This window comes from Equus caballus, chromosome 24 (genome assembly GCF_041296265.1).
Source record: "Equus caballus isolate H_3958 breed thoroughbred chromosome 24, TB-T2T, whole genome shotgun sequence".
NCBI classification, from domain to species: Eukaryota; Metazoa; Chordata; class Mammalia; order Perissodactyla; family Equidae; genus Equus; species Equus caballus.
This window is the reverse complement of record NC_091707.1, coordinates 29,329,523-29,401,611: the sequence shown is the minus strand read 5'-3', so window position 1 is coordinate 29,401,611 and position 72,089 is coordinate 29,329,523. Positions and strand designations below refer to the sequence as shown.

At 39.7% G+C, this 72,089-nt stretch overlaps 2 protein-coding genes across 2 annotated transcripts; one reads left to right on the top strand and one right to left on the bottom strand.

The window, feature by feature from the left end:
* Positions 1-26,067: 26,067 nt before the first annotated feature.
* On the bottom strand, positions 26,068-27,416 carry LOC100053796 (disintegrin and metalloproteinase domain-containing protein 21). The gene is given in 4 exon segments (XM_005615181.3): positions 26,068-26,637; positions 26,639-26,904; positions 26,907-27,149; positions 27,152-27,416. Coding segments are annotated over 4 exon segments (1,344 nt in total).
* Positions 27,417-32,248: 4,832 nt separating this feature from the next.
* On the top strand, positions 32,249-65,350 carry LOC111770481 (disintegrin and metalloproteinase domain-containing protein 21). Its single transcript, XM_070249164.1, has 5 exons — positions 32,249-32,346; positions 36,440-36,480; positions 37,249-38,307; positions 50,449-50,609; positions 62,822-65,350. The coding sequence occupies exons 3-5, from the start codon at positions 37,324-37,326 to the stop codon at positions 65,199-65,201; spliced, it is 3,525 nt and encodes a 1,174-aa protein (XP_070105265.1). The 5' UTR covers positions 32,249-32,346; positions 36,440-36,480; positions 37,249-37,323; the 3' UTR covers positions 65,202-65,350.
* Positions 65,351-72,089: the final 6,739 nt, after the last annotated feature.

Below are 72,089 nucleotides of genomic sequence, written 5' to 3'. Positions count from 1 at the left end.
CACAGAAACTAAGATATGATTTAATTTGTATGAAGGTCCATTATACTCCAAACTAATTCCTGGGAATAGAATTCATATCAGTAGTTCCTGAAGTGGGGGAATGGAGGAATAGAGGGAACTTTCTGGAGTGATGGGAAACTTCTGTATCTTTTTTGTTTTTGTTGAGCCAACATTGGGTTATAACATTATATAAGTTTCACGTGTACAACATTATAATTTGACTTCTGTACACACTATGGCATGCTCAACGTCAAAATCTAGTTTCCATTAGTCACCGTACAATTGACCCCCTTTACCCATTTCACCTTCCTCCCATCCCCTTCTTCTTTGGTAATCACCAATCTGTTTTCTGTATCTGTGTTTGTTTTTGTTTTTGTTTTGTTTGTTCATTTATTTTGTTATTTTCATATTCCACATATGAATGAAATCACACAGTATTTGTCTTCCTCCATGTGACTTATTTCACTTAGCATAATACCCTCTTCAACACTTGTTATTTCTTCTCTTTTTATTTTTATTCATTTTTAGTTTTTATTTTTTCCTGAGGAAGATTAGCCTTGAGCTAACTGCTGCCAATCCTCTTTTTGCTGAGGTAGGCTGGCCCTGAGCTAACATCCGGGCCCATCTTCCTCTACTTTATATGTGGGACTCCTGCCACGGCATGGCTTGCCAAGTGGTGTCATGTCCGTACGCGGGATCCCAACCGGCGAACTGCAGGCTGCTGAAGCCAAACGTGCGCGCTTAACCGCTGCGCCATCGGGCAGGCCCCTCTTCTCTTTTTAAAAAATATTTTAATTTAGTAATTTTTTATCGAGGTAACATTGGTTTGTAACATTATGTAAGTTTCAGGTGTACTTGATTATATTTTAATTTCTGTCTAGACTCAATCATGTTCACCACTCAAAGACTAATTTCCATCTGTCACCATACACATCTGCCCTATCTCCTCTTTCACCCTCCTCCCTCCCTGCTTCCCCTCTGGTAACCACGGATCTAGTTCCTATATCTATGTGTTGGTTTGTTGCTGTTGTCTTTATTTGCCACTTAGGAGTGAAATCATATGGTACTTGACTTTCTCAATCTGACTTATTTCGCTTACCTTAATATGCTCAAGGTCCATCCATGTTGTCGCAAATACCAAGATTTCATTGTTTTTAATAAGTGAGTAGTATTCCATTGTATATAAATATATATAGAGAGAGGCCACATCTTCTTTATCCGTTCATCTGTTGATGGGCACTTAGGCTGTTTCCAAGTCTTGACTATTGTGAATAATGCTGCAATGAACATAGGGGTGCAAATATCCTTTAGCATTATTGTTTTTGTGTTCTTTGGGTAAATCCCCAGGAGTGGAAGAGCTGGATCATATAGTAGTTCTATTCTTAATCTTTTGAGGAATCACTATACTATTTTCCTTAGAGGCTCCACCAGTTTACAGCAGTGTATGAGGGTTCCCTCTTCTCCACATCCTCTCCAACACTTGTCATTTCTTGTCTTTGTAATAATCGGCATTCTGAGAGGAATGAGGTGATATCTCATTGTGGTTTTGATTGGCATTTCCCTAATAATTAGTGATGTTGGACATCTTTTCATGTGTCTGTTGGCCATCCGTATATCTTCTCTGGAAAAATGCCTGTTCATATCCTCTTCCCATTTTTAATTGGGCATTTTGTTTTTTGTTGTTGTTGTTGCTCAGTTGTATGAGTTCTTTATATATTTTGGATACTAACCCTTTATTAGATCAATGATTTGCAAATATCTTCTCTCAATTGTTAGGTTTGTCTTTTGTTGATGGTTTCCTTTGCTGTGCAGAAGCCTTTTAGTTTGACTCATTCCCATCTCTTTATTTTTTCTTTTGTTTCCCTTGCCTGAGGAGACATGGTATTCAAAAAGACAGTGCTAAGACCAATGTCAAAGAGTACACTGACTCTGTTTGCTTCTAGGGGTTTTATGGTTTCAGGTCATACATTTGCATCTTTAATCCATTTTGAGTTAATTTTTGTGCACGGTGCAGGATAATGATCCAGTTTCATTCTTTTGCATGTGGCCATCCAGTTTTCCCAACACCATTTACTGAAGAGTGTTTCGTTTCTCCATCATGTGCTTTAGGCTCCTTTGTCAGAAAATTAGCCGTCCATGGATGTGTAATTTATTTCTGGGCTCTCACTTCTGTTCCATTGATCTGTGTGTCTGTTTTTGTGCCAGGACTGTGCTGTTTTGATTACTATATCTTTGTAGTATGTTTTGAAGTCAGGGAGTGTGATACTTCCAGGTTTGTTCTTCTTTCTCAGGGTTGCTTTGGATATTTGGGGTCTTTTGTTGTTCCACACAAATTTTATGTATATGATTCCTTGTCCTATTTCTGTGAAAAATGTCATTGGGATTTTGATAGGGATTGAAATGAATCTGTAGATTGCTTTAGGATGTATGGACATTTAAACTACATTATTTCTTCCAGTCCATTAGCATGGAATATCTTTCCATTCCTTTGTGTTTTCTTTGATTTCTTCCAACAGTGTTTTGTAGTTTTCAGTGTACATGTCTTTTACTTCCTTGGTTAACTTTATTCCTAGGTATTTTATTCTTTTTGTTGCTATTGTAAATAGGATTGTATTCTTAACTTTTTTTCTGCTATTTCATTGTTAATGTGAAGAAGTGCAACTGATTGTTGTATGTTGATTTTGTACCCTGCAACTCTACTGTATTTGTTTATTATTTCTAACAGTTTTTTTGTGGAATTTTTAGGCTTTTATATAGATAAAGTCATGTCATCTGCAAATAATTACACTTTCACTTCTTCTTTTCCAATTTGAATCCATTTTATTTCTTTTTCTTGCCTGATTGCTCTGGCTATGGCTCCCAATACCATGGTAAATAAGAGTGGTGAGAGTGGGTATCTTTGTCTGGTTACTGTTCTTAGAGAAATAACTTTCAGTTTTTCTCCATTGAGTATGATGTAGGCTGTGGGTTTGTCATATACGGCCTTTATTATGTTGATGTACTTTCGTTCTATACCCATTTTATTAAGAATTTTTAAATCATAAACAGATGCGGTATCTTGTCAAATGTTTTCTCTGCATCTATTGAGATGATCATGTGATTTTTTTTCTTCACTTTGTTAATGTGGTGTATTTCGTTGATTGATTTGTGGTTGTTGACCCATCCCTGCATCCCTGGAATAAAACGCACTTGATCATGATGTATGATCTTTTTAATGTATTGTTGTATTCAATTTGCTAGTTTTTTTTTTTTTTTTTGAGGAAGATTGGCCCTGAGCTAACTACTGCCAGTCTTCCTCCTTTTTGCTGAGGAAGCCTGGCCCTGAGATAACATATGTTCCCATCTTCCTCCACTTTATATGTGGGACGCCTACCACAGCATGGCGTGCCAAGCAGTGCCATGTCCACACCCGGGATCCGAACTGGCAAAACCTGGGCCACAGAGAAGCAGAACATGAAAACTTAACTGCTGTGCCACCAGGCCAGCCCCAGTTTGCTAGTATTCTGTTGAGGATTTTTGCATCAGTGTTCATCAGTGATATTGTCCTGTAATTTTCTTTTTTTGTGTTGTCCTTGTCTGGTTGTGGTATTAGGATAACGTTGGCTTTGTAGAATGATTTAGGAAGCCTCCTCTCCTCTTCAAGTTTTTGAGAGTTTGAGAAGGGTAAGTATTAAGTCTTCTTTGAAGATTTGGTAGAATTCACCAGGGAAGCCATCTGGTCCTGGACTTTTACTTTTTGGACAGTTTTTGATTACTGTTTCGATCTCCTTGCTGGTGATTGGTCTATTCACATTTCTACTTCTTCTTGGTCCAGTTTTGGAAGGTTGTATGTCTCTAAGAATTTATCCATTTCTTCTAGATTATCCAATTTGTTGTCATATACCTTTTCATAGTATTCTCTTATAATCTTTTGTATTTCTGAGGTGTCCATTGTAATTTCTCCTCTTTCATTTCTGATTTTATTTATTTGAGCATTCTCTCTTTTTTCTTGGTGAGTCTAGCTAAAGATTTGTTAATTTTGTTTAGCTTTTGAAAGAACAAACTCTTGGTTACATTGCATTTTTCTATTTTTTTAGTGTCTATTTTGTTCATATCTGCTTTGATTTTTATTATTTCCTTCCTTCTGCTGATTTGGGGCTTTGTTTGTTCTTCTTTTTCCAGTTCCTTTAGATGCACTGTTCGATTGTTTATTTGGGATTTTCCTTGTTTGTTGAGGTAGGCTTGAATTGCTATAGATTTCCCTCTTAGAACCACTTTGGCTGTATCCTTCAGATTTTGGCATGTCATATTTTTATTTTCATTTGTCTCCAGGTATTTTTTGATTTCTCCTTTGATTTATTCATTGACCCAATTGTTGTCCAGTAGCATTTTGTTTAATTTCCACACTTTCTGGCTTTTTTGATTTTCTTCCTGCTGTTGATTTCTAGTTTCAGACCATTGTATTCAGAAAAGATGTTTGGTATTGTTTGGATCTTCTTAAATTTATTGAGACTTGTTTTGTGGCCTAATATGTGATCAATCTTGGAAAATGTTCCATGTCCATTTGAAAAGAATGTGTATTCTGTGGTTTTTGGATGGAATGTTCTCTATATATCTATGAAGTTCATGGGGTCTAATGTGTCATTTAAGGCCAATTTATAGATCTTCTGTTTGGATGGTCTATCCAATTGGTGCAAGTGGAGTGTTAAAGTCCCCTACTGTTTTTGTAGTCCTGTGTATTTCTCCCTGTATGTCTGTTAATAATTGCTTTATATATTTAGGTGATCCTATGTTGGGTGCATAGACGTTTACAAGTGTTATATCCTCTTGTTGGATTGTTCCCTTTATCAGTATGTAGTGCCCTTCATTGTCTCTTGTTATACTTTTTGTTTTCAAGTCTATTTTGTCTAAGTATTGTTACCCCAACTTTCTTTTCTTTGCCGTTTTCATAGAGTATCTTTTTCCATCCTTTCACTTTCAGTTTGTAAGTGTCTTTAGGTCTGAACTGTGTCTCTTGTATGCAGCATATACATGGGTCTTGTTTTTTTTAATCCAATTGGCCACCCTATGTCTTTTTATTGGAGCATTTAGTCCATTGACATTTAAAGTAGCTATTGATAAATATTTATTTATTGCCATTTTGTTACTTTTTTTCCTGGGTGTTTTAGTTGTTCTTCTCTGTTCCTTTCTTCTTCTCTTGCTCTCTTCCCTTGTGGTTTGATGGGTTTCTTTAGTAATACATTTGACTTCTTTCCTGTTACTTGTTTGTTTACTTATTATAGGTTTCTGGTTTGTGATTACCATGAGGTTCCTATATAATATTCTATGTTCATAGCAATCTCTATTGAATTGATAGTCTCTTTAGCATAACCTCTTTCCAAAAGCTCAACTCCTTTACTCTCCTCCTCCCACATTTTATGTTTTTGAAATCCTATCTAATCTCTTGCTTCCTGTGTGTGTGTCTATCCATTGCTATCTTTTCATTGAAATAAGTAATTTTAGTACTTTTGTCTTTGACCTTCATATTATCTTCCTAGGTGGTTGATCTGCTACCTTTACTGTATTTTTGCCCTTACTAGTGATTTTAGGGCCTGGTTGTGTTTTTTTTGTTTGATAATTTTCTTATCCCTATTTGTGGCCTTCTCTTTCCCACTTAAATAATCCCCTTCAACATTTGTTGTAGAACTGGGTTCTCGGTGATAAACTCCTTTAATTTTGGCTTGTCCAGGAAGCTCTTTATCTCTTCTTCCATTCTGAATGATAACCTTGCTGGATCAAGTATTCTTGGCTGTAGGTTTTTTCCTTTCAACACCTTAAATATGTCATGCCACTCTCTTCTAGCCTGTAGGGTTTCAGCCAAGAAGTCTTCTGATAGCCTTATGGGCTTTCCTCTGTAGGTCACTTGTTGCTTTTCTCTTTCTGCATTTAGGACTCTCCCTTTAATTTTGGACATTTTAATTATAATGTGTCTTGGTGTGGGCATCTTGGTGTTCATCTTGTTTGATGCTTTCTGTGCTTCCTGTACTTGGATGTCTGTTTCCTTCCTTAGGTGAGGAAAGTTTTCAGCTGGTATTTCTTTAAATTGATCCTCTGCCCCTTTATATCTCTCTCTTCTCCATCTGGGACACCTATGATATGAATGTTAGTGTGCTTGATATTGTCGTAGAGTTCCCTTAGACTGTTCTCATTCTGTTTAGTTCTCTTTTCTTTTATCTGTTCAGCTTGGTGATTTCCTCTAGTCTTTCTTCCAGCCCACTGCTCTGTACTTCTGTACCCTCTACTCTGCTATTGAGTCCCTCTAGTGAATTTTTCATTTACAGTATTGTATTCTTCAATTCTGATTGGCTCTTTTTTACATTTTCCAATTCTTTGTTGATGTTCTCACTGTGTTCCTCCAGTCTTATCCCAATATCAGTGAGCTTCCATATGAGTTTCTGTTTGAACTCTTTGTCGGGTAGATTGCTTATTTCTGTTTCATTTAGTTCTTTGTCTGGGGTTTTGCCCTGTTCCCTTGCTTGGAAACTATTCCTTGGCCTTCTCATTTTACCTCTTTCTCTGTGCTTAAATCTATGTATTAGGTGAATCGGCTATATCTCCTGATCTTGGAAAAGTGGTCTTGCGTAAGCCATGCCTTTGGAGACCCAGCAGTGTGCTTGCCTCTCCTCACCAGAAAAATGATCCAGGAGTGACCCCTCTGTAGGCTACTTGTGTCCTTATGCTGTGGCAGGGTTGCTGTTACTTCAAGTACCCAGGGAGCCTAGTCTTTCCTTCCCTGGCTGGCTGTCTGTCTGTAAATCAGATTTGGGGAGCCCCAACACCATTGGCTACAGGTCTAATTGCACACTCCTGTTGCAGTTTTCCTGTTAATTGAGTAGGTATCCTAAGGCTGGTTGCTAGGCTCAGGGGCTTACAGTTGCTCTAGGCCTCAGACTGGCAAAGCTGTTGTCAGCTCTCTTAGGATTGCAGCTCAGTGAGGCTGGCCCCAGGTACAGGAGCACCCAGTTGTTTCAGGCTTTGGAAGGTGGGACCAATCCTCTTTGTGGCTGTTTGTGAAGCACAGGTCTTCTGCCACCAATAAGCCCCACCCCCACAGGTCCACACACACTGTCAACATAGCCCTGGTCCATGCACACGTCCTGACTCCCTAGAACATACCTAGTTGCCCCACTGCAGAGGCCCCCACCTCTCCACCAACACATTCCAAGTTCACCTCGTCCTCACACAGGCCCTGCCCCACAGAGGTGGACACACTCACCTGCTTGTAGAGGATCAAGGCACCCATCTATGCGGGCTAACAAGTAGCCTGAGGGCTTGCTGTTGGGCGGAGCTAGTCCCTAGGGCCAGCTGTCTGCTCTGGGTGTAGTGGATTAAATCTGCACTCTAGTGGGTGTGGCAGACCCCTGGGCTAACAGGCCATGGGAACAACTTCAATGGCGTCTGCCAGGGTCTGTGTCAGCATGCCTGTACTAGGTCACACCAATGGCCACCACCAATGTCTCAGTCTCTAGAGAGGCCTCACCTTTCTTGAGATGCACCTAGAGCCTACCAGGTGAGTCTCTTTTCACCAAAGGACTGTGCAGCTTTCTTTTTGGTGATTTTACGTTGTTCTCTGAGATGGGTGAATTCGTGTTTGGGCCCTTTAAGAGCTGCGTTTTTGGCTTTTGCCCGATAGCTTTTCTGGGGGTATTCCCCTGTTGCAGTTACTAGCCCATGAAGCCAGATAGTAGGACAGTCGTCTCAGTTGTGCTGAGTTTCAAGGATGGTTATAGTGGTAAGATGTTCCCTCTAGGCTCCCCACTTCTCCAGAGAAGTCTGCATATGTTAGGGTGGCTCCTGCCTGGCTGGCTGTGAAGCCCTGCAGCTCTTCAAGGTTGCTTTCTTTCTCTCCAGAAGGAATTTCTGCCTCAGTCAGTACTGTCCCTTGTGGGGGTTCTTTATATCCAGTTTTCAGTTTTCTCTCCAGGGTAATTTTCCAATAATAGTTGTAACCTCGTTGTGTTTGTGGGAGGAGGTGAGTTCAGAGTCTGCCTAAGCCGCCATCTTCATGAGATCTCTATGCAGGGGAATATTTATCGTATATATTTGTGGTGACATTGCAGGGTACTTCCTGAAACATATCTGGTCTCTCCTTCAATTGGCAATAGGTCAGTGATTGAGCTGTCTCAGGTCTGAAATGGATAAGAGATACCCACCGCAGAAGTTGGCATCAGTTTACGGATGACCAGCTTTTGCTTGTTTAAGTTAATAAATGCCCTAATTGCCTGCTCACCTATCTCATCCCTAGGAGGACCCAACTCTATGAGACATGGCTGCAAATACACTTAGATCAGGGCCCAGTGTTTGCCATTCCAGTCTTATTGTCCATTATGGTAATTATGCCAACTTTGTTTGTAACAGTCAAGGACCAACTTTTTTCTACTGTTCTGGAATATTATCACTTTCGCTGACACTAGGGAGCCCGGTTCTAAAGCACCATGTCCTGCCATCAACCCCGGCCTACAAACACAGCCACCATTGAGGCTCCAGTGATGTCTACTTTGCTCTGACTAGTGCATTTCTTACTGCTTGAGTAAAGACGGTGTCCTCTAGGATCTCCAGAGAAACAGGGTCAGTGGTGGTTTGTCTGATCTTTTCTAATAAATCCATTCTAACATGCCTTCCCTGTATATTCTCACCCCCTAATACACTTCTCTGTCAAAGTGGTGCTAACATTTCCACCTCAATTATTGTCGTCTATCAACATTTCCAAGCCTCAAAGATGCAATAATTCCAGCAGCATCGTAGGATAAGCACTGGGCATTTTTGAAAGAATATTAAATCCTGACCACCACCTTATTAAAAGGCTTTTCCCTGTATAATCATATATTCTATTTCCCCTAACCCGGTAGCCTCAGAATCTATTCCTATATCTATTCTCCTGGCTCCTGATGGCACATATTAGCTTCCAAAGCTTTCTTGATCAATGATCCAGTTCCTCTCATACTAAGGTCAGCATTATCCCCCTTTGGGCCATTTTGAAGACTGAGCCTAGTTATTGGTCTAGATGCAATGGGGGGAAATTAAGAACAGATCTTCAGGAAGATAAGCATAATCTTTCATGAAGCATGGTCACCAGACAATGAGAGGCTGCTCTCTTCTAACAAGGGGTAACAAGTGAGTTCTGCTGGCCCAGAGTGTCCATGAGAATCTCAGGATTCAAGTTTTCAAATGCATCCACTCAAATGTCCTCATTCAGAATCTCAGGATAATACTTCTTCCCTAATGAACCTCTGATTTTTACACAGGAAACATACCAGAGCTCTAAATTCAGTATCTTTATAATTCTTCACATTTATGACAAATCTTGTCTTATTTGCAGCACAGTCTGTGAGATGAGATTCTTTTGAAACATTGTCATGGATGTCTTATGACTTTCACACCATGCCCAAGTTATTTGACCTGAGTCTGTCATTTTCTCTCTTCACGGCTTCTTCAGCAGTTAACTAACTTCATAATTCTCATATCTCTAATTCAAACACTAGAGCTATTGTATAAGCCAGGGCGCCACTTCCATCTATACCTCATCCTAACATACCACAAATGAGAGTCTTAGTTGGTGATGTTGCAGCACACCAGTTGCCACAAATTCTCTGTCTGTAACTGGGAGTCCTAGTTGCCATCGAACAAGTGACTGATCCAGTTCTAAAATCTCACATCCCATGGATCTGCCTTTTAAGGAACACTTCTGTTACCAACTGTCAGACACACACCCTGAGACAAGGATTTGAGTCTGAGCAGTTTATTTGGGATGTAATCCCAAGATGTGAGTGCATGGTGAAGGAGTGGAAAACTGTGACAAGAAAGGGGTAAAAGCAAATCAAGCATACATTAATGGCTGTGTGACCATGTGAGCAACAACCAGGACACAGTTCTATTGTGGACTCTCTGAGACACACTGTCACTGAATTGTCCCATGAGGATTGTGGAAGCTGTGAGGTTTATTCACAAAACATCTCTCATTGTTTAAGAATTGTTTCCAGATGTATTAACTTCTTCTTGCTGCCAGCCTGCTCCATGAATGAGCCAAGCACACTCCTGTGAAGTAGAAAGCCATTAGTGTCTATAGGAATTGTGACCAGTATGCAGAAGGTACCTTTGCATTTAATCTTTGCCTCAAGCTCTGTTTTCTAGGGAAACTGGGTACAGTAGATGCTGATGGCCCACCCTCCATCCCCTTGTCCCACCTGAGTTCACTGGCAGCTGCAGTAGACAATTTCCGTGCTCTGACAGATTTCTGCTTCAAGTGTTGTATCTCACTTCTCTTCCTGACAACTTTCTCCCGTACCAAGGAGAAATATTCTGAGGCGTGTTTCACATGACTTCTTAGAGAGTCCACAGGGGATGACCCCAGTAGCCCACAATGGAGACTTCCTCATTAATATACTCTTTTTTGTACTTTCCAAAAAAACTAACTCCACCTAAATCCTGGTCTCAGTGTCTGCTTTTTGAGGAGCCCAAATTAAAACAGTAGGTAAGACTCTATGTTTCGTATAAGGAAGTTAGTTCTATCTCCTAATCTTGATATACAGTAGTCTCCGCTTATCTGTTTTTTCACTTACCATGGTTTCAGTTGACCATGGTCAACTCCCATCCAAAAACGTTAAATGGAAAATTCCAGAAATAAGCAATTCATAAGTTTTAAATTGCATGCCATTCTGATTAGCGTGGTGAAATCTCACACCTCCCTGCTCTGTCCCTCCTGGGACGTGAATCGTCCCTTTGTCTGGTGTATGCATGTTGTATATGCTACCCGCGCGTTAGTAGCACTCTCCATTATCTGAGCAACTGTTGCGGTAATCACGGTGCTTGTGCTCAAGTAACCCTTACTTTACTTAATAATGGCCCCAAAGCGCAAGAGTAATGATGCTGGCAATTCGGTTATACCAAAGAGAAACCATAAAGTGCTTTCTTTCAGTGAAAAGGTAAAAGTCCTCAATAAGAAAAGAAAAAAATCATATGCTGAGGTTGCTAAGATCTACAGTAACTTTTATTATAGTGTATTGTTATAATTGTTCTATTTTATTATTAGTTATTGTTGTTAATCTCTTACTTTTGTTACCAAACCTGAAGTGAGTTCACTCACCCATTGCACAGCAAGCCAATGTCTGACACTGGGTGTGGTGGACGAAAGTAGGAATTTTATTTTTGCACAGCACTGAGCAAGGAGAGAGGGCAGCTAACGCTGCAATCCCAAACTCCTCAAAAAGCTAAAAAGAAGGGTTTTTATTTGGGGTTTTAGGTAGGGGAGGGGGGGCATATGGGCTTGCTGGTTGGAGCTTTCCCACCAGTCTGTCTTTGGCCTTGAGACACTCGCAGAGAGGAGGGAGCCCGTGACCTTGCTGGTCAGCAGCTTTCCCACCAACCTGTATCTCTTTGCGGGGAGGAGATGATCTAGGTGCTTGTCCTTGATGGTGTCTGTTTCCATGGAGGATAGTGGATTCTGGAGCCAGGAAGCCAGAGCGTAAGCAGGGAATGAGTATTTTGGTTTTAACCTCATATATGCTGGGTTTAATGTGGGAAAACTGATATCAGGGTCGATATCAACTCCTCCCTATTTTATGTCCATCCCTCAATCTTGAGGGATTTGGGTCAGTGATCGATCTAGCTAATTCCTGCTGAAATGGGGCATAGGTCGTTTCATCTCATTGAACCAGTCTTTTAATAAGGCAGTGATGCTGGTGGGCTCCTGAAGGTGGGCCTGTATCATGTAAGTTAGTAACCAGGTATTTAATAAGAAGTTTTTCTAGAGAAACAAAAAGAGGAAAACAAGGTTAATGGTTGGAGCAAATTACAAACCAGTTTCTGAGCCCAGGGGGCAGCTAATCAAGATTCCTAGAAGTCAGGGTCGAAGCATCTTTTGCAGTTTGAAATGTCTCTGATGGTGTCATTGGGCATTCAGGTAGCTTTTTGAGTGGCTTACACAGCAGTAGACATGAATCTCTCTTAAGTTTATATTAGGTCCTCCAGCTTCAGTTTGTAAGGCTTTAGGAAAAAGGGCAGATTTAGTTTTCAATGACTCTATATGAAAATAATGGGGAAAAAAACCCCTGAAAATGTTAGTTTGGAGATTTTTAGCCAGATATTTCAGGAGACTAGAAGAATTCAAGATCCAGTGAGTTAGCAGAAGTAAAACAAAAATTTCAAAGAGAATTGAAAAAACTAAAATCCAATATCTATAAACGTGTATTACAGTTTCTATTGAAACATAATCTTCCTCCCTAAAATCACTCTCAACTTCACTAGACATAGCCAAATTAAGACTAATTGGTTTGTACAATGTCTAGTTTTTGTGTTTTTTTTTTAATTAATTTTATGATAGATTACAACCTTGTGAGATTTCAGTTGTACATTTTTGTTAGTCATGTTGTGGGTACACCACTTCCCCCTCCGTACCCTCCCCCCACCCCCCCTTTTCCCTGGTAACCACCGATCAGATCTCCTTCTCAATATACTAATTTCCACCTATGAGTGGAGTCATATAGAGTTCGTCTTTCTCTGACTGACTTATTTCGCTTAACATAATGCCCTCGAGGTCCATCCACGTTGTTGTGAATGGGCCAATTTCGTCTTTTTTTTATGGCTGAGTAGTATTCCATTGTGTATATATACCACATCTTCTTTATCCAATCATCAGTTTCTGGGCATGTAGGCTGGTTCCACGTCTTGGCTATTGTAAATAATGCTGCGATGAACATAGGGGTGCAGCAGACTCTTGAGATATCTGATATCAGGTTCTTAGGATAGATACCCAGTAATGGGATGGCTGGGTCATAGGGTATTTCTATTTTTAACTTTTTGAGAAATCTCCATACTGTTTTCCATAGTGGCTGTACCAGTTTGCATTCCCACCAACAGTGTATGAGGGTTCCTCTTTCTCCACAACCTCTCCAACATTTGTCGTTCTTGGTTTTGGATGTTTTTGCCAATCTAACGGGGGTAAGGTGATATCTTAGTGTAGTTTTGATTTGCATTTCCCTGATGATTAGTGATGATGAACATCTTTTCATGTGTCTATTGGCCATATTCATATCTTCTTTTGAGAAATGTCTGTTCATGTCCTCTGCCCATTTTTTGATCGGCTTGTTTGTTTTTTTGTTGTTAAGCAGTGTGAGTTCTTTGTATATTATGGAGATTAACCCTTTGTCGGATAGGTGGCTTGTAAATATTTTTTCCCAATTAGTGAGCTGTTTTTTTGTTTCAATCCTGTTTTCCCTTGCCTTGAAGAAGCTCTTTAGTCTGATGAAGTCCCATTTGTTTATTCTTTCTATTGTTTCCCTCAACTGAGGAGTTACAGTGTCCGAAAAGATTCTTTTGAAACTGATGTCAAAGAGTGTACTGCCTATATTCTCTTCCAATAGACTTATTGTCTCAGACCTAATCTTTAGGTCTTTGATCCATTTTGAGTTTATTTTGGTGTGTGGTGAAAAAGAATGGTCAATTTTCAATCTTTTGCATGTGGCTGTCCAGTTTTCCCAGCACCATTTGTTGAAGAGACTTTCTTTTCTCCATTGTAGGCCCTCTGCTCCTTTGTCGAAGATTAGCTGTCCATAGATGTGTGGTTTTATCTCTGGGCTTTCAATTCTGTTCCATTGATCTGTGGACCTGTTTTTGTACCAGTACCATGCTGTTTTGATCACTGTAGCTTTGTAGTATGTTTTGAAATCGGGGATTGTGATTCCGCCGGCTTTGTTTTTCTTGCTCAGGATTGCTTTAGCAATTCGCGGTCTTTTGTTCCCCCATATGAATTTTAGGATTGTTTGTTCAATTTCTGTGAAGAATGTTCTTGGGATTCTGATTGGGATAGCATTGAATCTGTATATTGCTTTAGGTAGTGTGGACATTTTAACTATGTTTATTCTTCCAATCCATGTGCAAGGAATGTTTTTCCATCTCTTTATGTCATCGCCTATTTCTTTCAAGAAAGTCTTGTAGTTTTCATTGTATAGATCCTTCACTTCCTTGGTTAAGTTTATCCCAAGGTATTTTATTCTTTTCGTTGCGATTGTGAATGGGATAGAGTTCTTGAGTTCTTTTTCTGTTAGTTTATTGTTAGTGTATAGAAATGCTACTGATTTATGCACGTTAATTTTATACCCTGCTACTTTGCTGTAGTTGTTGATTATTTCTAATAGTTTTTCTGTGGATTCTTTGGGGTTTTCTATGTATAAGATCATGTCGTCTGCAAACAACGAGAGTTTTACTTCTTCATTACCTATTTGGATTCCTTTTATTTCTTTTTCCTGCCGAATTGCTCTGGCCAGCACCTCCAGTACTATGTTGAATAGGAGTGGTGAAAGTGGGCACCCTTGTCTTGTTCCTGTCCTCAGAGGGATGGCTTTCAGCTTTTGTCCATTGAGTATGATGTTGGCTGTGGGTCTATCATATATGGCCTTTATTATGTTGAGGTACTTTCCTTCTATACCCATTTTACTGAGGGTTTTTATCATAAATGGGTGTTGGATCTTGTCGAATGCTTTCTCTGCATCTATTGAGATGATCATGTGGTTTTTGTTTTTCATTTTGTTGATGTGGTGTATCACGTTGATTGACTTGCGGATGTTGAACCATCCCTGTGTCCCTGGTATAAATCCCACTTGATCATGGTGTATAATCTTTTTGATGTATTGCTGTAATCGGTTTGCCAAAATTTTGTTGAGGATTTTTGCATCTATGTTCATCAGTGATATCGGCCTGTAGTTCTCCTTCTTTGTGTTGTCCTTGTCAGGTTTGGGGATCAGGATGATGTTGGCTTCATAGAATGTGTTAGGGAGTTCTCCATCTTTCTCAATTTTCTGGAACAGTTTGAGGAGAATAGGTATTAAGTCTTCTTTGAATGTTTGGTAGAATTCTCCAGAGAAGCCGTCTGGTCCTGGACTCTTGTTTTTGGGGAGGTTTTTGATTACCGTTTCTATTTCCTTACTTGTGATTGGTCTATTCAGATTCTCCATTTCTTCCTGATTCAGTTTGGGGAGATTGTAGGAGTCTAGGAATTTGTCCATTTCTTCCAGGTTGTTCAATTTGTTGGCATATAGTTTTTCATAGTATTCTCTTATGATCTCTTGTATTTCATTGGTATCTGTTGTGATTTCTCCTCTGTCATTCCTGATTTTATTAATTTGCGATTTCTCTCTTCTTTTCTTGGTGAGTCTGGCTAGGGGTTTGTCAATTTTGTTAATTCTTTCGAAGAACCAACTCTTTGTTTCATTGATCCTTTCTATTGTCTTTTTTGTTTCAATGTCGTTTATTTCTGCTCTTATTTTTATTATTTCCCTCCTTCTACTGACTCTGGGCTTTGTTTGTTCTTCTTTTTCTAGTTCTGTTAGGTGTCGTTTGAGGTTGCTTACATGAGCTTTTTCTTGTTTAGTGAGGTGAGCCTGTATTGCGATGAATTTCCCTCTTAGGACTGCTTTTGCTGCATCCCAAATGATTTGGTATGTCGTGTTCTCATTTTCATTTGTCTCCAGATAATATTTGATTTCTTCTTTAATTTCTTCAATGATCCATTGTTTGTTGAGAAGCGCGTTGTTTAGTCTCCACATTTTTGCACCTTTCTCTGCTTTTTTCTTGTAGTTGATTTCTAGTTTAATAGCGTTATGATCAGAAAAGATGCTTGATATTATTTCAACTCTCTTGTATTTATTGATGTTTGCTTTGGTTCCCAAAATATGGTCAATCCTTGAGAATGTTCCATGTGCACTTGAGAAGAATGTGTAACCTGCTGTTTTAGGATGAAGTGTTCTATATATATCTATTAAGTCCATCTGGTCTAATTTTTCATTTAATTCTATTATTTCCTTGTTGATTTTCTGTCTGGATGTTCTGTCCATTGGTGTTAATGGTGTGTTGAGGTCCCCTACTATTATTGTATTGTTGTTGATGTCTTCTTTTAGTTCTATTAAGAGTTGCTTTACAAATTTTGGTGCTCCTGTGTTGGGTGCATATATATTTATAAGTGTTATGTCTTCTTGGTGGAGAGTCCCTTTTATCATTATATACTGTCCCTCTTTATCTTTCTTTATCTGTTTTGCTTTGAAATCTACCTTGTCTGATATTAGTATAGCGACACCTGCTTTCTTTTGTGCATTATTAGCTTGGAGTATTGTTCTCCATCCCTCCACTCTGAGTCTGTGTTTGTCTTTGGGGCTGAGGTGTGTTTCCTGGAGGCAGCATATTGTTGGATCTTGTTCTTTGATCCATCCTGCCACTCTGTGTCTTTTGATTGGGGAGTTCAATCCATTTACATTTAGAGTGATTATTGAGACGTGGGGGCCTACCACTACCATTTTGTGTCTTGTTTTCCGGTTTTCTCCAGTTTCCTTTGTTTCTCGTCCCATGGTTTAATCTGTTCTGATGTAGAGCTGCTACTCTCTGTTGTTGTCCTTCTACTTATCTCCTCTGCTCTTGGTTTTGTAGCCCCTTTCCTTTTTTGGATTTTTCAGGAATGAGGGTTTTCCTGAGGATTTCCTGAAGAGGAGGTTTTGTGGCAATGAACTCCCTTAATTTTTGTTTATCTGGGAAAGTTTTTATTTCTCCATCGTATTTGAAGGATATTTTCGCTGGGTAGAGAATTCTCGGCTGTAGATTTTTGTCCTTCAGATTATTGAATATATCATTCCACTCTCTTCTAGCCTGTAAAGTTTCTGCTGAGAAATCTGCTGATAGCCTGATGGGGGTTCCTTTGTAGGTTAGTTTCTTTTGCCTGGCTGTCCTTAATATTTTCTCCTTGTCGTTGACTTTTGCTAGCTTCACTACTATATGCCGTGGAGTTGGTCTTCTTGCATTGATAAAGTTTGGAGATCTATTGGCTTCTGTCACCTGAAGATCCATCTCCCTCACCAGATTTGGGAAGTTCTCAGCCATTATTTCTTTGAATAGGTTTTCTGCCCCTTTCTCCTTCTCTTCTCCCTCTGGTATACCTATAATCCTTACGTTGCATCTCCTAATTGTGTCTGATAATTCTCGGAGAGTTTCTTCATTTCTTTTAAGTCTTGCTTCTCTCTCCTCCTCTGCCTGCAACAATTCTATATTGCCATCTTCCAAATTGCTAATTCTTTCCTCCATATTATCGGCCCTACTGTTCAGAGCATCTAGATTTTTCTTAATCTCCTCTATTGTGTTCTTCATTTCCAATATTTCTGTTTGGTTCTTCTTTATCGTATCAAACTCTTTTGTGACATAGCTCCTGAACTCGTTGAGTTGACGGTCAGAATTCTCTCTTAACTCATTGAGAATCTTAATGATGGCTGTTTTGAAGTCATCATCATTTAGGTTATATATCTCATTTTCTTTGGGATTGTTTTCTGTGTATTTGTTACTTTCTTTCTGTTCTGGAGATTTAATGTATTTTTTCATATTGCTTGATGTTGTTGATTTGTGCCTCCGCATGGAGATAGAGTTTAGTTGCTCCTTTCACTTGTTTCAGCTGCTGCGGTTGGGGGAGCAGCTGTTTATACTTCACCAACCAGGAACCCTGTCCGTAGTTGCTAACTGGGCCTGGGCCCCTCTTCGTAGCCACAGTGGCCCTTTGGATTCCCTCCTCTGCCGTGGGGGCCGTCACAGGGGGGCTTCAGGCTGCAGGTGCCTACTGTTGCAGCCCACCTAGATGTGCTCTCTCCTTGGGGTCTGCAACGGTGTTATGGGCTTTTCCAGCGGCCAGGGGTGGGATCACTTATATTTGTCGCTCCGTTGCTGTCGGCACCCACCAAATCTCACTTGTCCTCTATGGGTCGCAGGAGAGCTATTGGCATCTTCTACAGTCTGTGGTTAGTACACCTAGCTATGCTGCTTTTGCCCCGGGGTCTTCCAGCCTTGTGGCTGGCGGCTGGGTGCCTTCTACTGATGCTGTGCAGAGGCTTTCCCTAAGGCTGCTGTGAGCCTGTAGAGTTTCCCCCTAGGCTACTAAGCTGGGTCTCTGGAACTCTCTCCCGCCCCAGTCTTCTCCGAGATCTCCGGCAATCCCTAGTCTCACGGGGCGGGCAACGGCAGCTGGGGGTCACCCCGCCCTCTGGACTTCTCTCCAGGCCTCTCCCAGAGCCGTGAATGCTCAGCGTGGCCCCTCTGCTAATGGCACACAGAGAGTTTTGTCTGCTGCCCGGGCGGAGCTCTGGCACTTCCCCTCCGGGTCGCAGAACTGGCCTTTGAAAGTTCCCCCAGCCCCGGTCCTCTCCGAGATCTCCGGCAATCCCTAGTCCCAAGGGGCGGGCAACGGCAGCTGGGAGACCTCCATACCCTCCGTGACTCTCTCTGGGACCCTCCGGGCGCCCCGAGCATCAGGCTGGGTCTCCCCGCCAATGGCGGGGAGAGACTCTTCCCGTGGGCTCAGGTGTGCAACTCCAAAGTTTCCCTCTGCGTTTAGGAGTAATTGCGGGGGGTTTAGGTAGGGTTCTGGTCACCTGTTTCCATCGTCGCTCCTCTGTTGTGTTCTCGCTCCTGCCCTAGATGTGTGTGGATCCTCTGGGGGCGTCCGTTGGAAGAAAGCCGCTTGCGGGTACTAGGCTGCCCGTCGGGGTCGGAGAGTTTTCACCTATTTCCACATCCTCCCGGAGGAAAGTCCATCCGCCTTCCGATGTATAGTCGCGTGGGTGTCTCAGACGTCCTGAGATGCTGTCTGGATATCCTTTGTCAAGCGATAAGTGTCCAAATAATTGTAGACTCGAAGGGCGAGAGACAAAGAGGACTACTCACGGCGCCATCTTGGATCTTCTCCCCCCCTACAATGTCTAGTTTTAATAAATTTGGCATAATTATTTACATAAGTACAGCAAGAATAATCATTGATCATATAGGCTCTTTTAAATCTGCTTTGCTGGAACCTTATAAGGAATCTCAGGTTGAACTTTAAAGGCCTCTCGAGGAAAGCCAAGCAAAGGACCTGTTATCAGATTCTGTCTGCAGTACCTACAGATTTGGGTGAATTCCTCTCTTCGTGAGGTTCCCCAAAATACTGAGGTTCCTTGTACCTGCCAGAGGGAGCGACATTCTTTGCTCAACCTTACCAGGTTACAGAATCCATAAGCACAGTACCAGGCCAATATTTCCAAGTGGTTTTAGTCCAGAATGTCAACCTTCATTCCTCAAAAGCTGTCTTGTTATATATCCAAGCCCGTATGTTTTTTTAAATATGATGTTCCAGTCAAAGCCTTGGTAATATAACCAGTCTTTCCAATTGTGTCCTGTTAAAAGAACAGATTCTTATGGAACTTATGCAAACAATTATATTGCCATGAGAAGAAGAATACTTACTCATCAGGGGTTTTTCCATTTTGGAGGGCTCAGATAGGGAGGAAAAGACAAATGCTTCGATTTTGTTTATGAATTGCTGTAAGTCATAGTTCTTTAAGAGAATAGAGAAAAAATTTTCTTAACTCCAAAAAAAAGCAAAACATCAAAAATCAGCAATATCTCAATGAAAAAGTCATAAAAAATTGTAATCATCCCTATCAGTTTATTCTGTCCTGTGTAATTGGTTCTTGATCTTAATCTTCTGTCAGCAGTTTGTGAGGTCATCAGTTTCTCTGTTGGAGTTCTGTAATTTTTACCTAGTTTAGTTTTACAATCTGAACGCTTATTCAAAACCTGTATTTTAGAGTGTCAGAGTCATTTGCATGAATTTCTCTGAAGATGAAACATATTTTTAAAAACATCAAAGTGAAACAGCCACTGTTTATAAATAACAAAACATTTAAAAATGGTAACTGACAAAGACATTTGACCATGTCTGTGATATGTAACATTTTGAGATAATAACCAGGATTATAGCTGACAATCAGAACAGATCAGATAATTTTTTAAATATTTATATCAATAATACTCATTTATATAATACCATTTAAGAAAGTTTATCATTACTTATTTGACAATGCTTCTCATGTAATTTAACATGAAAAATAAGCCCTATTAGTTTAGCATTCTTTTCTTATAGGAAGAGAGCAAATTTCTCCGAGAAGTCCCAGGGGCCCTCTGAAAATCCCCAGAGAAACTCTCCCTCCTCTTCCAGGTCAAAAGAAAGCTTTTATTTAAGACTTGAATATTTGTGTGTGGGGGGAAGCTTGTCAAAAATATTAAAAGCTTTAAAACATTTGTTCAGATAGGAAACAAAGCTCGCTGCAAAACCATGCTCAGGTATCTATTCAAAGTGACAACAGAAATAGCCAAGGGAAACAGAGTTAAAATAGTAAAAAAAAAAAAGCCTTTTTCTAATTTTTTTCATCAAGAGCAGATTAAAAATTTACGAAAATTAACCTTTTAAGAAAGAGGAAACCAAGTTTTAATTTTGTACCTGGTTACTTTTGACATATAACTTTATTTACTTAATTGGATTTACTTTAATCCTGGCCAACTTGACCATACATGAATCTCTTTAGGGCTTTATTTTTACAAACCTTTGGTTACTTTTTTACATTCAGAATTTGTCCAGCACTTTAGGACAAATTTATCTTTCTCAACTCAAGAAACAAAAATATTTCCATTCTTTATATCTTTTTACTGAAAACATATATTTTACTTTCCCTGTATATAGACCTTTTAGAAATATATGTTTTCTCATAGAAAATTTCTCAGCATATATAAAACCTGTTTATCAGTAAACCTAAGCACTTTTCAGTCTATTTGATATAAGAAACCAGAGGCAGATAAATATATGCTTAGTATTTAACCTTTAATTTTTTTAATATTTTATCTTATGTGGAAATGATCTAGATACCCAATAAACTGTTATTATTTAATTTAACTTAGTAAAGCTATAAAATTTGTTTCCAAAAAGATTTTGGAAGCTGTTTTTTAAGTATGCAGACTATAAAACATAATTATTGTACTTAAAACTCTTACCCAGTTTTAATAATTACTCTTAAAAACTTCATGTGACATTACAGCAGTTAACTACCATCCTCAGCTGTTTTAAGTACGTATATTATAATATAATTATTATACATATAATTATTGTTAAAAAGTTTTTCCAAAAACTTTTATTTTTTTACATTTATTTAGTTTACCTGTTCTTAACAATCATATTTAGATCGTCTACAAAAACTCCATGAGACATTAAATAAAATTAGCTATTATACTGAGTTACAAGTTTTGCTGATAAATTTTGTAACAGACATGACATGAGCTCATTTGAACAGTAAACCCAGGCTGTATGTCTGCATTATAGCCAATGCTGATAACTTTGAGGACATGTTCATTTTAAATGAAAACAGTAACCTTAAACAGGCTTTCATTCATCAAAGATCATTTTGTATCATGTTAAATAACTTTGTCTCTTAGAAGTTTTTGCATATTCATTAAAGACTGCATTCCATTATGAGAGATTTTGAATCCTCTTCTGAAACAGGTTTTCAGAATGGCCATTACAATTCCAAATTATCTCAGAAGTTTACTTATTTTCACTTGTTCAATTTTAGATCAGGAATTTTGGGGGAGTTGAAGCAAAGCTCACCTTGCTGGGAAGCTCAGCAGGAGAGTAGACAAAAGAGGCAGATTTGGGTTGGCTGCTGGCATGTTTAATTATTTAATTATTTTCTCTTAAAGAGGCAGTAAAGCATTTCTAATTTTATTTAGAAGCCTCAAAAGATTAAAACAGGCTCCCAGTTTTTGCGCTGGCTTTTCCAATTGCATACATCAGTTTGGGTGAACTGAAATTCGCCTGTTTAAATATATCAATTTTTACAAAACTTTATCTTAGTTTTACTAATGCTTATACTTTTAATTATACTTTACATTAGAATTTTATTAATAAGTTTTGGTATTACAATATTGTTCAGCGGAAGCATTCCCAGTTAGACATAACATTTATTCCCAAAGAAAACATCCAGGCAATGTTGACATAACCTCTTCATATATTATTAGCTTAAATACTTTAATCTTTATAGTCTTATTAATCTTAGTAGCCTAACTGTGGCCCCAAACAATTGTTGGTCAGGTTTCTCACTCTGATTTTTGCCTCCTGACCTTTTAAATTTTTCCAACTGGGGTAAATAGAACAGATTTGTCTGATGTCCTTTAATGTTGGGGAGCAAATGGGGGGGTCCCTTTAGCCCATCCAACCTTAAGCAGTGTTTTGTTACAACCTTTGTTTTAACTTCATTTATATCTGTTCCATTTATCCCATTGGGATGAGTCCTGTGACTCTTCCCTTTCTGATTTCTCTTTGTTAACTTAACATTTTTATTAGCATCTGTAAGACTATGAGAAGCTGAGACCCCAAGTTTGATTAAGTTCTTAAGACTAGTCATTATAGTTTCCTCTTAATTTGGTCTTTCCATAGGTACCAATAAAATAGTTGTTTACCATAAGAGCTCTCTAAAAAGTTTCCCAACTTGAGGATCCATCGTTTGGCCATTTTTGTCTCTCCAGAGTCTAAAGAATATTGTGGCCACGTGGTGTTACAAAAGAAAAGCATCCCTCTTTAGACATTGCCTTATAGCTATAGGTTGACCATCAGCCAAAGTTTTTCCCAAGGGGCTCTTAGATGGAATAAATGCAGCACCTCCCATGTTAACACTTTTAAAAGGACAGATAAACAGACAGACAACAACAAATACCAAACAAGTGCGCATTCCCAAAAATCCTCGGCCACAAACAGAAGCCAAAACAAAGACCAAAACCGAAAACCAAAGTGCTTCTAGTCCCAGCTTAGTCCGTGTCCAACACTCGGTGTGCGCCCAACAAATGAAGATCCACCATGCAGATCTTCCCAAATGAGCAAGGACAAGAGACCTTGGTTGTGCACACCCGGGGGACTTACCAAAGTTTGGCCAGGGCATCGCGGTGACTTCAAAACAAATGGAGCCCAGAGGGCTGCCAAGGTACCCATTATTTTCAGCCTTTCCTGTTGGAAAAGGTTAACACAAAGACAAAAACAAAAACTACCAGCTACTTACAAGAGACGTCTTCCGAAGTCCTAAACCTAGTTTCTTCCACCACCAAAGCAAAAGTGCTGTGGGCCAACGACGTCTGGTTAGCAGCCAGTCGCTTGGGGCTGTCCCTGAGACAAGGGGCTCAGGCACCTGCAGGACAGTTTCCAAGAGAGGCCTTTAGCCAGAGGCCAGTGTGCCACAGGTGAGACGTCCACCCAGGACATTGTCCCGTCTGCGTCGCCAAATTGTTACCGAACCTGAAGTGAGTTTGCTCACCCGTTGCACAGCAAGCCAACCTCTGACACTGGGTGTGGTGGAAGAAAGTAGGAATTTTATTTTTGCACAGCACTGAGCAAGGAGAGAGGGCAGCTAACGCTGAAATCCCAAATTTCCCAAAAAGCTAAAAGGAAGGATTTTTATTTGGGGTTTTAGGTAGAGGAGGGGGAGCATATGGCCTTGCTGGTTGGAGCTTTCCCACCAGCCTGTCTTTGGTCTTGAGACACTCGCAGAGAGGAGGGAGCCCGTGACCTTGCTGGTCAGCAGCTTTCCCACCAACCTGTATCTCTTTGTGGGGAGGAGATGATCCAGGTGCTTGTCCTTGATGGTGTCTTTCTCCATGGAGGAGAGTGGATTCTGGAGCCAGGAAGCCAGAGAGTAAGCAGGGAATGAGCGTTTTGGTTTTAACCTCATATATGCTGGGTTTAATGTGGGGAAACTGATATCAGGGTCGATATCACTATGCCGAATTTATAAATTAAACTTTATCATGGATATGTATGTATAGAAAAAAATGTAGTCTATAGGGTTCTGTGCTGTCCAGGGTTTCAGGATTGGGGTCTTGGAATGTACCACTGGGGGTCTTGGAACGTACACCCTCGGATAAGGGGAGGACTACTGTATTTGACTGATCCAGCCCTAATTAACTCAACCAACATAAAATAACAATGCAGCTTTTCCTACAATTAGAAATATTGCAAAAAGTACAGCTTCTTGTAAAAATTTACAAGTAAAATAATGTGACTCTAACAAGCTAGCTTTAAAATATAATACAAAATCTGAATTTACCAGTAAAGCAGCGAACAATGGCTTATTCAATAAAGAGTATTGGGACAACTGGCTAGCCATTTGAAAAAACATGGTTGGATTCCCATTTCATTCCTTACAGCAAAATAAATTCCAGATTTAAGCATTAATACTGAAGCCAACATAATCCCAGAAAATAAAAAGGATTCTCTCAAAGTAATCTCAAAGAAAAATATAAAACCCAGTAAATATGAAGAATTGATTGATAAATTTGACTATAGTCAAATTTAACTTGTTTTTTCTTTTTACAAAAAGCATATTCAAAAGAGAATAACTTGGAGCAGTTGCCTTTTGTCTCCATATGGACGTGTATACTTAAAACATGTGACTCTTTCTCTGATTTGTCTTTTAAAACCAAGTTTAATCAGATTGTCTTGGTTCATGCTTCCATGTTTCATTGGCTCCACTAGATGGCCTTTCTTCTTTCTATCCCTGGCTGGTACATTGTTCACCTCTCTCTTCATCTATTCCTAGAGTGCATCAAAGGGATGACCACAAAGTGACAGGAGCACACAAGTGGAACACCTAACATTTCACAAGGAAATGCCTTTCCAAAGATTTGATGTTTAATCTTCATTGAGAGAAAAAAATTGGAGTTTTCTAGGGCAAGGGGGTGAGGGAAGGTGGTAAATAGCATTTGGGGGATGGGAATTGCATGTACAGATGTACAGAGACAAGACACAGTCAAGTATATTCAAAACAGAAAATAGCCAGAGGATGCAAAGTGTGCAAAGCATAATGGAAAATGATATCAAAAAGGTCATTTGACACAGCGTACAAAGAGTGGCATTCAGAAGTTATTGGGAAGATATATAGGGGATATCTGATTAGATATGTGTTTACAAGAGACAGGATTACCCCAAACGCTGAGAATAGACTGAGGAGAAGACAAACTGGGGACAAAGACACTGGTGAAGGGCAAGTACCAAAGGGAGCATTACAATACACATATTTTAAATATTCAAAGTTCAATTTTGAGCAAGAGCTGCAGCAGTTTCAAAAAGAGGACCAAAGTCTTATTTTTACTTTTCCTAATTAATTTTATGCAATTAGTAATCTATTCAAATTAATTACTTCAATCAGATATTTATTGTGCTTTAGGCACTGTTCTAGGTGTTGGAATACAACAGTGAGCAAAACAGATAAAAGGAACCCTGCCTTCATGGAGATTATATTCTGGTATTCAAAGCAAATCCTCCAAGAGGATACCCATACTGCCAAACTAAGGTGAAGAGTTAGAGCAGACAAGCTTAGCCAGGAAGCACAGTAGGAACAGGGTCAGGAGATTTTATTAAACAAACAACAATTTGCTTACACTTTAACAAGAATTCATTTCTTCCTCTCTTTCCATTACCAGATAAACCCAAGAGGTTGGGTGGGACAAGCATTATTATCATGCTCCTTTTCCGATTTTGGAGAAGAATGTTAGAAAATTTAAGTAATTTTCCCAACTTTATTACATCTCTTTTGATAGCAGTAGACACTGTCACTACAGGGAATCCCGTTGTGCACATGTCCACCTTCTGGTCACTGATGGGATGTCCTATTGCACTACTCTGGAAGTCACGTTCATTGACCTGATGTCTATAGACTTCCCCTGATGGTGTGAACCTGCAGTTTCTGCTTGTTCTATGCATATCGTTGGGAAAACATTTCCATGATTCCAAATCCCAATCCCGTCCCAAATCACACACGTACCCAACTGCTGACAAATGAAATCAATTATGTCGACAACAAGAAATACATCCTCTGCACCTTTGAGAAGTTACTTTGGGAGTAAACAAAGAGAGGCAAAACTCATTCCTGGGTCCTCACATGTCTGTCTCCTGCCTTTCCCATGAGTCATATCTGTGCTCAAGAAACACAAGGGGAACCAATTCAGGGGGGAAATGGAGCTTTCTTTGCTACTTACAACCATGAACTGTAGATACGAGGATGTTAGCAAATGCCTTTGCTTGATGGCAATGTTTCTGATACTGATAGAAGGGAAGTTCTCTGCATTTGTTTGTAAACTGTCAGAAATGTGCTCAGTTTTAGACAGGTAGTACACTTCTATTGCCAAGAGACTAAAACTTAATAATGCACAGGATGTCAAATTAGAGGTATTTTCTTATCCTGAAGAGTGAGCCTTAGTCTCCTTGGGACCAAAGTGTTTTCTATGGTGCATAAATAAAGCAGTCAACAGTAAAAGAAAAACAGACAAACTAAGAATCACAATGAGTGGCAAGAAAACTCCTCTTCTGACAGATGCTGGGCCACTGTCAACACTACTTCCATAGCCTCTGTGCAGGCAGTAGGGTGGGGACCACCCATAGGTGCAATGGCAGTGATGTTTATTATTGCAGATCCCTTTCATGTTGCAGGTCTCAGGCAGGCAGACTTGTGACAGGAGAGACAGACTGACACACTTCTTGCGTATGCAGATCTTTCCTGGACCACACATGGTGCCATCTTTCACTTCACCAACATCTGGCATGTCCATCCCTGAATGGTAGCCAATACTCCAGCAGGTGACACCATTGATGTGACTGTGCCGCAAAGCAGAGTGATCTCTCAGGTGGGGAATATCTCCCACATTCTCACATTGAACTCTCCCACAAAAGATATCTGAGGTATTACATTTTAGGTATGTCGTGCCATTTACACCACAGTGGCCAAAATGGCTTCCCTGCGAGTTGATTTTCTTTATAGCAATTCTGAGATGCACTCTGTGCACCTTCACCAAAAATCTCCCTGCACTGCTCATCATGGTTGTTACATCTCTTTTGATAACAGTAAGCACTGTCACTACAAGGAATCCCATCCTGCACATATCCATCTTCTGGGCACTGATGGGATGTCCCATTACACCACTCTGGAAGGTCGCATTCGTTGACCTGATGTCTACAGAGTTCCCCTGATGGCATGCACTTGCAGTCTTGGCAACAAAGCCCAAAAGCACAAGCAGCCCAGGCCTCAGAGCGCAGTTCAACAGGCAACAGGGATCTTGCTCACACTGCTTTATAGATCCACAGTCACATTCCTCTTCTCCTTCAACCACGCTGTTCCCACAGCGCTTCAGCATAAAGACTTCCCCTGGACTTGGAGGACTGTGCAGACATGATCCCTGGTTTAAAGTGGTCTTTGTAAAATCTGCATAACTACAATTGGTGAATCTCTCCGCAGGCGCTCTGACAGCATTCATGATGCAACCACCTTGTCCACACAGACTTCTTCATCGTGTTGCATACCCAAAGTATGACCTAACTCACGGACCACTGTGATGGCAAAAAGAGACCAGGGGTCTCATTGGAAATTATTAACGCCACAATCAATAGGAGGATGACATATTCCTGCAACATAGTCTATACCAAGTACAATTATAAGTGAATTTTTTATGAAAATATGTGCAGCATCATCCTGTAGCTGGGAAAGACTGATTCGTTTCTACTGAGAGAAATTCTCCAGAACCTGTTCCATGCTTATTTTGATCTCTCTCTTCCTTTTTGTTTTTAGCTTGGGTAAAAGTTTATCCATTTTATTGATATTTTCAAAGAAACAGCATTTGGTTTCATTGATTATCTCTATTAATTTCCTGTTTTCAATTTCACTAGTTTCTACTCTAATTTTCATTATCCCTTCTCTTCTTCTTACTTTGGATTAAATTAGGTAGTTTATAATTTATTTTGGATATTTCTCCTTTTATAATATATGCAACTAGTGTTATACATTTTCCCAAACATTGCTTTTGCTGCATCCCACGAATTTTGATAAGTTGTATGATTTCCAGTCTTTGAAATTTGTTAGGGTAGGTTTTAGGCCCCAGGACATGTTCTGTTTGGTAAATGTTTCGTGTGAGTTTCAGAAGAATGTGTATTCTGTTGTTTTTAAAGTGTTCTATAAATGTCAATTACATCCAGTTGATTGATGGTGCTGTTGAGTTCAGCTATATCCTTCCTTACTGATTCTCTTCTTGCTGAATCTACCAGTTACTGATAGAGAGTTGTTGATGTCTCCAAATATAATAGTGCATTTGTCAATTTCTTCTTGCAGGGTTATCATTTTTCACATTAAGTATTTTGCCATCCTGTTGTTAGGCACATACACGTTAGGGATTGTTATGTCTTCCTGTTACGTCTTGACTTCATCATTATTCAATGCTCCTTTCTATCTCTGAACATTTTCCTTGCTCTGAAGTCCAGTTTGTCAGAAATTAATATAGCTACTCCAGCATACTTTTCATTCATGTTAGCATGATCCTTTTACTCATAATCTGTATCTTTATATTTAAAGCAGGTTTCTTGTAGACAATATATACTTGGGTCTTGTATTTTATACACTCTGACAATTTCTGTCTTTTTTTTTTTTTTTGGTGAGGAAGATTGGCCATAAGCTAACATCTGTTGCCAATCATCCTCTTTTTGCTTGAAGGAGATTGGCCCTGAGCTAACATTGTGCCAATCTTCCTGTTATTTTGTATGTGGGTCACCTCCACAGCATGGCTTGATGAGTGGTGTAGGTCCATACCTGGGATCCAAACCCATGAACCCAGGCCACCAAAGCCGAGTGCACTGAACTTAACCACTAAGCCACTGGGCCGACCCCATGATAGTTTCTGTCTTTCAATTAGCATATTTGGACCATTCACATTTAAAGTGATTATTGATATAATTGATTAATATCTACCATATTTATAATTTTTTTTCTGTTAATTGCTCTGGTTCTTTGTTTCTTTATTTGCCTTCCACTCTTCTGTTGTTGTGTGGTTTTGTGTTTTTTTGCCTTCTGTGGTTTTCATTCTGAAAATATTTCTCATTCAAATGAAGCCTAGAAATCTTAGTTCCCTTAAAACCCTTTGCTATCCCCTTATAGCATAATTGTCTTAAATATTCCCTCTATATACACTGAGAACTACATTAGACAATATAATTTTTCTTCGGCTATCAAACATAATTTAGAAAATTCAAGAGAAAAAGGAAATTCCATTGTATTTCCCCATATTTTGACTCTTTCATTGTCCTTTTTCCTTCCTGATGTTGCAAGATTTCTTGTTTTATAATTTCTTTTCTGTTTCAAGAATTTTCTTTAACCACTGTTTTCAGCAGGTCTGCTGGTGACAAATTATTAGTGTTCCTTCATCTGAGAATGTCTCGATTTCCTCTTCATTGTTGATGTATATTTTCACTGGAGAGAAAATTCTGGATTGACAGTTTTTAAACTCCTGTGAAATATTTTGCTACTTCCTTCTGGGCTCTGTGGGTCCTAATGAGAAATCTGCTGTCTTTCAAACAGTTTTCCCCTATGGGTAAGATTGGGCAAGATGTTGTTGCTTTCCAAGCACTTTCAAGATTTTTCCTTTGTCTTCTGCTTTCAAAATTGTGATTATGATGTGTCTTGACATGGATTTCTTTGGGTATATCCTGTTTTTGATTCCCTCAGCTTCTTGAATCTGTAGGCTATGACTTTTGCCAAATTTGAGAAATCTTCAGCCATTATTTTTTTGAGTACTTTTTGGCTCTGCCTATTCTCCTCTCCTGTGACTGTGATAACATGAATGTTAGATCTCCTGTGATAGTCCTACAAGACCCAGAGGCTCTTCATATTTTCTCCAGTCTATTTTCTCTGTGCTTCTCAGATTTTACAATAACTTCTTCTCTACATTCGAGTGCACTGATTATTGCCTCTATTTTGTTGTTGAGCCCATCCAGTGACTTTCTGGCTTTGGCTTTTGTACTTTTTAGTTATAAAATTTCCATCATTTTGTTTTTTATATCTTGCATTTCTTTGGCGAGACTTTCCTTTTCTGCAAGTTTTTTATTTTTTCCAGTTGTTACAATCATATTTGTCATTGCTCATGGGAGCATTTTCATGATGGCTCCTTCAAAATCCTTATCAGATAATTCCAATATCTGCATCATCAAGGAGTTGGCGTCTGTTATCTTTTCTCATTCAAGCTGAAACTTTCCTAGTTCTTTGTATGACAAGTGCGCATGACAAGGGAGGATTCTGAACATTTTGGGTGTCATATTTTGAGGATCTAGATCTTATTCAACTGTCAGGCCCCCTCTGGCTTTGCACTAGCAGAAGAAGAAAAGCATCACTATTGCTAGATGGTAGTAGATGTCCGGATTCTCCACTCAGTTTCTGTTGACATGCCAAGGGAATCCTGACACTGTTAAGGAGTAGAAGTTAATTTCCCCCTCCTTGGCCTCTGCTGATACCACCCCGGCTGGGAGGTTGAAGGATGCCTGATTACTGCTGCCCAACCGACCTCCACTAACATTGTGGAATGGGGGCCTCATTACTACATGGTGAGAATGCAAGTCCCAGAACTCTATTTTGAGCTTCTCTTTCATCACTCCAATGAGGAGGATGAAGTACCTCATTAGAACTGGATGATATTGGAAGTCTAAGCCCCACCATGTTGCCTTTGCTGATGAGGATGCATGCAGAGGTGCAATTTTCCCATGACATTTGGCTGGAGTAGGATGGTTATTTTCTGAAAGTTTTCTGTCTTGGCAAACTGCTCATTTCTTGGCCCATTGGCTAGAAAGAGAAAACTTGTCTTGGGGCTCTTTTTCTTTTTGGCTGCATCTGTTTCATTTCAGGGTTGCAGGCTTCTCCAGACTGCAATGAGGGTAAAGAAAATGCAGAGAAATCACCACCATGTTGTTCCTTAGGTCCCAGTGTCCCTAGCTGGTCTATATTCTTTGCTCCACCTTTCCAAACCTTATGTTTGTTTTATGTATCAAGTATAGTGTTGTAACCTATACTGAGTAGGAGCAATGGGAATAAGAGTGTTTACTGTATCTTTTCAGGACCCAGAAGACCTCAATGCTATTTTTTTAAAGTTTTTTTAAATTCTTTTCCTTTTTCTCCCCAAAGCCCCCCAGTACATAGTTGTATATTCTTTGTTGTGGGTGCTTCTAGTTGTGGCATGTGGGACGCCGCCCCAGCATGGCTTGATGAGCAGTGCCATGTCCGCGCCCAGGACCCGAACCAACGAAACACTGGGCCACCTGCAGCGGAGCACGTGAACTTAACCACTCGGCCACGGGGCCAGCCCCGACAATGCTATTTTTAAAAGAAATAACTATCATTCCTTCTTAAAGCAAGAGAGATTAAGCCAAAACTAATTTTGGAAGCTTTCAATCCTTTCCCATCTCTAGATCTCCCAGGATACTGTTCTGTCTCTCTGAAGCAGTCACTCTTAGTCTTCCTCAGTTATCTATCTCCCTGGGTTGAGTTTCTTTGCTCTGCTTACTGGTGCTACTAGCTAGCTACTAAAACTTTTCCAGGATTGATCTTCCGTAGTTTCCTACTCTCTCATTTCTTGGGGTATGGTTTCTTCACTGTTAATTATCTCTGGTATGGGAGCAGATTTTATTCACTGAGTTCAGCTAGAGACAAACCTCTTTTTTTACCTACCCCTCCTAAGACAGAGGTGTCTCTGGTTCTGCCTGGATGAATGAAACAGTTTATGAAAAGGAAGCTCCCAAGCAGATTTCTGAGGAAACCAGAATGAATAGAAGAACCTTTTCTTGAGAGGAAATAGAAAGAGACTGTCATTAAAAAGGCTTCTATTTGATAGTTATCTCACAGGGTTCTGAATCTTCCAGTTAAATTAGGAGGTGGCAAGGCTTGCTGGCCAAGAATCTCTTTAAAACAGAACCTTCCCAGGGTTAGAGTTAATATTTTATTGAATTATTTTTATTCCATGCAATATTTATATAGTTGAAATCGTCTTTTGGATTATATATTTTGTCAAATACCATACCATAAATTCTTGACCAAATCATTTTGAGCATATTTTTCTCCAAAACACTATAGTTTAGTATGGAATTCAATTTTAAAAACTTGTATATAAAAAATAGCAAGGTTATAAATTGTATAATACAAAAATTTATTGAACACTGTAATTATAAATGGAATTACAGAATATCAATGTTGTCTAGATTATTTAGAAAATATTTGATCCTGGATGTGGATTTGGTCTTGACCTAGAAAGTTACTATAATTGAGTCCGATAGTGAAAAGTGATTAGACAGTCTAGGCCAATGCAACAGCATAAGCAAAATTATGAAGCAGAAATAAATCTATATTGTAGGAGGCCATAGGATGGAGTTAAGGAGGCTATCCAATTCCAATTATATCGAAGTCAGACATAAAGTTGTATAGAAATGGTGGAGCCAGAGCAAGATATCCTTGAGAACTAGTTGTTTCTGGAGAAGTGAAAGATCCTTGTTGCTAAGCAGCTAAATCTAGAACTTAGTCTCCTGAGAGACAAAGGGGGAGGGTTTATGTTTCCCTCTGTTATGTGAAGTCTCAGCTATCAGTCTTAGTCCATTGATAGGTGTGGTACAAATCATCTAGAAAGAAAAGGCCATGGAAATGATTGTTTCTTCTGTTGGTAAGTCATTCATCAAGTTTGGCTCTATGCATAAGTTGGTAGCCAGAGTAGTACATTGGATAATGTTAAGTTTCTTAATTTATGTTTTGTTTTCCTTTTTAAAGATGGGAGAGACTTGCACATGGGTGGGGGGTGGTGGTAAAGGTATTGCAGGTAGGGTGACCAATCATTCCAGTTTGCCTAGGACTAAGGGGGTTGCTTGGATGTGGGACTTTCGGTTTTAAAACCAGGACCGTCCTGGGCAAACTAGGATGAGTTGTCACCCTAATTGCCAGTAAAGAACAGGTGAAATAGGAAAAAATAGAGTCTAGAGCAGAGAAAATTGATAGAGCCAGTCCTCAACTAGGTATGAGATATGATCTGGAACAGAAGATGAGGGCTACTGCCTGAATCTGCAGGAGGATCACTTTTCCACTGAGTCTGGGATGTGGAGTGGGGTAGAGGAGAGGTAGAAATGGGCATGGATTCAGATTAGGTTTGTAAAGGTAAAAATCCTAGGAACCATTTTGCCTTTGAATTTGGCATCACTATAGATATACTTTTCTACTGTGTCCCAGAGTAAGGAATCCATTTTATTTTGTGACCTAGTGACCACACATATACAAACACCCACAAAATTTTGGCACCATATGTGTAAGAGTTGCTAAGGAACTTCCAGGAATGTCCTTGAATATCCGTATTCAATTTCCTTTAAGAAAAAACTGAGGTAATGACCCATTAAATTGATTTCATAACACTCTATTGAGTCAGACATTAGTCACAGAGAGGTGAGAAAATGGTATATTCGGCATGATAGAGTAAGAGAGGAGACAGAGACGGGTAGGTAGAGGTCTTGAGGAATTTGGAACAGCAGTGGGGAAAGGAAGAAAGAGTTGCTAAAACATATGGAGGAGGGCTGTTGTCTACTTTGAGATTCCAATAATGTTAGAGAATATGGATTTTGTATAGCACTACTTCATAGTATTGATGGTAGGGTGATGTCCCTTTAGGAGTTTGGGTCTCTGGGGTCCTAGAAATAATATAATGAAGACTAGAGCATGGCTCTAAGACTCTTTGAAGCATTTTCCTATTATTGTCTGCTTTCAAGATGAGTTCTAAGAAAAAGACAAATATGATACGGTTTCTATAGCTTATCAGCCTTCTCCACAACACTGTGTCTTTATTAGTCCTCCCCACTTTCCATCTTCCCATCCACAGCTTCTGCTCCATAATAAGTAACAAACATATCAAGAGAGATACAGAGAGCAAATCTGGAAGTTCGGATTTCACCCAATCAGAGATCTATGTCTTTGGAAGTGTTTTATAGTTGAATTTGTCTATGAACTTTGCTTTTCTCTTGTGGGCTGCTTGCACCTTGGAATAAAGCGCCTATCCATTAGCAATGGAATGTGTTCAGATGGATCCAAGCTCTCTAAGCAGGTTAACGCTAAGGATATTGTTCAGACTGAAACAAGTCCTCCCCATCCACCAGCATCCACATAGAATATCTGAGATAAATAATAAACTTAAATACCATATATAAGAAAGGAAAAGATGAAGTCTATTTGGTTAACTATTTAACTTTGTGATTGAAAAGGAGTCAAAATATATTTTCAGCTACTGACGCTATATTTATGAGGGAACTCAGAATATTAGGGATGTGTAAATGTAATGTCCAGGAGAATAAAGAAAAGAGCAGTAAGTCATAGGAGGGTTTGAAATATCAGCTGACATCTTGCCTCCATCCCTTAGGGTGGGCAGCCAGAACAAACCACTCCAGTTCCAATTGTGCATTCTCTTTGTAAAATTTTCACAAACACAGTGTTTTGAGATTTCCCCTGTCCCCAGTTGTGCATGGTAGTTTTGATGTAGAAGTGCAAAAAGTATGTGACAGAATTAATCCAAGTTTTTGTTTGTTTTGCAAATTTGTGTTATGGTAATGCTTTAGGAAGTTAAAGGTTTTGGCATAAAGTGGTTGAAGTGATGGAACTGGTAGGCTAGGCTCAAATGGAATGGAATAGAAGGCAGGAGCATGAGATTGAGAGAAACAGGAGATAATAAAAGACAAAAGCATTTGGGTTCTCTTTGAGTTTGAGGAATAGGTATAGCAGGAGTAAGGGAGAGCTGGGAGGATTAAAATTATGGGTAAATTGCTTAGAATGTAAGAAATGGTTTTGTTTTGTTTGGTGAAGACAAGGCATGGATTATGGCTGTGGGTGGCTAAACTGAAGGATATTGAATATGAATTGAAGAGGTTAAAAAAAACTTTGAAAAACCCTCCTGGTTTTCAGATGGTTGTCTATATACATGCTATCATTAGTTATGATGAAGGTAGGATTTTGGGTGGAGAATAATTCTATCAGTCAGATATCAAAGTCTTTGCAGTTTTTGTAAGAATGGTAGGGAGTGGTTGGTGGAAGAGTGAGAAAGCTTGAAAATTAGTGTAGTCAAATGTAGCACGAGGAATGGTTTGGAATTGACTTTGTGGGCTGGGGAGAACAGAAACCCAACCTCTGGACCATGTGGTACATAGGGCTTCTATGAATTGGGTTTCTCTAGAGTGAGCTTTAGGGCAAGCAGTAAATTCTGTTGGAACTCAAGTTTAATGAGGTAAGTAGACACAGGGAGCTCTATGAAGAGGTTGAGGATCGAGTTTGGTTTTTTTCTCTCTCTCTGTCATCAGAGGAAGACTGCAGAAATCATCGGGGAAGCTTCATGGAGGGATGATATAGAGGAATTTAATTCAGGGTAAAGAAACTATTGAATAGGAATGGATTTAGAGTCTAGGAGATGACTCGTACTGCATCAGGCATCTTTGGCTTCATCTCTCCCATGCAAGGCTACTCAGATTAGCTTGGCTTAGTTGCTCTTCCTATGTTTTCTCCTAAGAAACTGTGCTTCTCTTTATCAGTAAGTTTATCACAGTCAGGGATGGAATCAGATTTTTGCACCTGATGCATCTACAAGAAGAGAGGTCACCTTAAGAAAAAGAATACAAAATTATAAATGCAAAAATAAGGGTGAAAATAAATATTTATTTAGCATAAGGAAGAAATCACAACTGGTAAATTTCAAAAGTATGAAAACACCATAAACATCACAAAAAATTTTAAACCTACGATTTATGTTCATTAACTTTTTGACACACTTCTGTAACATGTTTTCCCTGCAGTTTTATAATCACTTCCCCTTTCATTACCCACCTTATGAGAACTGTTTTGTTATATTGTCTCTGGAGAGAACAGAAAAGTAATTGACTGTCCCTAGCATGTTTGATCAAAACTTATTCTCTATTATTGATAGTTTAGAGAAAAATTCTGCTTCACAACTTGTTATTGGTAATAAGATAAATAATTACATAAATTACTGTTGAATTTCAGAAAACCTTTATCAAGTCTTCTACATATGAGTTGTAATATTTCAAGGCATTTCCTATTTTCTTGCATAGTGACTAATTTTGAATACTCTTATATTGATAACAGTCATAAACTGCATTGCTAAGCCCCTCCCAGGGGCTCATGGAGGTCTGTACAATGAGGGTCGCTGAATCATAGACTTTATTAGCCTCAGATCGGGTTCAGATCAGATTATAATAGTCTCACTGCTTGTCTGTTTTCCCCAGGCTCAGTGCTTCTTAGCCTCATTTTTGTCACTCAGTTGAGACTATGATGAAGTCTATGGATGACACACTCCTCGGCAAAAGAAAAGGGCACATAATATATGACATATTGAATACAATGTTCTAGGCCCCTTAAAGCTTATTCTTGCTCCTGCCACAAATTTCTGCACTAAATTGATAAGTTATATAATGATCTGTATTTTTATTTTATTTCCCTAGTATCTAACACAATGTCCTGTACTTTGTATGCTCCAAACACATAAATACTTGTTTAATGAATATGGAAAGAAATGGATGTGTGTTGACAGCCAGATTGTATGCCAGGTACAGAAATTCTCCACTTTCAAAAACTATTGGTAAATATATTTGAGCAAACATTAGGAATTTTACCTGGCAATTCTAAAATACCAGGCACTCTGAGGCCTTTGCCCCAAGAAGACAGAGGTCCTTTTCCCAAGCCTTTAAACTTCATGGATTCTCATTTTCTCTTCTTAGGGCATTTCTTTTTGTCTTCAGTATCCTCCTACAGGTAACTGGTGAGAACAATATTATTCTTCCTGTTCCTTTAGAAGATGTCAGCTTTTTAAGATTTTTTTCCTCTTTTAAAAATTATAGTCAAATATGAATACAGTTTAAGTAGCATTCTTCTATAACCTAAGTGCTTCACCGCCCTCTCCCGCTTTTTTCCATTCTTCATTGTATAGAGAACTATACTCGGCGTTATAGAGAATACTAACATGAGTTAAAATCATAAACCCTGCACTCAGCGACCTTGCAGACCAAGCATTATGGGTGAAGGAGAATACAGCAAGGAAACAAGTCAATAACTTGAGATAAAGACTAAAGTAAATTATGAGACCCACGCAAATTGATGTCAGATTGTTGTGATTGTTTTTGACTTCTCCAGTATTGATAGTCAAAGGGGAAAAAGTATCGATAGTTATGCAAGGGTAACAGGCATAAACTCCCCAACATGGTCTTGGACAAATTGAGATATAGAGTCACCGTACTCTGAAGTTTTGTTAGCTTTGATTTACCTTTTTACTATGGAGATTTTCATACCACCTATATGAATTGATATATAATGAAAACCCAAGTACGTATCATCCAGCTTTAACAATTATCAACATATGGTCAACACTGTCATATCTATACTCCCTAACTTCCCACTATTCACTGAAAGCAAATCCAGAGCATTTCCTTGATTCGTTAATCACTTTTTCACCACTCGATTCTTTCTGTCTCTCACTTTCCTTAACCAATCCTGCCACCATCCCCATCCTTCTTTTTATTTTCACTTTCAGCACTTCAGCTCTGATGGTTCACCTCTGCCAGGACACAGATCCTTAAAGCTCAGCTCTACACAATGGCCAGCTCAGATGGAGGAGCCAGACCACAGTGCCTCCCGCTCTTTTCCTCTGGACAGATGGCTCCATAATGGCAGCTCCATAATGGTGGCTAGTGAGGCTGAGGTGTCCATGAGAGTTGTTCTCCTACTGCTCTGGCATGGCTTGTCTCTGTTCCCTACTGACCTCTCCCAGGCTGGGTCCTCCCAACACCTCAGCATCTTAGAAGTGGTGATCCCCTTGAAGGTGACCAACAGGGGCAGAGGCGCAAAGACTCCAGTCTGCCTCTCCTACAGCCTGCAGTTTGGGGGCTGGAGACACATTGTCCACATGAAGGCCAAGGAGCTCTTGGTTTCCAGACATCTCCCGGTGTTCACCTACATGGACCAGCACGCTCTCCAGCAAGATCAGCCTTTTGTTCCTGATGACTGCTACTATCATGGTTATGTGGAAGGGGTCCCTGAGTCCCTGGTTGCCCTCAGTACCTGTTGTGGGGGCTTTCGAGGAACGTTACACATAAATGACCTTACTTATGAAATCGAGCCCATCAGGCACTCTACCACATTTGAACACGTGGTTTATACGGTAAACACTAATGAGACACAATTCCCATCTATGAGATGTGGCTTAACAAAAAAGCAAATAGCACACCAACAGTTGGAATTTGAAAAGGCTGAGAAATCAACTCTGAAACAAAATTCTACTGATAACTGGTGGACCCACTCATGGTTTCTGGAGCTGGCTGTGGTGATGGATCACAATTTCTTCATTTACTCCCAAAGTAACTTCTCAAAAGTGCAGGAGGATGTATTTCTTGTCGTCAACATAGTGGATTCCATTTATCAGCAGTTGGGTACTTATGTGATTTTGATTGGGACTGAGATTTGGAATCATGGAAATGTTTTCCCAATGGTAAACATAGAACAGTCAACTCCCTGGGAAGCTGTTTGGTACAAATGGCCCTTATCTCCTGGAGGGGAAGAGAAATCACAGCCGAGGAAAAATCACAGGTATAGATAAGGGTCCAAGAGCTCTAAAGCCTTTTACATGCTCATCCAGAGCAAGTCTGTTATGCTGTCAGGGCTCAGGGGGGAACCCCAGGATGATTCTACATGACATGGTGATGTGAGGGTGGATGCCCCTGAAAATATTGGCTCTTCAGATCCAGATGAATCCTGAAAGAACTGTCCCTAGTTCTCTTCCTGGCTGCCTACCTTATGTCTGGGCTGCTGTGCCATACCCAGCAGGATCTGGCTGAACATGTACAAACCCTGATAAGGGAGGAATAAGATTACACACTAAAGTAGTTGCAAGTAGCTTCACCTAAAGTGAAGACTGACAATAATGAAGATAAGAATGGCCATAAGTAAAATAGGAAATAGAGAGCCAGTCCTGATGGCCTAGTGGTTAAAGTTCGGCACGCTCTGCTTTGGCGGCCCAGGTTCAGTTCCCAGGTGCAGAACCACACCACTCGTCTGTCAGTAGCCATGCTGTGGTGGTGGCTCACATAGAAGAACCAGAAGAACTTACAACTATACACAACTATGTACTAGGGCTCTAGGGGGAGAAAAGGAAGAAAAAAGGAGGAAGATTGGCAACAGATGTTAGCTTAGGGTGAATCTTCCCCTGCAAAAAATGAAATAAAATAAAACATAAAATAGAAAACAAATGAGCAAAATCAATGAAACTGAAAGCTGGTTCTTTGAAAAAGATATGTAATATTGGTAAATGCCTAGCTTGACAAATCAAGAAAAAATAAGACATAAGAAATTACCGTTACCTACAATGGAAGAGGATATGTTACTACAGATCCTTATGTTATTAAGACAAAAATAAAATATTATGAACAAACTGATGTTGATATTTTGATTATTTTCATGAAATGGACAAATTTCTTGAAAGACAGAAACAGTCATAGATCACTAAAGAAAGTGATAATCTAAATATATGTGTATGTATGTAAATATATTTTATTATGTTACATAAATATAAGTATATATAATATGTATTTCTAAGTATATATATGATATATGTGAAATTTAATTTATTGTTAGAAACATCTCTTGGTCTGGATTCCTTCATAGATTATTCTACCAAAAATTTAAGTAATAAATAATAATGCCAATTCTATACAAAGTCTTCCAGGAAATAAAACTGAAGGAGAAGTTTCCCAACACATTTTATGAAGCCAAACGTTGCCTCATCACCAAATGCAGACAAAATGTTATAAGACAAGAAAACTCCAGACCTCCATCCTTCAAGAAGTCAGGAAGAAACAGCCTTAGCAGTGCAGTAGCAAATGAAGTGTAATGATATATAGAAAGCATAATACTTCATTACCAACCTGGGTTTATTCTAGGAAGGAAAGGTTTTATAACACTCAAAATGCAACCATTGTACTTCACCACTTTGAAAAACAAAAAATGAAAACCGCTTGATCATCTAAATAGATGCAGAAAATATATTTGCTAAAACTCAACACCACTGATGAGGAAAAAAAAGACACAGTTTGGCAATGTGGGAATGGAAGAGAATTTCCTCAACTTCCTAAAGATCATCTAGGAAATACCTTCAGCAATCAAAATACTTAATGCTGAACACTGAATGTCCACCAACTTGCAATGGAGAAGAAGTAAAAATGTCCATCTCACCACCCCAATATAACATTGTACTGGAGCTTACTAAGGTAAGATAAGGAAATAAATAGCAAACTTGGTGGTTTTTTCAAAGTTAATCTGGCTGAGAGTTTGCCAATTCTGTCAATTTTTTAAAAACCCAACTCTGTTTTTTCTAGTCTTTTGCAGTATAAAGTTAGGTTATTGGTCTGTGATATTTCTTCTTTTTAATGTAAAGGTTTACAGCTGTAAACCTCCCCCTTTGCAATGCTTTTGCTACATTTCATGTTCTGGTATGTTGTGTTTTTGTTTTTATTTGTCTCAAGATATTTTCTAACTCCCTTTATGATGTCTTCTTTGACCCCTTGGTTTTTAAAACTGTATTGTTCAATTTTCACATATTTGTGCATTTTCCTGTTTCCTTCTGCTATTATTTCTAGTTTCATTCCATGGTGATCAGAACAGATACTTTGACTTCAATATTTTAAAATTTATTAAGACTTATTTTGTGGCCCAACATGGGGTGTATCCTGGAGAATGTTCCATTTGCACTTGAGAAGAATGTGTGTTCTACTGTTGTTGGATAGAATGATTTGCACATGTCCTATGAATCCTTTAAAAAATTAAAAGTGGAGTTACAAACCAAAATTACAATAATACAACTTTTTCTATTTGTCTGTGTATTTAGCTTTACCAGAGAACTTTCTACTTTTGTATGGCTTTCAGTCACTGTCTGTAGGGGCAAAGGCAAGCTAAATGCCACCAACTTTCTCACTCTTTTTGATGCAGTCCTTTCTTGGCCATGCATTTGGCTGTGTATTGTAGCTTCTTAATTGGTTTCTAGAGTTCTTGTAAAGGTATTTTGGTCCATATGGGTTGTTAACTCAGTATCTCTATAGGGGAACAAGGGCCTTGAGCATCCTAGTCTGCCATCTTGCTGACGTCTCTTAAAACTTTCTTCTTGGGTAATTATGCTGGCAAAAAATTTGTTCAACTTTCATTTGCTTGAGAAAAATCTTTATTTCTCCTTCAATTTTAAAATAAACTTTATATTTTGAAATAACTGTAGATTCGCATACAGTTGTAAGAAATAATAGAGATCCCATGTACTCCTTATGCTGCTTCCCCAAATAAAAACATCTCGCAGGGGCCGGCTCCGTGGCCGAGTGGTTAACTTCGTGGGCTCCGCTGCATCGGACCAGGGTTCAGATCCTGGGCGTGGACATGGCACCGCTCATCAGGCCACATTGAGGCGGCATCCCACATCCCACAACTAGAAGGACCTGCAACTAAGATATACAACTGTGTACAGGGGGGGTTTGGGGAGATAAAGCAGAAAAAAAAAAACCCCACCTCGCAACCCTTAGTATAATATAACCTCGATATGGATATTGAGACCGTCAACACAGAGAATATTCCCACCGCCACAGGATCTCTCACATTCCCCTTTTACAGCCAAGCCCACTCTTCCTCCCCTCCCACACCCACACCCACTCCTTAACCCCAGCCACCGCTAATCTGTTCTCCACTTCGATAATTTTGTAATATAAGGATGGAATCGTACAATATGGAAATTTTCAGGATTGGCCTTTTTCACTTAGCATAGTCTTTTGGAGATTCATCCAGGTTATTGAGTGCATTGTGAGTTCAATCTTTCTTATATCTGAATAGCATTTCGTGGTAGGAATGTACCACAGTGTGTTTAACCACTCACCCAGTGAAGGACACCGGGGTTGTTTCCAATTTGGGGATATTATAAATAAAGCTGCTGTACACATTCGTGCACATGATTTTATGTGAACACAAATCATTCTTCCAGGATAAATGGCCAGGCATAAAATTTATCAATTGTATATTAGTTACCTTTATAGTTTTCTTTTTTGAAAACTGCCAAAATATTTTCAAGAGTGATTGTACAATTTTACATTCCCACCATTAACGTATGAGTTACCCCATTTCTTCAAATTCTCATCACCATTTGGAGATGTCACAACTTCTCACTTTTAGCCAGACACTGGAGGAAGCTAGAAGAATTGAAAATTCACAGGGGCGTACTATAATTTTCTGTTTAAACATAAAATTTCTCTCCACAGTCATCCTGCTTTTGATCAAAGATAACCAAAGTAAGGTTATTCTTGTCTACAAAATAAGTCATCTCATTATATTTGGCCTGATTATTTATATAAGTGCAGAAAGAATGCTAATTGACCACAAAGGCCTTTTTGAGTTTGCTTTGCTGAGACTTTTTATAAAGAAACTCAGATTAGACTTTTAAAAGCCTCTCAAGGCTAAGAAGTCAAGTGAGAAACTCAGCACTAGACTTCACTTGTGGTAACTACAAATTTGGATGAATTCCTCTCTTCTCAATGTCCCCAAAAGGTCCCAAAGTTTCTGGGCATGCCAGGAAATAACCTTCCTCACTCACCTAGGAGACTGGAAACACTGGAAGCCAGGCGTCAGGTTGGTTTTTCCAAGAGGACGTTGTAAGCAGTGGGTCCATAAAGTCAAATTTTGTTCCTTAAAGCTGCCTGGCCGTATCTGATTCTATACATCATTCTCAAATATGGCATTCCACATAAAGCCTTGGTGATATAACCAATGTTTTCAATTGTGTTGTGTTTCATGGAGAACAGATCCTTATTGAACTAATGCTAAATAACCATATTGCCAAAAAAGTAAAAACACTCAATAAGAGTTTCTGAAATCTGGAGTGATTACATAGGGAGAAAAAAAATGTTTGTTTTTACAAAGGTATATTCTATTAAATTGTTGTAAGCTACAGATGGTATGAGAGAAAAGAGAAAGTTGATTCTTATAAGCAGAAATGAGAACATTAAAGATTCAGAAAGTTTGAAACAAAAGCTGTATAATTATATTTATTCTTCATTGGTTCACTCAGTGCCATATAATCGTTCTTGTTTTGCTTGATCTTTGGTTAGCAGCTTCATGAACGCATCAACTTCTTCACTAAAGTTCTGGAAATCCTTGCTTTGCCCAGTAGCCTAAAATTTATTTAAGGAAGGTTTTGATGATGCATTCTGGCCTGTGGTAGATTGCAAACATTTTCAGAGAAGAATCAGAGCAAACTAAAAATGCTCTATGGATGACAAAGGACTTCCAATGGCCATGGTTAAAGATCTGATGAGAGTTCATTTCACAAGGAAATATGGTTATTTCCCTAACATACAAAGTTTTAAGATAACTGGAATTATGACTCATATCATTATATCAGAACATATGCACAGTGAGGTCATTGACACATATCTATGAACGTCATACAATTTCTGAGATATTTATATTAATAATATTTACCCATACAACTATAACCTGGAGAAGAATAAGCATCTCTTATTTGACAATGCTTTGCACACAATTCAACACATCAAATTGTTTTTAACATTTCTCTTTTTATAAGATGAAAGAAGAAGTCTTTTGAGTTTTTTTCAGGGACCCTCTTTCAGCATTTGAAAGAAGACAAGATAATATCAATAGCTCAGAAAAAGCATTTGACAAAATCCAACATCCATTCATGATTTTTAAAAAACACCTCTTAGCAAACTAGGAATACAGGGGAATTTCCTCAACTGGATAATGGATATCCACAAAAAACCTGTGCCTAATATCATACTTAATGATGAGAAACTAGAACCTTTTCCACTAGGATCAGAAACAAAGCAACAATGTCCCCTCTCACTACTCCTTTTCAAAATCATCCTAGAAGACCAAGCTGGTGCAATAAGACAAGAAAAGGAAATAAAATGTATACAGATTGGGAAGGAGGAAATAAAACGGTCTTTCTTCTCAAATGACATAATCATCCATGTAGAAAATGTGAAAGAGTCAACAAGGAAATTTATGGAACTAAGAAGCAATTTTAGCAAGGTTGCAGGATACAAGGTTAATATGCAAAGAAATCACATTCCTATCTACCAATAATGAACAAGTAGAATTTGAAATGAAAAACACAATACCATTTACATTAGCACCCCCTGAAACGAAATAGGTATAAACCTAAACAGAATGTACAAATCTATATGAGGAAGAATACAAAGCTTGAGGAAAGAAATCAAAGAAGAACTAAATAAGTGGAGAGAGGTTCCATGTTCATGGCTAGGAAGACTCGATGTTATCAAGATGCCAGTTCTTCCCAACTTGATCTAGAGATTCAACAAAATCCCTCTGAGAAACCAGTGCTATTTTGTGGATATTGACAAACTGATTCTAAAGTTTATATGGACAGGGATAAGACCAAGAATATCCAACACAATATTGAAGGAGAAGAACAAGGTCAGAGGACTGACACTACCCAGCTTCAAGTCTTACTATAAAGCTACAGTAATCAAGACAGTGTGGTATTGACGGAAGAATAGACAAATAGATCAATGGAGTGGAATACAGAGCCCAGAAATAAACTGCCATAAATATAGCCAACTGATCATTGACAAAGGCACAAAGGCAATTTAACGGAGAAAATATAGACTTTTCAACAAATGGTACTGGAACAACGGGACATCTACATTTAAAAAAAATGATTCTAGACACAGACCTTACACCTTTCACAAAAAATTAACTCAAAATGGATCCTAGACCTAAACGTAAAACACAAAACTACAGAATTCCTAGAAAGTGACATAGGAGAAAACCTAGATAGCCTTAGGTATGGCGATGACTGTTTAGATACAGCACCAAAGGCATGATGCACGAAAGTAATAATTGATAAGCTGGACTTCTTGAAAATTAAAAACTTCTGCTCTGTGAAATACACTGTTAAGAGAAAGAGAAGACAAGCCACAGATTGGGAGAAAATATTTGCAAAACACATATGTGATAAGGAACCGTTAAGCAAAATATACAAAGAACTCTTAAAATGCAACAATGAGAAAATGAATGGCTTGATTTAAAAATTGGCCAAAGACCTGAACAGATACCTCACCAGAGTAGACATACGGATGGAAAATGAGCATATGAAAAGATGTCCCACACCATATGTCATCAGGGAAATGCAAATTGAAACAATGAGATACCAGTACACACTACTACAATGGCCCAGATCCAGAACACTGAAACATCAAATGCTGGTGAGGATGAGGAAAAAAAGGATTCTCATTCATTGCTGATGGGAATGCAAAATTCTACAGCCACTTTGGAAGACAGTTTGGCAGTTTATTACAAAGGTGGACATACACTTGTCATATGATCTAGCAATCATGCTTCTTGGTATTTATCCAAGGAGTTGAAAATTTATGGCCACACAAAAACCTGCACATGGATGTTTGTAGCAGCTTTATTCATAATTACCAAAACTTGGAAGAACCAAGACATCATTCAATAGGTGAATGGATAAATAAACTGTGGTACATCCAGACAATGGAATATTACTCAGCACTAAAAAGAAATGAGCTATAAAGCCATGAAAAGACATGGAGGAGCCTTAAATGTATATTATTGAGTGAAAGAAGCTAATCTGGAAAGGCTACATACTGTATGATTCCAACTATATGACATTCCAGAAAAGGAAAAACTATGGAGACTGCAAAAAAGATCAGTGGTTGCCAACGTTAGGGAGGAAGGTGGGATGTATAACCGGAACACAGAGGATTTTTTAGGGTAGTAAAAATACTCTGTATAATACTATAATGGTGGATACATGCCATTATACAATTGTCCTTTCTGATAGAATATATGACACCAAGAACAAACTCTAATGTAAACACTGTGGACTTTGTTTGATTATGATGTGTCAATGTATGTTCTTCAAATGGAACAAATATACCATTGTTGTGGGATGTTGATAGTGCGGGAGGCTGTGCATGTGGGGCTGGGAGAGGGAGTATACGGAAAGTCTGTACTTTCTGCTCAATTTTGCCGTGAAACTAAAACTACTCTAAAAAATAAAGTCTATTTTTTAAAAGCCCATAGGATACATCTTAACGACCTTGTGGTTGGCAGTGGTTTCTTAGATATCACAACAAAAGAATAAGTAGTTAGACTTCATCAAAATTTAAAACTATGGTGTATCAAATCACATTATCTGCCGAGTGAAGAGGAAATCCATAGGATTGGAGAAAACATTTACAAATCATTTACCTGGTAAGAGTCTAGTATCCAGAATATCTAAAAAACACATACAACTCCACAACAAAAAGACAAATCCAATTTAAAAATAGGGAAAGGATTTGAGCAGTCATTTATGCAAAGCAGATACACAAATGGGCAACAAGTACATGAAGAGGATCAACAGCATTAGTCATCAGGGAAACAGAAATCAAAGCCACAATGAGATACCGGGTCACACTCACTAAGTTAGCTCTAACTTCAAAAAAAAGAAACTAACACATCTTGGCAAGGATTTTGAGAAATTGGAACACTTGTTCTTTGTTGATGGGAATGTAAAATACTGCGGCCGTGTGGGAAATAGTTTGGTGGTTATCAAAAAGTTTAAGAGAATTATCCTGTGATCCAGCAATTCCACTTCTAGGTATATACCCCAAAGAATTGAAAACTAATGTTCAAATGAGCACTTGTACAAATATGTTCATAGAAGCACTATTCACAACAGCCGAAAGGTGGAAATAACATGTGCTGAGGAAAATAACGTGTTGGAGAAAATTTAATTCTAAAACAGGATTATGATGATGTCTGTATAACTCTATACATTTACCCAAAAAAATTAGATTCTATTGTATGTTATGCAAATTTATGCCTCAATAAAAGTACTATATATGGCAAGGTTGAGACATATAAAATCGATATTCAAAGAAATAATTGCATTTCTATATGCCAGAAACAGAAAATGAAATTAAGGTAATTGTAGGATACCAGTTACAATAGTGTGAAAAATAGAAAATATTTAGCAAAGTAGAATTTTTAGGAAGTCCAAGAAAAGGTGTATAAATTTTCTACAGAAAAAATTAAGAAATTTCATTGAGAGATATTTAAAAAGACTTAATTAAGTGAAGTGATGTGGCATGCTAATGAATTGTAAGAAAATGTTTTAAAGATGTCAGTTCATTCCAAATTGATTTATGATTTCAATGAAATCCATATAAAATTGCACTATTTTTGAGGAACTTGAAAATTTACTTCTAAAACGTGTATGGAATTGCAAAGGATCAATAAGTAGCTAAGGCACTCTTCAAAAAGTACAAATGGTGGAAGGACATTCTCTGTCAGATGTTTTGACTCTCATGTGGTAATTGATGTGGGGTGGCATTCATGCAGGGATAGACAGATAGGCCAATGGAAGAGAATAAAGATCCTAGGAAAAGAATTACTCATGTACTAATACTTAATATATGACAGAGATGGCATGTAGAGGAGTAGGGTAATAGACAGACTTTTCAGTAAGTGACAGCAGGACAACTGGGTATCCATGTAAAAATTACTTTAGAATTCCACTCATACCATAATCAAAATCAATTCTAGATCAACTAATGACTTAAATTTGAAAAGCAAAACACTGGAAGTTTCAGAAGATAATATAGGAGAATATCTTCAGAAATTCAGGTTTTAGGGAGGGCTTTTAAAAAACACAATAACATTAACGATATTGGAACAGACTGACAAATACAGCTTAATTTACATTAATGAATTTTGTTCATCAAAAGGTATCATAAAGAGAGCAAAAAGATAAGCGACAGAGTGGGGAGTTTTGTATCACACGTAACTGTTGAAAGGCTTGTGTCCAGAACATAAAAAAGAAGTGCTATCAAATAATAAGAAATCCACAGTAAGATACGTCTACTCACACACCTTAATGGACACACATCCCATGTTTATAGATTGGAGGACTTAAAATTGTTAAAATGTTAATACTATCCAAAGTGTTCTACAGATTCAATGCAATCCCTATCAAAAACTCAATCATGTATTTGCAGAAATAGAAAAACCCATCCAAAAATTCATCAGGAATCTCAAAGGATCCCATATAGCCAAAACCATCTTGAAAAAGAAGAGCAAAACTGGAGGACTTACAGTCCTGATTTCAAAACTTACTACAAAGCTACAATAGTGAAAACAATGGTACTGACACAAGGAGAGAGATATAAACCAATGGAACAGAATAGAGAGCCCAGAAATAAAGTCTCACATATTTGGTCAAAAGATTTTTGGTAAAAGAGCCAAGATCACTCAATGGAAAAAAACCCTAGTCTTTTAAACAAATGGTTGTGAGAAAACTGGATATCCATACACAAGGGGGAAACAGAAAATCACCAATTTACAAAGGTAGGCAGAAACGAAGGGAAAAAGAAACAATGGAAATAAAAGACAACCAGAAAACAAGAAGATAGCACTAGTAAGTCCTTACATATCAGTAACAACTCTCAGTGTAAATGGATTGAATTCAGGGGCCAGCCCGGTGGGGTAGTTGTTAAGTTCAGCACAGTCTGCTTTGGTGGCCCGGGGTTCGTGGATTCAGATCTCAGGTGCAGACCTACACCATTCATCAAGCCATGCTGTGGTGACGACCCACATACAAAATAGAGGAAAGATTGGCACAGATGTTAGCTCGGGACCTATCTTCCTCAAGCAAAAAGAGAAAGGTTGGCAACACATGTTAGCTCAGGGCCAATCTCCCTCACCAAAGGAAAAAAATGGATTCCAATCCAATCCATCACCAATCAAAAGTTACACAGAGGCTGTAACTCTTTGTAAAAAACAAAAACAAAACCCAACTATATACTGCCCACAGGAGACTCACTTCAGCTTTAAGGACACACATAGGCTCAAAGTGAGGGTATGGAAAAAGATATTCCATGCAAGTGCTATCTAAAAGAAACTGGAGGGTAGCTACACTTATATCAGCCCTGCCTTCCACCTCCACATCTTGTCCCACTGAAAAGTCTTCAGGAGCAACACAAAGACGGAGTTGTCATCTCCTATGCCTTCTTCTGGAACACTTCCTGAAGGACCTGCTGAGGCTCTTCTTGAGGAGGTGTACCTCTTTTCAGAAATATATCCATGGTGGTTTGCTTGGTTTGTTTCTATTTTCCATAATAGATTTGCCTGTAAGCAGATAATGCATCATGAACATTCCTCTCTATTAATGAAAACCTTTCCGTGTTGGGGTCTACCTTTTCAAACTCTTTAAGGAGCTTGTTGAGGTCTGCAAAAGCTTCTGCAGAGCCCCTCACTGTGAATTTTCTTGGGCATTCTTTTTCTTTTCCTGTAGTTTCCTTTTCTCTTGCTTCTTTTTCAGCTATGCACTCCTGTTCTGTTTCCAACAACTCCTCATTAGTCAATTCCTCTGGAACCACCTCTAGGAGCTCCTTGATGTCATCCTCATCTACATCCATGTTAAAGTGTTTGCCATCTCAACCACAGCAGTGCTGATTTTTGCAACTTCCTCATCCATGGCAAATCATTTGAAGTCATGGACGAACCTCTTTAGTGTCTTCTTCCAGCTGCCATTCATACACTTTCTGGTGATATCACCCCAACCCCAGCTAGGTTCTTGATGCAGTCACAGATGTTGTAATCTTTCCAGAATCGAATCACTGTCTTCTCAGTGCCTTCCTCAATTGCAGCAATAGCTTGGGCAAAGGTCCTCCTCCATTTAGTAGCCCTTAAAACCTGCTGTAACTCCTTGATCCATTAGTTGGATCAAAAAGATGGTGTTTGGAGGGAGAAACACTGCTTTGATATTGGGATGAACATCACCAATAAAAGGAGGATGTCTGGAAGCATCATCAACAATATGCAAAATTTTGAAAGGTATGCTATTCTCCAAACAGTACTTCTCCATTTCACTGGTATAGTAACTAAGAGGACACCTTGGAAAAGGAGCTTGGTCATCCATGACATATTATTGCTCCTGTAGTACACTGGCAGTGTGTGCTTACTGCTATGCCTGAAGACCCTGGGGTCCTCACTGTGCCAGATCACGAAGGGTTTCGATTTGTAGCCTGCAACACTGCCCTCAAGCAAGACTATTATCCTGTCCTTAAAAGCCTTGAAACCTGGCATTAACTTGACCTCCTTAAGGATGAAAGTCCTTTCAGGCATCTGTTTCTAGAATAGGGAGGTTTCATCCATATTGAATATTTGCTCTGGCAAGAAATTTTCCTCCACAATCAGCTGATTCAGAGTTTCCAAAAATTCTTCAGCAGCATTCCCTTGCATCATTTGCAGACTCACCACTCAATTTTCACATTATGTAATGAATAATGATTCCTGAATTACTTAAACCACCAAACACTGGCAGTAATTCAGCATCATAGTCAGCTCTAGCCTTTTCTTTCACTATCACAGAGAAACTTTTTTCTTTGGCCGTGATCATCATGGTGTGGAGAGGGATATGCTTCTGTGTCTATTCTTCATTCCTGGTCATTAGAAGTTTCTCCATGGGTGATAGAGGCCCTACTTGAATTTTTGTTAGTTTCAGTGCCTTCAATGAAGCAGATCCTTTAACAGCTTCTATCACTTTTTTCTCATGCTTCAAGATCATAGTTATGGTGGCATGGCACATGCCTGACTGGTGAGAAATAGCCATCACTGACTTTCCATCTTTGTAGTCCTTAATTCCGTTTAATATTGTTTCCAGGTCAGTCACTTGATGTGGTCTCTTACTGTCAACAATACCAGTGAATTTTGTAAGCTTATGGGCTATGATGAACGAAACAACACAAGATTAAATCAAGCACAAGAGAAAATGATGCAATCAAGAGATGCAGTAAACACGAGATGTATGAGGTTGCTGCCGAGGTAATCCAGCATAGTGTTTTACAGTGAACTTTTATCTTTTTTTGTAGAAAGTGTACACTCTAAGGTAATGATAAAAATTGTAGTAAACACATAAAGCAGTAACATACTTGTTTATTATCATTATCAACTATTATGTACTATACATAATTGTATGTGCTATACTTTTCTATGACTGGCAGTGTGGCAGGTTTGTTTACACCAACATCACCACAAACACATGAGTATTGTGTTGCACTATGATGTTAAAATGGCTACAACATCACTAGGCGATAGGAATTTCTCAGCTCTATTATAATCTTATAGGAGCACTGTCCTTAGATGACCAAAATATCATTAATGTGGTGCATGACTGGAGAGGCCTTGTTTGACAAACCCACAGCTAACATTATACTCAGTGGTGAAAAACTGAGAACTATCTTTGTAGACAGGATGCCCACTTTCACTACTCTTATTCAACATTGCACTGGAAGTCCTAGTCAGAGTAATTAGGCAAGAAAAAGAAGTAAAAGAGATCCACGCTGGAAAGGAAGAAGTAAGCCTGCCACTATTTGTGGATGACACAATTTTACATATAGAAAACCCTAAAGACTCCACCAAAAAACTGTTAGAAATAATCAATGAATACAGTAAAGTTGAAGGGTACAAAATCAATATACAAAAATCTGTTGCGTTTCTATACACTAAAAATGAACTAGCAGAGAAATTAAGAAAGCAATCCCACTTGTAACCACAACGAAAAGAATAAAATACCTGGGAATAAATTTAACCAAGGAAGTGAAAGACCTGTACACTGAAAACTATAAAACATTGTTGAAAGAAATTGAAGAAGACACAAAGAAATGAAAAGATATTCTAGGCTCATGGATTGGAAGAATTAACATTGTTAATATGTCCATATTACCTAAAGCAATCTACAGATTCAATATAGAACAAAATATCCGACAATGTGTATAAAACCACAAAAGACCTTGAGCAGCCAAAGCAATCATGAGAAAAAGAACAAAGCTGGAGGAATCCCACTCCTTGACTTCAATTATACTACAAAGATAGAGTAATCAAAACAGCATGATATTGGCAGAAAAACCAGGCCAGTGGAACACACTTGAGAGCCTAGAAATAAACCCATACATATATGGACAACTAATTTACCACAAAGGAGCCAAGAACACACAATGGGGAAAGGAAAGACCCCACAATAAGTGGTGTTGGGAAAACGGGTCAGTGACATACAAAAGAATGAAATTAGTCCACTGTCTCACATCACACACAAAAATTAACTCAAAGTGGATCTAAGACTTGAATGTAAGATCTGAAACCATAAAACGCCTGGAAGAAAACATAGTCAGTACACTGTTTGACACCAGTCTTAACAATATCTTTTTGGATATGTCTCCTCAGGTAAGGAAAACAAAAGCAAGAATAAACAAATGGGACTACATCAAACTAAAAAGCTTCTGCATAGGAAAGCAAACCGTCAAGAAGATGAAAAGACAACCTACAAATTGGGAGAAGATATTTGCAAATGATATATCCAATAAAGGGTTAACATCCAGAATATATAAAGAACTCATAAGGCTCAATAACCAAACAACAAACAACATGATTAAAAAATGGGCGGAGGATCTGCATAGACATTTTTCCAAAGAAGACATACAGATAGTGAACAGTCACCTGAAAAGATGTTAAACAACACTAATTATTAGGGAAATGCAAATCAGAACCACCAGAAGATATTATCTTACTCTCGTTAGAATGGCTATTATCAAAAAGACAAGAGCCTGAGTCCTTGACTGCAACTCCCCTCTGAGGCTGCAATGCATTCGCTGTGCACCAAGTTGGTGTGAGGAGGGCAGCTTTCTGCCCACGAGGCCTGCCAGCCTGAAGAACTTCCTTCAGCATTTCCTATAGAGAGAGGGAGTTTGGAAGATGGTAGCACAGGAGGACTCTGAACTCACCTCTTCCCGCAAACACAACAAAGCTACATCTACCTGTGGAACAATTTCCTCTGAAAGAGATCTGGAAACTGGATAAAAAGAACCCCCACAACAAGGGACAACGCTGACACGATGGAAGAGGCAGAAATACATCTCTGCTGAGGAGAAAACCAGTCCTAGCTGCAACCCTTCATGACCAGCAGCAATCTCAAAGGGATGAAGCTTTTCCTGGAGGAGTGAGGGAGCTGTACTACAATAGGCATCCCAGCCTTTAGATTTAGCACAACCGAGAGGAGATCCCATAATATCTGGCTTTGGTGGCTTTCAAAACCAACAGGGAATATGCCCAGAAAAATGACTGAATTTCAGAGAAAGAAAAACCCACTCTTAAAGGGCCCACACACAGATTCACCCATTCCAGAAACTAACACAAAAACAGTAGAAAGAAAAGTGCATAGTCCATTGGTAAAAGAGACTTGCTTACTAAGTTCAGAGTGCATGTCACAGGGGCAGGAGGTGGCTGGGCCTACCCCCAGCCACCCAGGGACTGAAACACTGGTGGCAGCCATTAACGTGACCTAGTTTAGTCATGTTGACACAGACTCTGGCAGCCGCCATTGGATTCCTTCCTCTAGGCTGTTAGAGCAGGGGTTTGCCCCAGCCACTAGAGCACCGATTTAATCAAGCACAGCCATGGCAGGCAGCCTGCCTGCAGGTGGGGCAGGACTGGCCCCACCTACCAGCAAGCCTGCAGCAAACTTACAGGCCTGCTTAGGCAAGGTTTGCGGGACATGTGCAGCAAGGCAGATGGGTCCACCTCAGTAGGGTGTGCCTGCATTGGCAGGGCATGTGGACCCGTGGGTGGTGGGATGTGTCAGTCACAGCAGAATAATGCTGCTGGCCATCTCAAACAGCCACACAGGGGATCTGCTTCACATTCGAATGCCTGAAATGATTGTGTGCCAATGTACCTGCAGCCAGCCCCACCCATCTGCAATCCTGAGAGAGCTGACAACAGCTGCACACTGTAGAGAACCACACCAGAAGCCTGCAGCAATGTGAGCCCCTAAGCCTAGCAACCAGCCACACTGCAGACCTGACTCACTTCAAAGCAAAACAGCAATAGTTGTGTGCTACTAGACGTCACAGTCAGTCACGTTGGGGCTTGCTCACACCCAGTAAAGTGTCTGTAGCAGCCGCACATGGCTGAGCCTTACAATGCAGCTGGCCCGGGGGCCAGCCTAGCCTATCCTTGTGCCTGCAGCGAGAGCAACCCCACCACAACAGAAGAGCACACACAGCCCACATAGGGGACACTTCTGGAACATTTGGAATGGGTAATGAGAGAGAAGCACATTGCTGGATCCCATAAGGCATCTCCTATATAAGGCCACACTTCCAAGATCGAGAGACATAGCTGATCTACCTAATACATTGATCTAAGCACAGAGAAATAAGCAAAATGAGGAGACAGAGGAATATGTTCCAAATAAGGGAACAGGACAAATCCTCAGAAAAAGAACTAAACCAAACAGAGATAAACAATCTACCTGATAAAGAGTACAAGCTAACAGTTATAAGGATGTTCACTGATCTTGGGAAAAGAATAGATAAACACAGTGAAAAATTCAACAAAGAATTGGAAAATATAAAAAAGAACCAATCAGAACTGAAGAAGACAATAATGGAAATGAAAAGTTCACTGGAGGGAATCAACAGCAGAGTAAGATGACACAGAAGAACAGATCACTGATCTGGATGAAAGAGTAGAGGAAATCATGCAAGCTGAACATAAAAGAGAAGAAAGAATTAAAAAGAACAAAAACACTCTAAGGGACCACTGGGACAACCAAATGTACTAACATCCATATTATAGGTGTTCCAGAAGCAGAAGAGAGAGACAAAGAGGCAGAGAACATATTTGAACAAATACTAACTGAAAACTTCCTAGCCTGAGGAAAGTAACAGACATCAAGGGACAGGAAGCACAGAAAGCACCAAACAAGGTGAACCCAAAGAGGTCCACACCAAGACACATTATAATTAAAATATCAAGAATTAAAGATAAAGAGAGAGTCCTAAGTTACACTCAAAGGAAACCCCATAAGGCTGTCAGCTGACTTCTCAGCAGAAACCTTACAGGCTCGAAGGGAGTGGCACAATATATTCAAACCATCGAAAGGAAAAAACCCACAGCCAAGAATACTTTACCCAGCAAGGTTATCATTTAGAATGGAAGGAGAGATAAAGCGTTTTCCAGACAAGCAAAGACTACAGGAGTTTATCACCATTAAACTGGCCTCACAAGGAATGTTAAAGGGACGTATTTAAGGGAAAAGAAAATACCAAAACTAAGAATGAGAAAATTATGACAGAAAAAAATCACTGGTAAGGTCACATATACAGTAAAGGTAGTGGATCAACCACCTATAAAGCTAGTATCTAGGTCAAAAGACAAAAGTATTAGACAGATGTCAGCGTCATGGCGGAGTGAACTTGACCGGGACTCTCTCCCCTCCAACAGACAACAAAAAGGAGCAACCACATTCCAACAGAAAATACCCTAAAAGCACAAAAATCCTCGGAGGGTCATGGCAGCCACAGGACAGAGGGCAGAGAAGCTGGAGCCCCACTCAGAGGAGCTGGAACAGGGTAAGAGAGAACTTCGCTCCCTCCTCTAAAGACTGCAGTCACTGCCGTGGGAGGTTCCATGAGGGAAGGAGTGGGGGAGGGGTCGCGAATCCACAGGATCATCCAGGACTCCCTAGGGTCCTTGCAGCCTAGAGGGAAGCCCTCTAATGGGGCGAAAGCTTTCACACACGGTGACCTTATCAAACCAAGACCCCAGGAGACCAGATAGTGAGAGCTGATCCAGAAACCCGGGACTGCACACAGGAGAAAGCGCCCCTCCCCTGACCCACCTTGCGCCATCTCGGCTGAAGGCAGAGGGTTCAGAATATGCGGCTCTTGACCCCTCATCCACTGGCGATAGGCTGTAACTGCAACCAAATAATATCAGAATGGGAAAGACACAAACTTCCAACATCAGGTAATTCCTCACATCTCCAGACCAGAGAGCAAACAACAAGCACCCAGAACTCAGTCCTGAGGACACAGAAATAAGCAAACTAAATGGCAAAGAATTCAAAATAGCTATCATCAAAAAACTCAATGAGGTAAAAGAGAACGTAGAGAAACAATTCAACAAATTCAGGAGCTACTTCACAAAAGAGATTGAAACTGTAAAGAAGAATCAATCAGAAATATTAGAGATGAAAGACACAACGGAAGAGACGAAACAAAATACTATCCACTGAATGTTTGTGTGGACACCATAGAGGAGTGAATCAGCATAATCCAAGATAGACATGTTGAAATGCTCCAGACAGAGGAGGAGAGAGAAGTAAGACTAAAAAGAAATGAAGAAAGTCTCTGAGAAATATCCGACTCAATGAGGAAATGCAACATAAGAATTATAGGTATTCAAGAAGGAGAAGAGAAGGAGAATGGAGCAGAAAGCATGTTCAAAGAAGTAATAGCAGAGAACTTCCCAAATCTAGGGAATGAGAGGGAAATATGTGTGGAGGAAGCTTCCAGATCTCCTAGATCTGTCAATGTAAAAAGACCTACTGCAAGACATATAGTAGTAAAACTGGCAAAAATGAATGACAAAGAAAGAATACTCAGGGCAGCATGGCAGAAGAAAATAACCTACAAAGTTACCCCTGTCAGACTTTCACCAGATTTCTCTGCAGAAACCTTAAAAACCAGGAGAGAGTGGAATGACATATTCAAATCTTTGAAAGATAAAAATCTTCAGCCAAGAACATTCTATCCAGCAAAAATATCCTTCTGATATGAGGGAGAAATTAAATCTTTCCAAGACAAACAAAAGCTAAGGGACTTCATAGCCATGAGACCCCCACTGCCATGAGAAATCCTCAAGAAGGCCATCATACCTGAAAAAAAGAAAAAACAGGAGAAAGGGGTCACAAAACACAGAGCAAGGAGACATATTGATAGACAGAATCAGAATAGGATAGCAAATATTCAACTATAGCATTAGGCTAGAGGGAAGGAAAACACTGAAAACAAAGACAATCTTGTCACTTTAACCACAAACTCACAACACAAGTTAGAATAAGATATCAGAATAATAACTTAGGAGGGGAGGAGGAAAGGGACTGAATCAGTTTAGACTAAGGGAATAAGAGGCCATCAGAAAGTGGACTATGTTATACGTGAGATTCTGAATACAACCTTCATGGTAGCCACTAAACTAAAAAGCAGAACAGGGACACAAAAAACAAACAAGGAAAGAACAAAGAAACACATCATAAAAAACTGCATAACTCAATGGGTAGACCAAAACACAGAGGACGAGAAACAAAAGAAATGCAGGAAAACCGGAAAACAAATGATAGAATGACAGCATTAAGCCCTCATACATCCATACTCACCCTCAATGTAAACAGATTGAACTCTCCAATAAAAAGACACAGACTGGCAAGGTGGATTAAAGAACAAGATCCAACAATTTGTTGCCTCCAGGAAGCACGTCTCAGCTCCAATGGCAAATACAGGCTCAGAGTGAAGGGCTAGAAAATGATACTCCAAGCTCATCGCAAACAAAAGAAAGCAGATGTTGCAATACTTATATCAGACAGAGTAGACTTCAAGATAAAGCAGGTAAAGAGAGACAAAGAGGGGCAATAGAGTGATCAAAGGGACACTCCATCACAAAGAAATAACGCTTAGGAATATCTATGCACCCAACACAGGAGCACCAAAGGTCATAAAGCAACTATTAACAAACCTAAAAGAAGAAGATATCAAAAATAACACTATAATAGCAGGGGACCTCAACACCCCATTCACATCAATGGACAGATCATCTAGACAGAAAATCCACAAGGAAACAGTGGAATTAAACCAAAAGCTAAAACAGTTGGACTTAAGAGACACATATAGAACACTCCATCCAAAAACAACAGAATACACATTCTTCTCAAGTGCACACGGAACATCCTCAAGGATAGACCATATGGTGGGAAACAAGGCAAACCTCCATAAATTTAGAAAAGTTGAAATAATAACAAGCATCTTCTCTGGTCGTGATGCTATAAAGCTAGAAATTCATTACAAGAAAAAAGCTGAGAAAGGGACAAAGATGTGGAGACTAAACAATATGCTGTTGAACAAGCAATAGAGCATTGAAGAAATTAAGGAGAAATCAAAAAGTATCTGGAGACAAATGAAAATGATAACAAGCCATACCAACTGATATGGGATGCAGCAAAAGCTGTATTAAGAGGCAAATCCGTTGCAATACAGGCAAACCTTAACAAACAAGAAAAATCCCAAATAAGTAATCTCAAATTACACCTAGCTGAATTAGAAAAAGAAGAACACACAAAAGCCAAAGTCAGCAGAAGGAGAGAAATTATCAAACCAGAGCAGAAATAAATCCTATTGAAACAAAAAAGGGGTTAGAAAGAATCAATGAAACTAAGAGCTGGTTATTGGAAAAGGTAAACAAAATTGAGAAACCTTTAGCTAGACTCACCAAGAGAAAAAGATAGAAGGCTGAAATAATACGATCAGAAATGAAAAAGGAGAAATTACAGAGGACACCACAGGGATATGAAGGATTATAAGAGAATCCCATGAAAACCGATATGCCAACAAATTGGATAATCTATAAGAAATGGATAAATTCTTAGAATCATATAACCTTCCAAAACTGAATCAAGAAGAAATAGAAAGAGCCAGTCCCAATGGCCTAGTGGTTAAAAGTTCAGCACTCCCCACTTTGGCAGCTCGGGTTCACTTCCCAGTTGCAGAACCACGCTACCTGAACATGGCAGAACATACTGCCATGTGGTGGTGGCAGCTCACATAAAAGAACTAGATTGACTTACCACTAGGATATACAACTATGTACTGGGGCTTTGGAAAAGAAAAAGAAAATAAAAAAGAGGAAGATTGGCAACAGATCTTAGCTCAGGACCAATCGTTCCCTGCAAAACAAAAACAAAAACAAAACAGGTTAGCTGTTATTATAAAAAGGAGAAGTAAAAAATAGAGAATCTGAGTAGACTGATCACTAGGAAAGAGATCGAAACAATAATCAAAAACCTCTCAAAAAGCCAAAGTCCAGGACCAGATGGCTTCCCCAGTGAATTCTACCAAACATTCAGCAATGACCTAATACCTATCCTTCTCAAACTCTTCCAAAAAGCTGAAGAGAAGGGGACCGTTCCTAACTCATTCTACAAGGCCAACGTTACCCTGACACCAAAACGAGACAAGAGTAACGTAAAATAGGAAAACTCTGGCGACTATCACTGATGAACACATATGCAAAAATCCTCAACAAAATACTAGAAAATCGAATACAGTACATCAAAAGGATCATAACCATGGTCAACTGGGATTTATTCCAGGAATGCAAGGATGATTCAACTTCCACAAATCAATCGACGTGAGACACCCCATTAACAAAAGGAAGGATAAAAAATCACAAAATCATCTCAATAGATGCAGAGAAAGCATTCAACAAGATGCATCATCCACTTATGATAAAAGCTCTGAATAAAATGGGTATGGAAGGAAAGTACCTCAACGTAATAAAGGACCTATAAGACAACCCCACAGCTAACATCATACTCAATGGAGAAAAATTGAAAGCTATTCCTCTAAGAACAGGAACCAGACAAGGATGCCCACTGTCACCACTCTTACTTGACACAGTATTGGAAGTCCTAGTGAGCGTAATCAGGAAAGAAAAAGAAATAAAGGGATTCAAACTGGAAAGGAAGAAGCAAAACTGTCACTATTGCAGATGACATGATTTTATACATATAAAACCCTAAACAACCCACCAGAAAACTGTTAGAAATAATAAACAAATATAGTAAAGTTGCAGGGCACAAAATCAACATACAGCAATCAGTTGTGTTTCGTTGCACTAACAATGAAATAGCAGAAAGAAAAATTAAGAATACAATCCCATTTACCCTAGCAACAAAAGGAATAAAATACCTAGGAATAAATTTAACCAAGAAAGTGAAAGACCTGTACAGTGAAAACTATAAAACACTGTCGAAAGAAATCAAAGAAAACACAAAGAAATGGAAAGATATTCTGTGCTCGCGGATTGGAATAATTAACTTAGTTTAAATGTCCATACTTCCTAAAGCAATCTACAGATTCATTTCAATCCCTATCAAAATCCCAATGACATTTTTCACAGAAATAGGACAAGGAATCATATATCTAAAATTTATGTGGAACAACAAAAGACCCCAAATATCCAAAGCAACCCTGAGAAAGAAGAACAAACCTGGAAGTATCACACTCCCTGACTTCAAAACATACTACAAAGATATAGTAATCAAAACAGCACAGTCCTGGCACAAAAACAGACACACAGATCAATGGAACAGAAGTGAGAGCCCAGAAATAAATTACACATCCATGGACGGCTAATTTTCTGACAAAGGAGCCTAAAGCACATGATGGAGAAACGAAACACTCTTCAGTAAATGGTGTTGGGAAAACTGGATGGCCACAGGCAAAAGAATGAAACTAGACCGTTATCTTGCACCATACACAAAAATTAACTCAAAATGGATTAAAGATGCGAATGTATGACCTGAAACCATAAAACCCCTAGAAGCAAATAGAGTCAGTGTACTATTTGACATTGGTCTTAGCACTGTCTTTTTGAATACCAGTCTCCTCAGGCAAGGGAAACAAAAGAAAAAATAAAGAGATGGGAATATGTCAAACTAAAAAGCTTCTGCACAGCAAAGGAAGCCGTCAACAAAAGACAAACCTAACAATTGAGAGAAGATATTTGCAAATCATCGATCTGATAAGGGGTTAGTATCCAAAATATACAAAGAACTCATACAACTGAGCAACAACAACAACAAAAAACAAAATGCCCAATTAAAAATAGGAAGAGGATATGAACAGACATTTTTCCAGAGAAGATATACAGATGGCCAACAGACACATGAAAAGATGTTCCACATCGCTAATTATTAGGGAAATGCAAATCAAAACTACAAGGAGATATCACCTCATTCCCCTCAGAATGGCTATTATTACAAAGACAAGAAATGACAAGTGTTGGAGAGGATGTGGAGAAAAGGGAACCCTCATACACTGCTGGTGGGAACGTAAACTGGTGGAGCCTCTAAGGAAAATAGTATAGTGATTCCTCAAAAGATTAAGAATAGAACTACTATGTGATCCAGCTCTTCCACTTCTGGGTATTTATCCAAAGAACACAAAAACACTAATGCTAAAAGATATTTGCACCCCTATGTTCATTGCAGCATTATTCACAATAGTCAAGACTTGGAAACAGCCTAAGTGCCCATCAACAGATGAACGGATAAAGAAGATGTGGCCTCTCTCTATATATATTTATATACAATGGAATACTACTCACTTATTAAAAACAATGAAATCTTGGTATTTGCGACAACATGGATGGACCTTGAGGGTATTAAGGTAAGTGAAATGAGTCAGATTGAGAAAGTCAAATACCATATGATTTCACTCCTAAGTGGCAAATAAAGACAACAGCAACAAACCAACACATAGATATAGGAACTAGATCGGTGGTTACCAGAGGGGAAGCAGGGAGGGAGGAGGGTGAAAGAGGAGATAGGGCAGATGTGTATGGTGACAGATGGAAATTAGTCTTTGAGTGGTGAACATGATTGAGTCTAGACAGAAATTAAAATATAATCAAGTACACCTGAAACTTATATAATGTTACAAACCAATGTTACCTCAATAAAAAATTACTAAATTAAAATATTTTTTAAAAAGAGAAGAGGGGCCTGCCCGATGGCGCAGCGGTTAAGCGTGCACGTTTGGCTTCAGCGGCCCGCAGTTCGCCGGTTGGGATCCCGCGTACGGACATGACACTGCTTGGCAAGCCATGCTGTGGCAGGAGTCCCACATATAAAATAGAGGAAGATGGGCCCGGATGTTAGCTCAGGGCCAGCCTACCTCTGCAAAAAGAGGAGGATTGGCAGCAGTTAGCTCAAGGCTAATCTTCCTCAGGAAAAAATAAAAAATAAAAATGAATGAAAATAAAAAGAGAAGAAGTAACAAGTGTTGAAGAGGGTATTATGCTAAGTGAAATAAGTCACATGGAGGAAGACAAATACTGTGTGGTTTCATTCATATGTGGAATATGAAAATAACAAAATAAATGAACAAACAAAACAAAAACAAACACAGATACAGAAAACAGATTGGTGATTACCAAAGAAGAAGGGGATGAGAGGAAGGTGAAATGGGTAAAGGGGGTCAATTGTATGGTGACGAATGGAAACTAGATTTTGATGATGAGCATGCCGTAGCATGTACAGAAGTCAAATTGTAATGTTGTACACATGAAACTTATATAATGTTGTAAACCAATGTTGGCTCAACAAAAACAAAGAAGATACAGAAGTTTCCCATCACTCCAGAAAGTTCCCTCTATTCCTCCATTCCCCCACTTCAGGAACTACTGATATGAATTCTATTCCCAGGAATTAGTTTGGAGTATAATAGAACTTCACACAAATTAAATCATATCTTAATTTCTGTGATTTACATCCATGTTCTTACATGTGTCAAAAATTTGTTCAGATTTACTGAGTTTCATTCCACTGGATGAATGCACCTGTTTATTTATCCATTCATTAACTGATTACTGGTGGTTTGTTTCAGGTTGTGGAATAAATTCATGAATGACACTGCTATGAACATTCATATACAAGTGTCTGTGCGTAGTTTCCTAGGCCTAGAATTGCTGGGACATACGGTAGGTATAAGTTTCCCTTTATAAGAAACTACTATTATGCACTCTAATTTGTCTTCTCATGACCTCTGTTTACTCTTTCTTTCCATCAACCACCCCCTACAGCATTCAAGTTTTACCATTTATGAATCTAAGTCTCTCCTCAAAATTCTTATAAAGAGAAGCTTCCACTCTCCTCTCCATTCTCTATTTTAGTTAAATGTTGATCCCTTATCTTATTAAGGTGTGAGGGGAAAAAAGTCATAAGTGTCTTAAAATTGCAACAAACCCACTTATTCTTCCCCTGTGACTTCTCCAAGAGTCCGTGGCACTTTTGAGCCCAGGTATACACACTAATTTTCCTAATTCCTCCCATTTTCTTTCCTTCTCTAAGTCCCCTGAGCTAGGATCCCCAGATGCCTGAGCACAGCCTCCCCTAATAAACACACATTGTTATGTCATAGCTCCCCCCTCCCTCCTCAACCTCCCCAGGGTGCCAAGCCTTCAGCCTGTCTCTGCTCTCCTCATGACTACACTGCTAGAGAAGTTGCTGTTTCAGGAATAGTCTTGCCTGCTTCCCACCTGACTGCACTGTTTTTTGAGTCACGGTCTCCCACACTCATGGGGCCTTCCTGGGCCCAGGCCCACAAGACAGGCGATCTCTGGCTGCCTCTGCTCTGTCTGCTCCTGTCCCCGGTCTGCTGCTCCCATGCCCGACCAGGATGGCGCTTCACTTCCTCTGAAGTTGTGATCCCCAGGAAGGTCTCCCATAGGGTAAGTGGAGCTGAGATACAAGGCCAGCTTTCCTACAAGATTCACTTCAGGGGCCAAAGACATGTGGTTCACCTGAAAGTCAAGAAGAACTTGCTGCCCAGACATTTTCCTGTTATCACCGATGACGACCAAGGTGCCATGCAGGAGGACTACCCTTATGTCCCCCGGGACTGTTACTACTACAGCTACCTGGAAGGGGTTCCTGGGTCTATGGGCACCCTGGACACCTGCTATGGGGGTCTGCATGGCATGCTGCAGGTGGATGACTTCACTTATGAGATCAAACCACTGGAGTCTTCTTCCAAATTTGAGCATGTGATTTCTCTGCTTGTGTCAGAAGAAAGATCAGAGGTGGAAAGGTGTACGATTGAGGAGGAAGATAAAGATCACGCATATGAAGAGGCAACACTTGCTGAAACTCCTAGAGCAGCCCCTGTGTATTTGTGGTGGCCACATAGGAAATACTTAAAACTTCACTACACGGTTACTAACTCACTATATGTTCTGGATACAAACCAGACACGTATAGTAGAGAATGTAGTGCTTATAGACAACATATTGGATACCATTTTCAGCCAAGCTCATTACCATGTTCACGTACGTGCTATATGCATATGGAATGATTCAGATAGGGTGAACTTATATAATTGGGCAACTGCTTGGGGAGCTTTAAATGATTTTGGGCTGTGGAAATGGCATGGATGGTATACCTCACTTCCTCATGATAGTTCATTGATTCTTACAGCACGGAAAATCAGTCGCGTCTCACATTATGCTTTCCAAGATGGAATATGCAACCCCAATTGGGGAGTAGCATACGCATTAGTAGCAAATTATCACATATTTTTAGCTTCATCTATTGCAGCGCATTCACTATGTCATTTATTTGGTGTTAATCATGACACAGCTGGTTGTCATTGTTTTCGGAGAGCCAGCTGTGTCATGTCTGCTGAGCCTGGTCTTCTAGATATGATGAGCAATTGTACATATGGCAGAATGCATGATCGGGCTTCTATGTGGGATCCTTGTGGGAGTGTTCGAAATAACCCATACACAAATTTTCCATATGTAGCTCCTCGTTGTGGTGACAAGATCATAAATATGGATGAAGAATGTGACTGTGGCTCCCTTAAAGCTTGTAGTATGGATAAATGTTGTGAGACCCATTGTGCCCTCAGCACCGGCAGTGTTTGTAGTATAGGACCTTGCTGCATTGGCTGTAGGTATGCTCAGCCTGGAAAGGTTTGCAGAGACACGCCTGGTATTTGTGATCTACCAGAATACTGTAACGGGAGAACACATGTTTGTCCAGATGACCTTTATATCCAGGATGGAACCCCATGTTCACCATTAGCTGTTTGTGTGAGTGGAAACTGTACTGACCGTGATATGCAGTGTCAAGCCCTTTTTGGCCACCAAATAAAAGATGCTGCAGCGATATGCTATGAAAAATTGAATCTAATTGGTGACCGATTTGGAAACTGTGGGGTGAGGGTGACACGAGGAGGAGGAAAACCTGTGACATGTGAAGGTGATGACGTTTTTTGTGGGATGCTACACTGTAGTGCAGTTGGCCAGATTCCTGGTGGAGGTGACCATACTACATTTCGTCATATACTAGCAGATAATGAAAAATGCTTTGGCTACGATGCACACGATGGGACAGAACTGCCAGAATTTGGGCTTGTAGTGGATGGTGCAACATGTGGGCCAGGAAGATATTGTTTAAATCAGAACTGTACTTTTTATCAAGACATTAATTTTGACTGTGATATCCAGACATGCAACTTCAAAGGGGTGTGCAACAACAGGAGACAATGCCACTGTATGGACGGTTGGAAACCACCATCATGCGCGGAGAGAGGACCAGGTGGTAGCCTAGACAGTGGCCCTCCACCTGACAAAACACTACGTCTTCAAACCAAAATAATATTTTCTCTCAACAAGGGAATATTTCTACTGCTTATACGTTTCATTCTTTTTGGGATTGCAATTCTTGGTGGTGTCTGTTCAAAATTAGAAGGAACTCTAGAAAAGAGAATGGAGGAAGAAAGTGTTGAAGAAGGCTAACAGCCTCAATCCAAGTACATACTAACTGGAATGCACAAAATGGCAAAACTCACATTGGCCCTTGCTGGAAGAAATGGTCAATAATCACTCTGATAATCACATAATCCTATAACTATTCTGAGGTTGTCATCTTGAAATAAAATGACTTGGCAGGTAAAAATGGATCTGTGTGTTTAAATCCACTTAACATTTCATGTCTGGTCATGGTATTACTATTCCTGTAGATAATGGAGGGAACTCTTGGATTCACCAACAAGAGGATCTGTGTTTATTTAAAACGTGGATTCTAATGTTTTATAGGCATGCCTGTAGCGAATCTTCTTTGTATTGGTATGCACTTGTTTAACAGTTCATTGGACTTTTTCCCAATGGGTTATGTACTAGATTTTTGTGATTTGTTCATGTTTTTCCTCGTGTTAAATAAGCATAAGAAGAAACCTTGACAGATCCAGTAGGAAGATACAAAACTTTGGTGTCACAGGCACGTGAATGTCAACAGTAGTTCAACCACCTGGTAAGTATGTGATCTTGACCAAAGTATTAGGCTTTCAGAGATTCAAAGTTACATGTTACATTGACAGACGAAATGTACTTTTCCAGAGTTTTGTGATCATCAGTGGAAAGCAACTAAGAAGAGCCCAGAACATCTTAGGCACTTAATACATGCTAACGCTATCATGCTCATTATTTTCCTGGGTTGTGCTACACCTGGGGTATTCCAAATATACTGCCTTGGCATTGTATCTTGTAAAACCATCACATGAGGAGCCATTGATCACTGATATATCACTTCTTAAGGCATCTAGTTATTAATGTCGTAGTATTCACAGTCAAAATCTCAGGAATTGTCTAAGCACGGCTGTATATAAAGTACAGGACGGAACTTACTGGTAGATGGACAGAGAGAAAAGTTTAGGTAGAAACAGGACACGACCGTTTCAAAAAGAGTGCAGTAGAACAGGGTCTGATAGACGATAAGTGTTACATTCATGCTGTTTAAATGCCTCAGGTCTTAGATCAAATCTCTTTCTGAAAATATGGAGTCCAATATTTCAGATGAGGGTAGCTACCAAAGGGGAGGGGAGAGACGCATGAGTAGAGGATCAATAGGATGGCCACTCTACGATGTTGTAATTTGTCCATCTCGTACAGAGCTCTCTTGACCAGCATTTCTTGTCCAGGTGGCTTATCTGGTAGAGTGATCTGGATCTTCATCTGTGAAGAACCTGAGTCCCCATTTACTATGCCCTTGTCAAACATGCGTTGCTGCATTTGCACTTGGCACCGGTATCTACTCACAAGGAGGTTAAATAACCATTTACTAAGTGATCCAAATAACCATTTACTAACTGGTTATTTCTTGCTGGTCCAAAGGCAGTGTTGAAACTAGAGTGTGTCTTCTGGAAGGGGAGTCATTTTGTTTTGATTTGAGTAGTCCATTTGTCAAAGTATGATAACTGTGGACCCTGTAACCCTTTTTCTCTCTTTATTTCCATTTTCCCAATATGTGCTCATATTCTTATTGATCTGTTTTGCATTTGTGAAGGATCTTTTGTTTCCCTCAAGCTGTTTAATTTTGGGTACCATAAATTTGAGCATGGGCGGTTTTTCTCTTTCGTTATCCTGTTACCTCCAAAATGGCAAACTCAGTGTTTTAACCTGAGGATGGATGTGGTCTGCTAGTCTATTTAGTGTTTCTAAATAGCATTTGATATCTCAGGTCATAGGCCATAATTTTTAGAAAGGTGGCTGTGTCATGTCAAGGACTAATATGAGTTTTCCTTAAAAGTGCTTTCTAACTGGTGCTAGACATTTGAGACAGATTCACTACACTCTAGTCAACAAGGTTGGATGCTTCAGAAATGCAGAATCACTCAGGGTTAGCCTTCAAAAGATTTTTTTCCCTATTTCTAGAGCTTTGTCATATCAAGAAGGGATGAATTTCCAGGACCACGATAAGAGGGAGCTGGAGAAGGTGAGGAAGAAGAGCAAGAGGGGCTGATAGGAAGATAGGGATCAGGGTAGGAGGGAGGTGAGAATGGAGTGGAGTTAGGAGAGACCAGAACAGGGGTAGACAGAAGGGACAAGGACTTTGGCAGGGGAAGAAGGTGGAAGTTGTTTAAAAGAGGCCTGAAAAGATTAGAATCTGTTCAAAGTATTTCTTTCCTTGGCTTCTTTGTAGCAACTGATGTAAGCTGCCCATGGTGTGACAACTATTCTAATACGCTCTCTTCTAAGATACCACAATACACAAGTTTGACAATGCCCACGAAATCAAAGGCCACTGCAGCCCAAGATTGTACTTACTGAAATCATGCCACGTTGAGAGGAAATTAATAGCAGTAGGACCTTGTGGCAGACCATATATCTAGAGCAAATCTGGCCAGGGGTTTGGGTAGACCAGGAGTTTCCTCTAGTGAAAGAAGTCTGAGCTAGAAGGAGGGACCTGCTCTACCTTAGGAAAAATGCCCAATTCTCTGCTCATCCAAAGAACTCCAAAAAACTGAAGGAGAAATACTGACAGCAGTCTGACAAGAGGTTGACCTACAAAACAATGACAGCCTGCAACCTCCATGCTATGAAAAATGCAGAGAACAGGAGGAGGACTTACCTCCCCAGCCAAGGGAATTAGGTTCTTTGATATATGCTGGTCTTGACCCAAACAGGCAGTGTTGGGGGTTTGTCCAACCTCTCTCAGGCAATGGCACCAAAGTATACAAACAAAAACAAAAACAAAGATTTATGAGACTCAAGTAGAGGTTAAAGGTTTCATTCAGTTGTGGTGGATCAGGGAATACCCGAAAACCAGGTGAATACACAACTGAAACAGAGTCAAGGTTTTTATAAGATAGGAAGAATTTGAATAACCGTCCTGTATTTTAACCTTAGGGCCAGTTCACCTTTTGCCAAAACTTGTAGCTTGGGGTTGGTCCTGTTTTCATGCCCCTCATTGGGAGTTCCTATAACCAATAGAACAGTATTTCTGAGAACTGTTTTTGCAAGCCTCGTGGTATTTTGAGATAGTCGTTGGGTGTGGGAGGTATAAAGACAAAAATGGAAATGGGCAGAGCAGAAGATAAGGGGAAACACGAGACTGTATATATCGTTTGTTTGAAAACTTTTGCACCTTTATCCTCAAGGAGTCTGAGACTTTCTCGGTCAAGATTGCTGCACAAGTCCGTTCACAGTTACCATTGCCCAAGGGAGTTCCACGCGGCTCCCAAATGAAACACCTAGGTTCCATATATCACCCTCCATGCTCCTACTGAGGCTTAGCAGCCTTACCTCCCCTTTCTACTCAGGGTCAATTACTGCGTCCAAAATAGCGACTTCTCTTCTCCACTGGCTGGTCCTTGAACACAAGATATCTGAAGTGCCTTGATGGCAGTTGTAGCTTGCAGTTCTGTGGGACTCATGCTGTGTTCCTGGCTAAAGTGCAGTCCCTGTGGACCAAGACCTACAACCCTGGAGAACACACAGTTGCAGGGAGAGCAAGCAGAAAAACCACCAGTGGATCATTAAGAGTGATGGTAAGTAGGGCCACCCAACTTCTGCTCCTTGGTTCCTGGTCCCATATGTTCTTTGTAATGGATAAACAGTACTGTGCAGCAGTCTTTGATTTAAAATACACACTGTTCCATGAAGGATGGCACTCTATCCTTCTGGAGTATTGTTTCTGAGCTGGCATTTTTTTGTGTCTTCAGTAGGCTGTTGCAGCACAGTGTGAGGGTAGTTGTTACTGAATATTTGATATGTGATGCAAACAATGGATTCCATTGGGATAGACCCATCCCTGTACCTCATTCACTGAAGAATGAGTTATCGGTTCATATGCTAAGTCATGTGGGATTCCATGGTTAAACATCATGTGCTTCATAAGTAAGCCCCCAAGAGTGGTGCTGGCTGTGTCTACACAGGCAGAAAAGGCAATTTGTCACAACTAGAATAGGTATCTATTCTTATGAGGACTAATTGCTGATCCTTCCAGGACGGAAGGGGCCTGATGTAGTCAACTCCCCACCAATTAGCTGCTAGGTTTCCTTGGGGAAGAGTGACTTGGCAGCTTTGGTCTTTGTTGTTGGCAAGTTGGCCATTTGGAGACAGCAGTACTTCACTTGACTCCTTTGGCAAGTGGGAGTCCATGCTATTGAGCCCAGTGTAGCCACTACCTCTGCCACCATGGCCACTCTGTTCATGTGCCCATTGGGCCAGTTCCAGGGTGGTCAGTGCTGAAGTTTGTCTAAGGTTGACTGGCCAAGCCATTTTCCCTGCTTGGTTTTCCAGGGCATCTTTCAGGGTGCATGCTTCTTCGTAGGCATGAACCTGTGCTACAAAAACCTTCACACTTGCCGACTACTGCTCTATCTGAAGCCATGTATCTCTACCCTACACCACCTTTTCTCTGACTCTCTAGTCCTTCTATTCCAGGCCCCTGACCAGCTGCCTGAGGTGGTTTCATTTGAGGCCCACCTTGGGCCACTTACCCTTCCACATAGGGTAGATGAACATGCACACTAGCCATAACTCTGCCCAATACAATGATTTTGTTCACTTTACTGTCTTTAGTCATCTCTGAAGAGGAATGTTGTGTGGCCATCTTCCATGTTGGGTTTGAACCCACATACCACGTCTACCCTTCCATATACCAATTTCAGGCGTTTTAGTCCTCCTTCAGCTGGCTTAACAAAACCCCCACGTGGGCATATATGCAAGCTGAGTGCAGTGTGCTCGTGAAACCATGGGAAATGATATGGTGACTCCAACTACCTGTTCATACAGCTTTACACAAGTCTTCTCCTCTTGTATGAGCTTCACATTAGATGTTCTCTTTGGATCTCACCATGAATTGCTGCCAGATCCGTCTCACTTTATGGCTTGGAAGAATCAAAAGGACCTAGTTTATACTGGATGATTCAAGGCACATGCTCATTTGCAGCCTCACAGTCAAAAAGCCATGTTGCCCAGAGCCCCAGAACACACCAAGAGCTGTTTCTCGATGGGCAGATGGCATGATCTTGTTTCAAACCCCCAGGGCTTGGACTGTGATTCTCCTTCTTGCGCTTGCCACAAGCTCCGCACTGTATCTTTTCCCATCACCAGTAACCCCCACAGGGTCAGAGAGCTCAGGTGTGCCAGACTTTACAGCCCAAATGATGGCTTCTGTTTGCTCCACGGTCTAGGTCTACAGCAAGGCCCTTTCTTGCCTGGGTCCCACTCAAGGATGACCGACTTCATTATCATCCAGTATGTGGGCCAACATAGTATTCATAGGTGTGAAATATTTGTTTCAACTACCCAAAGAGGAATATGTCGGGCACCACCTTCCTTGTGGTAGGAAATACAAGATGAAACAATTTGCCTTTACTCCGAGGGTAGGTCCCAACATGACCTTAACCCACTGTACCCCTAAATACTCTATAATGTGACGTGTCCCTGAATCTTTGTAGGGTTTATCTCCCACTCTCGGAGTGTATGTCTCCTAGTAAGACCACAAATAAACCAACTCATGTTTGCCATGTCCCATTAGCATGATACCGTTGATATCATGAATCAGTATGATGTTTTCTGGAAGTTAGGACCGTCTAGATCTATTCAGATAATATTATGCCAGAGGCAGGAGAGTAAATGTAACCCTAGGAACAAAGCTATAAATATGATTGTCCACGCCTTATGGATGCTAACCTTTTTTTAATCACTTTTGGATCAAGCTAGAAATTAACACATTGACCAGATCAATGGCTGCATGCCATGCACCTGAGGCCATATTAATTTGCTCTAGCAATGATAGCACATCTGACCCAGCAGCTGCAATGAGAGATTCTACGTGGGAGAGCTTGTGGTTGCCTACAATCATTCATTAGGATCCATACGGTTTCTGCAGGGGCCAGATTGGTGATTTAAATGGAGATCTGACGGGGACAATCACTGCTGCATCTTGTAATCTCTAATGCTGGCACGATGTCCACCTTCCCACCCAGAACACAGTGTTGCCTTTGATTGACTACGCTGGCCGGGGGTAGAGGGACATTGAAGAAGCTTCCACTGGTTGTGTGATGAGGATAGCTCTTATTCCACATGCAAGGACTCTATAGGGATGTTATTCTAACTGCCAAAGATATCAATCCCAATTACACACCTGGGACTTGGAAAAGGGACCACTGTGTTGGACTGCAGACCACTGAACCCACTGCAAACTGAACATCAGCTAGGACTCCACTTCTTGCCCACTGTCCATAACTTCCCACTATAACAGGGTCCATGATGATGCTTTGGAGCCCTGAGTATCAATGTCAATGCAGACACTGTCCAATAATCCTCTCGAAGCCAGGTATCTCTCTTTCCCCTGCATAGAGACTCCCAAGGAAATGGTTGTAGGTTCCTTGGGGAAAGGACTCGGAGAATCATTACATTATATATTTCTCATGATGTTGATGTTCTTCCTCCTAGGAACCCAGTGATCTCTTTAGTCAAGAGACACTGTATCTGAACATCGACTTCACTCCGATAACTGAACAGGGATCGTAGCGTTTTATTGGCGCCACCCTTTCCAACCTCCTACTCCTCCATTTTTGCCTTATTCTGATTGTAGATATTAAGCAACACTCTCCTTGGCTACTTGTCTATTTGCCACTAGAGATATGTTGCACCTTTACCACCTCAGAAGTCCCTACAGGTAAATCCCTTTAGCTGCCTCTCCAACCTGCACAATTTTTATGTTAACTGTGGTCCCCTAGTTTCAAGTGCAGCCACCTGGCCTCTGTTACTTCAAGAGACCTCATTATTCCCATAGCCGTTAACAAACACTGATCTGTGACAACCTGTCCTATTACTGAACTGGCCTACAGAGGAGAGACACAACTGAACCCCTCAGAGATGATGATGCCCCTT

Bases quoted from the DNA above. Each gene is read 5' to 3' on its own strand.
- LOC111770481 (XM_070249164.1), top strand. From the start codon at position 37,324: ATGGAGGAGCCAGACCACAGTGCCTCCCGCTCTTTTCCTCTGGACAGA. The intron at 38,308-50,448 runs TAAGGGTCCAAG...TATTGTTTCCAG, and splicing joins GGAAAAATCACAGGTATAGA to GTCAGTCACTTGATGTGGTC. The intron at 50,610-62,821 runs GTAATCCAGCAT...GTTATGTCATAG, and splicing joins TGTATGAGGTTGCTGCCGAG to CTCCCCCCTCCCTCCTCAAC.